General features: G+C 43.1%; 8 protein-coding genes across 15 annotated transcripts; 5 read left to right on the top strand and 3 right to left on the bottom strand.

Moving 5' to 3' along the window:
• LOC8055407 lies at positions 3,771–9,912 on the bottom strand. The gene is made up of 5 exons (XM_002452301.2): positions 9,720–9,912; positions 9,471–9,644; positions 4,870–6,064; positions 4,296–4,765; positions 3,771–4,189 (listed from the first exon to the last, which is right to left on the bottom strand). Exons 1-5 carry the CDS (start codon positions 9,732–9,734, stop codon positions 4,163–4,165), a joined length of 1,881 nt encoding a protein of 626 aa, XP_002452346.2. The 5' UTR covers positions 9,735–9,912; the 3' UTR covers positions 3,771–4,162.
• LOC8055406 (prohibitin-3, mitochondrial) lies at positions 13,469–14,707 on the top strand. Its single transcript, XM_002454022.2, has one exon. It carries the CDS (start codon positions 13,617–13,619, stop codon positions 14,463–14,465), a length of 849 nt encoding a protein of 282 aa, XP_002454067.1. The 5' UTR covers positions 13,469–13,616; the 3' UTR covers positions 14,466–14,707.
• LOC8070560 (protein TsetseEP) lies at positions 25,205–27,952 on the top strand. The gene is made up of 2 exons (XM_002454021.2): positions 25,205–25,874; positions 27,497–27,952. The coding sequence occupies exons 1-2, from the start codon at positions 25,428–25,430 to the stop codon at positions 27,656–27,658; spliced, it is 609 nt and encodes a 202-aa protein (XP_002454066.1). The 5' UTR covers positions 25,205–25,427; the 3' UTR covers positions 27,659–27,952.
• On the bottom strand, positions 28,142–29,262 carry LOC8055405 (non-specific lipid-transfer protein-like protein At5g64080). The gene is made up of 2 exons (XM_002452300.2): positions 28,752–29,262; positions 28,142–28,651 (listed from the first exon to the last, which is right to left on the bottom strand). The coding sequence occupies exons 1-2, from the start codon at positions 29,131–29,133 to the stop codon at positions 28,503–28,505; spliced, it is 531 nt and encodes a 176-aa protein (XP_002452345.2). The 5' UTR covers positions 29,134–29,262; the 3' UTR covers positions 28,142–28,502.
• Positions 34,311–37,631, top strand: LOC8070559. Of its 2 annotated transcripts, none has more exons than XM_002454020.2 (3): positions 34,311–34,578; positions 36,510–37,033; positions 37,250–37,631. In XM_002454020.2, the coding sequence occupies exons 1-3, from the start codon at positions 34,312–34,314 to the stop codon at positions 37,422–37,424; spliced, it is 966 nt and encodes a 321-aa protein (XP_002454065.2). In that variant the 5' UTR covers position 34,311; the 3' UTR covers positions 37,425–37,631. The 2 variants fall into 2 exon arrangements, with proteins under 2 accessions (XP_002454065.2, XP_021314228.1); XM_021458553.1 differs by having other exon boundaries at positions 37,239–37,631.
• Positions 39,829–44,092, bottom strand: LOC8055404 (F-box protein GID2). 5 transcript variants are annotated; one of them, XM_021460533.1, is made up of 5 exons: positions 43,697–44,092; positions 41,595–43,584; positions 41,420–41,515; positions 40,262–41,274; positions 39,829–40,188 (listed from the first exon to the last, which is right to left on the bottom strand). In XM_021460533.1, the coding sequence occupies exons 1-2, from the start codon at positions 43,714–43,716 to the stop codon at positions 42,801–42,803; spliced, it is 804 nt and encodes a 267-aa protein (XP_021316208.1). In that variant the 5' UTR covers positions 43,717–44,092; the 3' UTR covers positions 39,829–40,188; positions 40,262–41,274; positions 41,420–41,515; positions 41,595–42,800. The 5 variants fall into 5 exon arrangements, with proteins under 5 accessions (XP_021316208.1, XP_021316207.1, XP_021316209.1 ...); XM_021460532.1 differs by having other exon boundaries at positions 41,420–41,504; XM_021460534.1 differs by having other exon boundaries at positions 41,420–43,584; positions 43,680–44,092.
• LOC8055403 (CTL-like protein DDB_G0274487) lies at positions 49,799–54,957 on the top strand. Of its 3 annotated transcripts, none has more exons than XR_002452468.1 (7): positions 49,799–50,867; positions 52,709–52,892; positions 52,985–53,209; positions 53,303–53,419; positions 53,735–53,968; positions 54,101–54,585; positions 54,702–54,957. XR_002452468.1 is itself a non-coding variant. In XM_002454019.2 (6 exons), the coding sequence occupies exons 1-6, from the start codon at positions 50,245–50,247 to the stop codon at positions 54,308–54,310; spliced, it is 1,593 nt and encodes a 530-aa protein (XP_002454064.2). In that variant the 5' UTR covers positions 49,799–50,244; the 3' UTR covers positions 54,311–54,957. The 3 variants fall into 3 exon arrangements, 1 of the variants encoding a protein (XP_002454064.2); XR_002452467.1 differs by having other exon boundaries at positions 54,101–54,590; XM_002454019.2 differs by having other exon boundaries at positions 54,101–54,957.
• LOC8070557 (cell number regulator 2) lies at positions 56,004–57,647 on the top strand. The gene is made up of 3 exons (XM_002454018.2): positions 56,004–56,452; positions 56,585–56,869; positions 56,989–57,647. Exons 1-3 carry the CDS (start codon positions 56,272–56,274, stop codon positions 57,066–57,068), a joined length of 546 nt encoding a protein of 181 aa, XP_002454063.1. The 5' UTR covers positions 56,004–56,271; the 3' UTR covers positions 57,069–57,647.

Raw genomic sequence — 60,948 nt, 5'->3', positions numbered from 1 at the left:
GACTTGGTCATGCATCCACTCCAGTAGTTCAGCGTGTCCTCAACCACCATAAGCTCCCTTTTGTTCAAGATTCCAGTCAACATAGTATTTGTGATGCGTGTCAACAAGGAAAAAGCCACCAGCTGCCCTACCCTAGGTCAACTAGTGTGTCAAAACACCCTTTTGATCTTGTTTTTTCTGATGTATGGGGTCCCGCTCCCAAATCTGTCGGTCAGAATAAATATTATTTAAGTTTCATTGATGATTATAGTAAACATACTTGGATCTATTTACTTCGTCAAAAATCTGAGGTGTTTCGATGCTTTCTTGATTTTCAGCAACTTGTTGAGCGTCAATTCGATTGCAAAATCCGTGCTATGCAAACAGACTGGGGTGGTGAATATCAAACTCTTAGCTCCTTCTTTAAACGTGTAGGGATATCCCATCACATTTCATGCCCTCACGCACATCAACAAAATGGTGCCGCCGAACGCAAACATCGACACATTGTCGAGGTCGTCCTCACTCTTTTAGCCCATGCTTCTATGCCTCTCAAATTTCGGGATGAGGCATTCATCACAGCTGTCTTTCTTATTAATCGACTACCCACCAAAGTCATAGACCACAACACACCTCATGAACGTCTTCATGGACAAGCTCCTGACTATATGTTTCTTCGCACCTTTGGATGTGCATGTTGGCCCAACCTTCGACCTTTTAATCCTCGAAAGCTTGAGTTTCGATCAAAAAAATGTGTATTTCTTGGTTACAGTAACCATCATAAAGGGTTCAAATGTCTTGAGCCCACTACTGGTCGCATTTATATTTCCCGTGATGCGGTGTTTGATGAACATCTATTTCCATTTTCAAAACTTCATCCTAATGCGGGTGCCCAACTCCGTGCAGAGCTTACCCTTCTACCTGATATCCTTCTCAACCCAACCTCCACATTTGGGAAAACTCAAGTACTTGATCAGTGTGTGAGTTCTTCATTACCTACTAACTCATCATCAAATTCTACTGGAGAATTGATGACTGCAGGTGAAACAAGCACATGCACAAATGGGATCGGCTTCCTCTCCGGATCGCTGACGACCTCAGGCGCAGCTGCGAGTCTATCAGGCCCTCCTCCAACCAATGGAGATGCGGCCTTGTCAGGGCCAACCGCTGACCCCGTCGCATCCGATCCATCTTCGTCGCAGCAGCATGCAGCTGCCCAACCAGATTCGACCATGGAGTCTGGAACGCCTATTTCTGGACTCGGTGGTGCTTCGTCGCAACATAATGCGGTCGCACAACAAAATTTGGCCTCAGAGTTTGGAATGCCTATTCCTGGACTTGGTGCAGCTTCATCGCAGCAGCATGCGGCCGCACAACCAAATTTGGCCGTGGAGTCTGGTGCGTCTATTCCTGAACTTGGTGCGGCTCCTACATGCACGTCTGCACCGACTCCATCTATTCCAGTACCACCTCGTCCTGCCACTCGTTCTCAGCATGGAATTGTGCAGCCTAAGCGCCGCACTGACGGCACTGTCCGCTGGTGTAACCTTGCCACGACAGAAGAGCCATCGTCTGTTGATGATGCCATGCAAGATAAACGTTGGTCTATGGCTATGGATGAAGAACATCGTGCTCTTCTCAATAATCACACTTGGCATTTGGTCCCACCTCCACGTGGCAAGAATGTCATTGGATGCAAATGGGTGTACAAGATCAAAAAGAGAGCTGATGGTCAAGTTGAACGGTACAAGGCGCGTTTGGTGGCCAAAGGTTATCGACAACGCTATGGTCTTGACTATGAGGACACTTTCAGTCCGGTTGTCAAAGCTGCAACAATTCGCATTGTTTTGGCTGTAGCTCTATCCAGAGGATGGTCTCTTCGCCAATTGGATGTCAAAAATGCTTTTCTTCATGGTGTCCTTCAAGAGGAAGTGTATATGCATCAACCACCTGGCTATGTTGACTCCAAGTATCCAGGCTATGTTTGCAAACTAGACAAAGCTATTTATGGCCTAAAGCAAGCTCCTCGAGCATGGCATGCTCGTCTTTGTGCAAAACTTGAGTCTCTTGGATTTGTTCCTTCCAAGGCAGATGCATCACTCTTCTACTTCAACAAGGGACGGTACACTCTATTTGTCCTTGTTTATGTTGATGATATTATAGTAGCTAGTTCATCTCCCGATGCTACCAAGGCCTTGCTTGTTGATCTGCAACATGACTTTGCACTTAAAGACTTAGGTGACCTTCATTATTTCTTGGGCATCGAAGTCAAGAGGGAAAACACTAGTATGCTTCTCACCCAAGAGAGATATGCCACAGAGGTACTAAAACGATCTGGTATGGACAAGTGTCATCCTGTTGATACACCACTGTGCAGCTCAGAGAAACTAAGTATAGAAGATGGGAACAAACTTGGATCTGAAGATGCTACTAAGTACCGTAGTGTGGTAGGAGCATTGCAATATTTAACCCTAACAAGACCAGATATATCCTTCGCAGTAAACAAGGTATGTCAGTTCTTACATTCACCTACCACTATACATTGGAGCGCTGTTAAAAGGATCTTGAGGTACATCAAAGGGACCACCAAACTTGGCATTAAGTTTAGCAAATCTGAATCCATGTTAGTAAGTGCCTTCTCAGATGCTGATTGGGCCGGTTGTGTGGATGACCGAAGATCTACTGGAGGTTTTGCTGTATTTTTTGGCAACAACCTGATTTCTTGGACTGCTAAAAAGCAACCAACAGTGTCAAGATCAAGCACTGAAGCTGAATATAAAGCACTCGCCAATGCAACTGCAGAAATGATATGGGTCCAGAAGTTGTTGAATGAACTTGGGGTTAGGCACCCACCTAGAGCACGACTATGGTGTGATAATCTAGGTGCAACCTACCTTTCTGCAAATCCAATTTTTCATGCACGAACAAAGCATATCGAAATAGACTTTCACTTTGTCAGAGAAATGGTGGCACAAAAATTACTAGAAGTCAGGTTTATCTCAACTAGAGATCAGTTAGCTGATGGCTTCACCAAAGCATTACCGGTAATCAAATTGAAGAAATTTAGAGACAATCTCAACCTCCAAAGTGGCTGAGATTGAGGGAGGATGTTAGAATATAGTAGCTGAAAATAGTGTGTGTTAGCGGTGCATGTTAGTGTGTTGAATATGTTAGAAGCATGACACATGGCACAATATTCAGCAGTATTGAATAGACGCCATACATGCATAGGCTAGAAGAGCTTGTAGATTAAGTCAAGTCTTTATTGTAAACGATCTCCATGTACAGCCACAAAGGGGGCTCTTCCCTTCACTATATAAACACGGAACCGGAAACCAGAATGGTCATCCCGTTACCTCCTATTTCTATAGTTACTCCATAATTAGACAATATTTGTCAAATAAAAACGAAAGTGCTACCGTGTCGATTTCCAAAAAAAATTTAGAACTAAACAAGGCCTGGGTCCTTTGCTAAGCCGCAAGGCCCAAACTGACAACGGTGATACTCCATGCCGGCGAATGGATACTTTCCACTGTAGCTGTTGCGGGCTTAGAATTATCCCTGTAGTTCCGTTTCACAAAGAAACAGAGTCTGTTCTTGCTTACACCGCCCCTAGAAATATTGGGCATGGAGTAGCGTACAGAGCCACCCAAGCAGGATACAAGTATCAGATAGCATCCTTAATAATACATTAACAGTAACGAAATAAGGGGTATAAATAGATGAAGTCGGCAACAAAACAAACTACAAACGATATACGACGAGAATGCAGCTCCAAAAAACAGAGAAACTTAATGGTAGAAAGGAGATTAAGTGATAGAGAATGATTTAAAATTTAAATACATCTGTGCAGGGAGCAATTCTTTCCCTTTTGAATTCTAATGACTCGATAATTAATACGATTACACAACGATAACTAAAAACTTATAACCTACTTAAAACACTAACATATGTCATCAACTAAATAACAGTTGAACTTACTGCTAAATCTATACACTCTGCTACAGTAACAACACTCGAGTTGAGCTGCTTCCTTGATACCTCTGTTGTCGCCACCGGAACTCTCCTACGCACCCAGGGAAGAAATCAAATGGATTTAGACTATTACAAAATTCACTTATCTCTCCTAAATATTAGGTCACCAAGCCAGTCCTTTCTTCCGCTTTATGTATCAAAACTCTGATCACACATGCTCTGACAACAAAATGAGCTGCAGAACAATAGAAATGGTTAATACTGATATGTGACTGCCTGATAGATGTTCACTATTAGGTGCGTACATAGCACTAACATAAAGAAATGGCAAAACCGCATACCTGTTCGGCAACCTGAGCTAGTTGACTGTCGCCTTGTGGAGAATCTATCAAATGATCCTGTTCCACATGATCTGGATGAAGCTTTTGCTTGTTAGTTGGGCTACACAGGTCACTGCTCTCCAAAGGGACAGCACGCTGAGGGGTGCTGTCAATAGACATACCCTTGCGCTTTCTGCGATTGAATGTGTATTTGATATGTCTGGCACCTTCAGCTTGCATGGAAGCTCCAGAAGATGCCTTTGTATGCTCTTTTTTGTTCAGGGAGCTGCCAACTGAAATATCATGTTTCTCTAACGTTTGTCCGGGAAGTCCAGAAGACGCCTTCAAATTTTCCTTGTCTAGGGAGCTAAGAGTCAAAGCATCAGTCTTAGGTGAAGCCAAACTGCAGCTTCCATCCTCATTAACTTCTTTCAAGCTTGCAGTATTATTGTTTAGTGTTATCAGCTCCTGCTCATCCACCACCAAGTTACCTGCATCATGTTAAGAATGTTTTGATTCAAACCACATTAAAAATTGAGCAATTTTACATGAAAGGATAGAACATGTAAACAAAAAAAAAACTTTCTGGACGTACCATAATCTGTAGTTTCACTTTTGGTCGACTGAAGGAACACTGAAGAGGTGATTTCAGGATCAAATTGACCATTACCAGCATCAGTCTGATGCATTAAGTTTGCAGTAGCACATTTCAAGAAAGGGCCGCTGTTTCTGGTGGGGGTATCAGAGCGATTCTCAGTCATCTCAGAGATCAATTGATTACCAGACATGCTTTTCTCACTGGTCCTAAGCTGGGTGTTAGCTGGCTCAGGAACACTTTTGGTTTCAGAAAAATCATCTTCCAAAACCCTGACAGTCTTTGTTCTTTTTCTTCTTTTCATTTGCACACTGTTGACTGCAAGTACATCAATCAGTTCTGGTAAAGCAGTACAGCGGCTTAACTCAGCATCCCTCCTATTCATTTTCAAGTCTTCCTTCTGGTCAGTGAAGGCCTCCCCATCATGTTCAGCAGACATCTTGGGAGGTGAAAGATCCTCAAATGCCTTAAGTAGCAGCAAGCAGCCATTTCCATCAGATTCAGATCTATCAGAGAACTTATATTCCGCTTCCTCGTGCTCACTGGAATTATCATGCTTATAACTAGGCCTGCTTCTTCTGCCTCTCTTGCGCTTGAACTTACCCAGAAATTTCGTTTGAAGTATCTGTTCCATGATGGACCTTGTGTGGCATGGGTTTTTATCAGCATTGTTCTTTCTGGCCTTTGAGCGGCTATTTAATGCAGTGGCCTGCTTCTGATTTTGCTTCAGGAATGCATCTGTACTTTGAGTCTGCTGTTTAAGTGCATGAATACGCTGTGTACACCCATTATGATAGAACTTTGGTTTCTTATTTCTTTCCATTAATGATGGCAGATCAGGGCTGCGACGATCCATGTCCTCCAAGTTTTCCACTGCTTCATTCTCCTCCTTGTTTATCGGAACAAGGCAAGTGTCATCACTATTGTCTGCAGCCTTTTTATTCTTCAATGATACTCCCTTTTGATGCATCTTAGAACGAGGGCTGGCATTTTTATTAGAATAAACATTATTGGATGTGGGAAGGCTATTTATTCTTTCATCAGCTAAAGTTTTCCTTGTCAGATCTAATTCAGTATTTGCCCTCTGCAGCTCAACCTTAAGCGAGGCCATAGCATTTTGTGAACCATGCAATTGCTCTTCCAGTTCCTTGATCTTCTTAACATGCACCGAAGTTTCCAGTTCTTTCTCTTTTATCTGCAGAAGACACGCTAACAAGTTTCAGGAATGCATTCATTACAAACAAGACAACATATAAATAAAGTTTAAAGCAAATAACTAGACAGCTGCTGTTACACATACGGACAATTTTTTAAAAAGAAAAATAAATCAGAACAAAAAGTGAAACAGGTTGACTGACCACTAGCTCAATTCATTCCATACAATCTGTTGGTGTCATAAAAAAAGAAACAAAAAACTCAAACGTGGAGCCTTTGCATAACTGGCTGACCCAACTCTAAGGCAATGGAGTAGGGAAGCCAGTCATCCTACTCAAGGCCCCACACTAGGAGGGGATAAATCCCACGAGTCCTTATTGAACATTTAAGGAAAAAAATATTAGTGAATAGTTATACTATGACACGATTGGAACATGTAACATACACACGGCCGAAAAGTAATCACTATTTTCTCGAAAATCATACGATATGCAACACAGGAACTGGGCCTAACTTGGTGTGAGTGTGTATGTACAAGCTCACTGCCCACGTCTGAGTCCTCTTTGACTTGAATTTATTTCTTCTTATTTACAATGCCACTTAGTCCCTCCTAGGTTGGTTGAGTTTCCTTATACATGCGACAAAATAGGCTGTGTTGAGGAGTTTGTAGATAGAGGCTTTTACTATCATATTCCAAAAAAACAAAAGAGCACTGACCACAGGGAGACCCCCCCCCCCCCCCCCTGTCATTGCTCCTAAGGTAGGGCGATATCGAAGCTATACACTAGCAAGAACTAAGAAATCTCAGGGAGGTACCCAAATTTGGGAGTGCCCGGGTTGAGTGGTTTGAGCCTGGGTGGATGGTTGATGGCCTATTTAGCACAGTCTACCAAGTGATCTATCGCTAGCTTCTTCTATTCGTATTCTAAAAAAAATGTAGTAAACAACCTTTTCTACTTCATTCTAGACTTGTAAATTGTCTGGGTAGCTCCTTGTACAAGTCGACAAGATGATAGCACTAAACCAGCCATGGATAATGGATTTGAAGATTAGGCTGGTTGAAAGCTACAGTTGCAGAGTTGTTCTCTTTTTGACAATCAAATATGCATTAGCATATTATATAATAATTTAAAAATATGCTTCTTAATTGATCATCCATGCTTTGAGCAAGATCGAGCTATCCCTTTTCCACCTCATTTCAAAGAAAAATCGGCCAGATTATAATATTACCATATGCACATGGGGAAAAAATTGACAAATTTAGCATAGGTAAGCACCAGAAGGAGGCTAAATCAAAACATGGCACCAATGACACACACATTATTTCTACAACGTCCTAAGAAAATAGTAGGTGCATATGAGTAATGACTTTACATCGCAAAAGACCTTATGTATCAAATCTCAAAATTGGTAATCACTCTAGTTACCAGAATATAACATACAATGAATCTGTGACTGGGACAATTAGTTCACCACAGTAACCTAATGTGGAGAGGCATCACTATCTGGATTGTAACAATCCATATGACAATTTGGCCATTACACAATGTGAATGTATTGTTTCCATGAACTTTCACATTCAAAACTGCACCAAGTCTCTGAAGGTAGCATGGAACAGAAGTAGACCCTTTCTGTAGTGAGACCTGGCCATAACACTGACAACTCCAATGTTATGCATTACATGGAAATAAAGATGACACTGAAGTTCCGAAAATAGTCTGCTAAAATATCAAGAATCACTCCAAAATGGTCAGAGAAATATGAAATGATCATAATGATTGGTGTAAATTTAACTATACGACCAGGGGGACTACTACACTGTACAATCTGACAGAAACCAAAAACAAAAGTGTGGCATGGAAATCAACCCAAAAGAAAAATATATTCATGCAACAATTTTCTACAGGACAGTGCCCCTATGCCCCAACTCTGGGTTCCAATCAAATAGACACTTATTTGATTCAGCATTACCCTCAAACAAGCATAAACCCACTTTTTTACCAGCAGTATTGCCACAATCACCAGTACTGGCTAGATGTGCTATTTAAGGCATACAACATTAGACAGAAATAGCACATTCCTAACACAGTGGAAAACATCCAGACAGGCGGAAAGGAAAAAAAAAAGTGGATTGTTAAGGCAAATGCAACAAATCAGTGAAAACACGGTAGCAAGGGCACATCAAAAGCTTATAATAATTAAAAACCAGTGTGTCCCAATCAGTTTAACGGTTTCAGGCTTCCAGCAACCACAGCAGCACAGCACCCTCCTCTGCGTTATCAGAATAGAAGAATAATCTGAATACCCCTTCAGATGCATGAGGACTCCAACAATATCAACAGATTGTGCACCATGCCCTGTAAACTTAAAAGCACTCAAGCACAGATGCTAACACTGTAAGATAAATCACACACAGCTGGGCATTTTACACATGTTAGTCTGTTAGACCCTGAATACTGGTCTAATGCACAGCCATAGTCATGGCAAAGCTGCAGTCCTACTGCGTGAAGAGTAACTAACAATCCCAAAACATGATATTTTGTTTTTCAAACATATTCGGTGATTACAAGTCTAATAACCAGTCTCCCACCCACGCACAAAAGAATGTATGGAGTATTACTTATTCTGGATTCTATGAGTCAACCAAGGGGACAGCTACAGAGTTATCTGAGTTCTAACAATACCACTGCAAAAACAACAATGCACAATTGCAAAATCCTGAGGACGAAATCCATCACCCACATACTATGAGCTCCAAATCCCAACCATGCCAATGAGAAATTTGAACTGCACCACCAACATACGAAACCACAGAAGCACCGAATCCAAAAGACGAAATCCCCATCCTACGAGCACCAAACCCAGGTGTTACCAACGCCGAGTTTGAACTGGGACACCAACATCCCGATAGCAGAAAACAGGAGCACAAAATCGAGAGGAAGAAATCCCTATCCTACGAGCTCCGTATCCCAGACATCCAAATGCGAAATTTGAACTGGACCTTCACCACCACCATCCCTAGAACAGAAACCAGCACCACGAAACCGAGAGGACGAAATCCCTATCCTACGAGCTCCAAATCCGAGTCACCCGAATTCCAAATTTGAAATGGGCCTTCACCACCATCATCCCTAAAACAGAAACCAGGACCACGAAACCGAGAAGATGAAATCCCTATCCGACGAGCTCCAAATCCCAGTCACCCGAATTCCAAATTTGAAATGGGCCTTCACCACCACCATCCGGCGAACAGAAACAATAATTCCGAACTCCGCCCGATACAACCAATCCCAAAACCTCCCCTAAACCGCAAAGCCTCGCATCCTCCAATCCAAACTGCTCGTATCGTACTCACAAATCCGAAAAAAAAAACACCGAAACGATTCGCCAAGCACCCAACCAAAGCGAGCAATTCGAGCGGAGAGGTAGGGAGGGGAGAGGCATACCCTGGCTTCCATGGTGGCCTTGAGCCGCAGGAGCGCGGCGACGCCATCCTCCTTGGCGGCCTCAAGCCCGGCCGCGAGCGCCGCCGCTCGCCGCTCCGCCGCCAGCACCCGCGCCGCCGACTCCTGCGCCATGTTGAGCATGATCCCGGCGTACGCCTTCTTCATCGCCTCCACCTGCACGAGAAAACCCCCCCGATCAGCTCGAACAGCGCCCGGCGGCGGCGGCGGGTACAGGGAGAGGAATTTCACCTGGGAGTCCGCCATTTTGGAGCGGGAAAGAGATTGGGGGAGGACAGGAGGGGTCGAGGGGGGGGGGGGGGGGGGGGGGAGTTGGTTGTTGCTGGTGATGCTAGGGGGGGCTGTGGCGGTTGCAATAGAGGTGTGGGAAACGGAAAGGCGGAGAGGGAGGTGGGCGCGGCGCGGCAGCCGCTGCGCTGCTGCGCCCCGGCCTCGTCTTTTCACTGGTTGCTTTGCGTCCGTTGGAGTGGAGGGGGGCCTGTTTCCAATTTTTGGGGGCGGAAGCGGAAGCGGGCGGTGGAAGCCCAACTACCCTAATGTTCAAGTCATTGTGGAGAGAACCTTGTGGTTTGGGGAAATTGCGCAAAGGGGAAGGAGGTGTTTCATGTCATCTGTGATATGTGGAGCGGGCGCACATAGGAAATGTGCCGGTTTTGGCAGCCTGGTTTGGAGTACTCGTAACCGAAACGATATGCATTTTGTGCAATTCTAGACCTATTTAGCGAGGCTTCTCGTGTGATTTCAACTTCAAATTTCTTGATAAAGTTGGTATAACTCACAACTGTTTAGGGGGTGTTTAGTTCCCTTTTTTTTCTAAAATTTTTTGGATTTTGGTTCATCATTTTACAAAATGGAACTAAACACCATGTAATTTTTTTAGCAAAAAAAAGTGATTATTCTCCATTTTAGATTTTGGTCTCAAAAGGCCAAAAAGAGCCTTAGGAGGCTCTCATAAGAGCAATAGATTCTGCATTTTGAATGGAACTAAACATGACCCTAAAAATTTTAGCATTTTGCATTTTATTACTCTAAAGTAGTTGACATTTTATATTTTGAATTCTATGGAGAACTAAACACCCCCTTAATAAGCTACTGTGAATTGTTTTTTTTGTCAAACGTTTTTTTTTTCAAAACAGTTTCTTGGGGGAATCTATTTTTTTTTCTTCTTCTCACAAAGACATGACTTACCGTGAAACTGAAAAATAGTTTAATCTAGCTCTCTCTCTCTCTCATTTCTCTCTCTTATCCATGCATGACTCTCCCTCATTTCTCTCTCTTATCTATACATAAAGTTGTTGGTGAAGTTGTTTTTCAAAACATTTTTTTTAAAACAGCTCAACTTCACCTAAAAAAGTTGTTTATGAAGTTGTTTTCTAAAAAATAACTTTATTACTGGTGAAGCTGAGTTGTGTCAAATAGAATTTATAAAACAACTTTGTAAGAGAAGCTACATAGAGGGAGAGATATTTTTTTACTAAAGGGTGAAGCCACCTAAGCCTGTTCGCTTATCTTAGAGCATCTTCAACAGTTAGGCATTTGCGTTTGGCATTCTTGTTTTTTACCAAAATTCTCGAAAATGTGTATCCAACGGTTTTGCATTTTGGATTGGCATTTTGGGCAAGTTGCTATTTACCTGGTCAAGCTGTGCATATATGCAAACCGGCGGAGCACTTGGCAAACGCGATTGCTGTGAATCCCGCGCTACTATACCTCGCACAAAAAATTCGCAGCAAGTTAATTTGGGTCCACAATTTGGTAAATGCAAGTCAATCTTGTAAAACTCTTGGAGATGGCTTATTTTCTTCTCTCCATTTCATTTTAGGAGTTGGTAAACTACAATAAATGACAAAGAAAAAATGACAAACTGTTGGATATGCTCTCACGGTGGAAGCCATTTTCTCATAATAAATTAGCGATCAGTAAGGCTTAGGCTCTCGCGGTGGAAGCCATTTAAAGCGTGACTTCTTGGACTTCTTGACTTCAAGGTTTAAATCAGTTGGAGAGTAGTAAAGGCCGCGATATTTTTAACATTTGGAAAGTAATAAATGAGTAGAACTATTTACAGCTAGTATGTATGTGCCAATTAAAACTAACAAAAAAATATTAATAAAGTTGTAGATGCTCCAAAAAGTTCAGCTATTTGCTCACAGAGTAGTTTATAAAAAGCCAAAAAAAACTCAACTAGCAATAATTTATTAGCTACCTCCAACCAACTAATAGCAGCTAATAGAGACATTTTTTTAGAGGAGCTAATAGAGACATTTACATTAGCAACAAACAATCTACATGCATGTAAGACTATACCTATAAACTAAGGATCCAAATAATTTCTAACTTTTTACCAGTTGACTTTTTTATTAGCTAACTTGTAATTAGCCATGTTTTTTTAAAAGTTTTAGTTGATCAAACATTGTGATTTTCCTATGAATCGGTAAAGGATGTATGTGATAACCACCTAGTTTGAATTAAAACTAGGCCAACTAGGTTGGGGGGTGTATGTGGTAACTAACCTAGTTTGAATTATGCTCATGTGTTTGTTGGCGTGAGTTTGTGAAGTTTTAGTGCCAGCTTGGTATTTTGAGAGTATGTTAAACTAGCATATAAAGCTTTTTAGAGTCTAATGCTATCAACCCTATATATTTTTTACACGAAATGAGAACAAAAGCATATATGAATTGGTTGGAGTGCGTAGTCCACTCAACATGTAGTATGGATCCAAACCGATTTGACTCTGGGACATTATGGAGTATGGACACGCTAAAATAGCCAATTTGAACCTAGATCGTTATGAAGTGTGTGGACATGCTAATTAGATATATTTGGTTTTTGGATAAGCATTTGAATATACATGCTTAACCACTTTATTTTATCCTAGAAATTACAAACCTTAGCCGGACCATGGAGTTGGAGCTAGCTCTACCAGTCAGATCCGTAAGTCACCTCTTAGCTATTTGACCACTATTTTTGTCACAAAGTTGTCATTTATGGCCACAAAATCAAGGTAATGTGAAATCATTTGAAACACAAATTAAGTAATATAATGTTTATACAGTTGATTTACTTTAACATTTCACTAAATGTTCGTCAAAATATACAGTTTAGACTATTAAAAACAAAATGTGCTTCCTACTTTTAAATGGGGAGCATTTCTATATGTTCCCCTTCTTGATCCACACTTTCTTACCTCTTTCAGGAAATAAGATAGACTTATAATAGAAATTATCCTTTTTTTAATTGCATTCTAAACTTGTATATTAGCAAAAGTTTTAGCAATTTCACATTATTTAGAGCCAATAGAAAAGTATAACGTCCAATAAACATCTTCGAAAGACCGAACCTTAAGTTGATTAAGTCATCATCGATACCTCGTTGTCGACACACACTCACCCCTGTGAGAACACACAGACACATCATCATATCATATATCTGCGAGCACCTCCGAAAATTGAGGGCATGCTTATCACAATTGACTTTAAATTGCCACAAGTGACTCATTGTTGAGGGACACACATATTTTTCTCAAAATTAGCATCATTAAATCTTGAATAAATATATAAAAATATAAGTACCCACGTCAAATCTAGAAATTGACACAGACATATAGGTTCTAAAAAAAGAAAAACCAATTAGCTGAGCTACAATTGGCCATTAAATTTTAATATTGAACGAACCTATACAGATAAGTACCGAATAAGTCTGTTACATTAATCATGTATTTTATTCTACAAAGATATAAATGTCAGAGATATTTAACTCATTTTTTTTTTGATTCAGTACAAATCTAGAATTGCTTTTCATTTTTAAGATTATTATATACACCTTAATGACCACCAAGATACCGGCCTCCTCGGACACGCTGGCCCACAGTCCCCTAACCAAGACGAGGCCCAATCCGCAGCGGGTCCACGCACGAATCTTGGCACCACATCGCTGCCGTCCACCTAACACGGCTGACTGGAACCTTCATCTTCTTCCCTGCCAAGAAAGGGGGAGGAGATGCGGCGTCCCGTGCACGGCTTTAAAACCTCCCAGGTCACCACGCCGCCGAATCACTAGAAACCCCAAACCAAAGCGAATTTCACCACCAGCGAGCAACCCCCCACCGCAAGTAAGATCAAGGAGGAGGCGATGGCTGGCGGCGGGCAGGCGGCGGTGTCGTTCCTGACGCGGATGGCGGCGGCGGCGGCGGGGTTGGGCCTGGCGGCGTCCGCGGCCTCCACGTCCTTCTACACGGTGGACGGCGGGGAGCGCGCCGTCATCTTCGACCGCGTCCGCGGCGTGCTCCCGCAGACGACGTCGGAGGGCACTCATTTCCTGGTCCCCATCCTCCAGAAGCCCTTCATCTTCGACATCCGCACTCGCCCCCACAGCTTCTCCTCCACCTCCGGCACCAAGGACCTCCAGATGGTCAACCTCACGCTCCGCGTCCTGTCGCGCCCCGACGTCGAACACCTCCCGGACATCTTCAACTCCCTCGGCCTCGAGTACGACGAGAAGGTCCTCCCATCCATCGGCAACGAGGTGCTCAAGGCCGTCGTCGCGCAGTTCAACGCCGACCAGCTCCTCACCGAGCGTCCCCACGTCTCCGCGCTCGTCCGCGAATCGCTCACCCAGCGCGCCCGCGAGTTCAACATCGTCCTCGACGACGTCGCCATCACCCACCTTGCCTACGGGCCGGAGTTCTCGCAGGCCGTCGAGAAGAAGCAGGTCGCGCAGCAGGAGGCCGAGCGCTCCAGGTTCCTCGTCGCGCGCGCCGAGCAGGAGAGGCGCGCCGCCATCGTCCGCGCCGAGGGGGAGAGCGAGGCCGCGCGCCTTATCTCCGAGGCCACGACCACCGCGGGCAACGGCCTGATCGAGCTCAGGAGGATCGAGGCGGCCAAGGAGATCGCCGGCGTGCTGGCGCGCACGCCCAACGTCTCCTACATCCCCGCCGGCAACAATGGCCAGATGCTGCTCGGGCTTAACGCCGCCCGGTGAATGGATCGTCTCTTTCCCCGTGATTAGTTAGTGCCTCAGTGTGGCCTATTGAACTACTTCAGTAATTTCAGATAGTTATGGTTTTGTGGTACGATTCGATGATGGTGATATGCGTTGCTCATAAAGTTCGGCAGACTGAGAATTTATCCAACAATTGTTTCATTTTATTGTCAGAATACTCGATCGTTATTGTGATTTGTGAATGTGATGTCTCTTGTTCGATGTACTTCTTGTCTGATCTATATGTGATTTAGTGCTGCTTGTGGTTATCTTAAGTCTAGCAGTCAAGCTTGGTTGTGCTTGTGGATTAACTGAGTACTGGGTCGAGTTTGGTTGCTTGTTTCACATATTATCAGTATAATTGTGTTCTGCTAGCACGTTCTACTGAAAATAGTACACAGTTCTGTTTTTGAGAATCAGAGACATAGCATACTTTGGAGCTATCTGTTCTTTTTTTCTTTTCAATTTCCTTTTAATGGCGAACGGAGCTACTATCTGACTAGTTTATTAAGACATTGACCTTTCGCTGTTAATATTTACCTTGCTGTTGATTTCTTGGTTTTGCAGCTAGTTTTGCTGGAAGTTAGGTACTGTAGAACTGTTTAGGCAAAGGCCCCATAACCTGTTTCCTTGTATACAATTTTTGCACGCTCGTTTTTCTGAAGCATAAATGCTTTCAGGGGATATTTTTGGTGAAAGTTTGATAATGCGGCATTGGCTTTTAATTTAGTATCATAATGTGTTGGAGTAGATTTTCCCTTGACAGAATCTGCCTTTCTTGAAGTTTATATCGTCCAATGGTTGCTACAATGGCTGTTCTTTGAATGTTGCCTTAGATTCAAATTTGTGCGTTCAGTTTTGTATTGCCTCCCATGTTTCTCTTTATGCTCAAGGAACTGTCCTGTCCTGTCATATTTCCTTTGGATCTCAACCTAACCATCACTTGTTGAGTACTTACGTCTTCCGTAAGCCTTGTTTATGCAAAACATACCTTCACTGATCTAACAAAGAATCAATTGTATCTGATGGAAAAACCAGATACACCATTTTAAGATCGACTTTGTGTGAAGCTCGTTTCTTTCAAGTGGAAGTTTCATGTCTTTTATTTAAATCCAGTTGAAAACAAACAATTTCTGATGGAAAAACCAGACGAAAGTCAAGGAACGAGCGAGCACACAAAGACTTTAGGGGGTGTTTGGCACTGCTCCATGAACTCTGCTCCACAAACTCCACCATAGAGCAGCTCCACGAAAAACTGGAGTTCGTGGAGTACCTCTTTAGGTGCTCTCACAACTCCACCCTTTTTTCATGAAACTGTTTGGCTAAAAAATATGGAGCAGAGCTGAAAAAAGTGGAGCAGAGCAGTCCCAAACACTAGTTACACCTGAAATTCAAAAACTTTTTAAGATTTTTTGTCATATCGAATCTTGTGACACATACATAAAGCATTAAATATAAATAAAAAACTAATTGCATTGTTTGTCTGTAATTTAGGAGATAAATTTTTTAGACCTAATTAGTCCATAATTGGACAATAATTGCTAAATACAAACGAAAGTACTATAGTAGTGGAAAAAAAAACTTTCAACTAGGGAACTAAGGCCTGGTTCAGTTGGCGAATTTTTTTTTTATTTCGCTACAATAGCACTTTCGTTTGTTTGTGATAAATATTGTCCAATTATAGACTAACTAGGGTTAAAAGTTTCGTCTCGCGATTTACAAGCAAACTGTGTAATTAGTTTTTGTTTTTGTCTATATTTAATGCTTCATGCATGTGCCGCAAGATTTTATGTACCGGGAATCTTGAAAAATTTTGTAAACTAAACAAGGGCCTTGTTTAGTTCACCCTAAAAACCAAAAAGTTTTCAAGATTCCTCGTCACATCGAATCTTATGACACATGCATGAAACATTAAATATAGACGAAAACAAAAACTAATTACACAGTTTAGCTGTAAATCATAAGACGAATCTTTTGATCCTAGTTAGTCCATGATTGGATAATATTTGTCACAAACAAACGAAAGTGCTACAGTACCGAAAACTTTTTATTTTTCAGAACTAAACAAGGCCCTGGCCTAAACAAGGCCAAAGTGAAATAGACAAATAGTTGACTTGGTAGTATGATCATTTTTTAAAGTTTATGAAGCCCGATAGTATAGCAGTGGTTTACCGCTCGTGCAATTTTGTTTAAGATCTCTGCGCAGTTGCGCTTACTTGGAATTTTAGCTTGCCGGCCGCAACCTCGAATATTGTTGTTGGTTATAAAGTGTGCAGTGTTTGTGTTTCCTCAGTCCCGGCATTTTGTGATTGAATCTTCTTGATGTGTTGGATTTATTATGGGTTAGACTCATTTAGATTTAATAAATCAATAAACTCTATGGTGTGTAATTATGGACAATATATACATTGTACCAAATAGGAGCAAGTCCAAGGGTTGGAGTGGCTGGCTGATGGTACGGGAGTTTCAACTCAATTATGTGGGAGTTTCAACTCATTATCTGCGGGTGTTTCGATAATTAATTGAGGGAGTTTCAGCTCCGCGTGAAAACCCTGATGATGCCCGTCTCTTCAGCCGCCAGCAGGGGAGTCCCTTCCCCTCCTCTCCTCTCCAGCCACAAGGATAAATAGGAGACTCATCTCCTTGGTACAAGAAGAGAGAACACACAGATCACAGTTCCGTTGCAAAGTAGGAATCCCCATCTCGTAACTTCGCGCGCACGGAGGAGCGAGAGGGCAGGTGCCTCCGGAGCCCTTGCCGTTCGAGACCTTGCACGGGGGATCGGCAATTAGGTTTTTGGGGAGCGTCTACGCGACTGCCCAACTCCATTGCTGCTGTTCATCTTCTTCCCGGAGGTCTCTTGGTGTTGCCGGTCGCCGTCTTCTCCTTCCCGGTGATTGGTTCGACGTCTTCACCTTCGTCTCTACTCCATGGCGATCGAGGAAGGACAAAGTTCTGGAAATCTGAATGCGCGAGTCTCAGGGTATGATCTGTTCATCTTCCCTCAGTTTTACGTCGCTCTGTCTCTGTTTGTTTCAGTAGCTCTGTCGTGCAGGTTCAATAGTTGTGTCATACCTGTTTTAGTAGGTCTGTTTAGTTGTTTCAGAAGATATATGTTGTCTGTTCCTGTTATGTTTAAGTTCTGCGTATATGTCTCTGCTCTACAGTTCTGTTGTTTCGCTAGTATCTGTTTTTCTGTTTCAGTATATCTGTTTATCTGTTTCGATAGTTGTATCATGTTTGGTGCTGTTACAGATAATTATATACCATGCTATGCTTTGATATTTGATTTGCTTTATGGATCATGGTTACATGTCGTAATTATGATTCATGTCATATTTATATTTATCAATAACATCATATATGTCATCATCATATTGTTAATTTATGGAATTAAAATGACATGGAAATTGCCTAATATCCTAACAATCCAAAAACCTAATTATAGGCATTTTTCTGTCAGAGGTTTTGCTGCCATGTTGAAACCTGATACTTTTGATGGTAAAAACTTCTTGATCTGGAAAGCTAAGATGGAATTGTGGCTAACTGCTATGTCATGTTATCATGCCGCTGAGGGCAAGCCTGCTAACTTGTCTCCTGAGGATGAGGCTAAGTTTAAGGCTGATGACAACCTCTTTCGAGGTGCAGTGATTAGCGCACTTGATCCAAAATTCCAGAAAAGCTACATAATTCTTCCAAGCGGGAAAGAGTTATGGGATGCTCTTGTGGCTAAGTTTGGAGTTACAGACGCTGGTACTGAGCTGTATCTTATGGAGCAGTTGTATGACTACAAGATGGTTGAGAACCGTTCTGTAGTGGAACAAGCTCATGAGATTCAAGCACTGGCTAAGGAACTTGAACTTTTCCCTTGTCCCCTGCCTGACAAGTTTGTGGCTGGCGGTATTATCGCCAAGTTACCACCTTCTTAGAAGGAATTTGCTACTTCTCTCAAACACAAGAGGCAAGAGTTCAATGTTGAGGAACTCATTGGTACTCTTGATGTTGAGGAGAGGGCGAGAGCAAAGGATAATGGGAAAGGTGTTGAGCCTTCTACTGCCAATGTGGTGCAGAAGAACTTCCACAAGTTTAACAAGAAGAAAAATCAGAAAAAGAAAGAGAACAACCATAAGCCCAATCGGTCCACTCAATTCAAGAAAACTACCAACAATAACAAGAAGGGAGGCTGCTTTGTTTGTGGCAGTGAGGAACACTGGGCAAGTGAGTGCCCAGATCGCAAGTTCTTCCAAGGGAAGAAATCAGCTAATGTTGTAACTACTGAGACTGTAGGAACATCTGGGTATGGTAATTCTTTGCCATATGTTCTTTCAGTTTGTAATTCACCTGAGTGGTGGATGGATAGTGGTGCAAATATACATGTGTGTGCTGATGTTTCCTTGTTTGCCACTTACCAGGTCGGGAGGTCTGGCGCCTTGTTGATGGGAAATGGGTCGCGTGCTCATGTTCTTGGTGTTGGTACGGTCATTCTGAAGTTTACTTCGGGGATGACGGTGCCATTGAAGAGCGTGCAGCATGTGCCCTCTATCAAGAAAAATCTTGTTAGTGCTTCTATGCTATGTCGAGATGGTTATAGAGTTGTCCTTGAATCGAACAAATGTGTTGTGTCGAAACATGGATCCTTTGTTGGTAAAGGATATGATTGCAGAGGTTTGTTCCGCTTATCTCTACATGATGTGTGTAATAAACTAGTGAATTCTGTTGATATTTCTGATGAGTCGGATTTATGGCATTCACGGTTTTGTCACGCAAGTTATGGTTGTCTTATGCGGTTAGCAAATCTGAATTTAATTCCTAAATTTAACTTGGTCAATAAATCTAAGTGCCATGTATGCGTTGAATCAAAACAACCCCGCAAGCCTCATAAGGCTGCTGAAGCGAGGAACTTGGCACCTTTAGAACTTATTCATTCCGATTTGTGCGAAATGAATGGTATTTTGACTAAAGGCGGTAAAAGATATTTTATCACATTTATAGATGACTCCACTAGATTTTGCTATGTGTATCTCTTAAAAACAAAGGATGAAGCGCTCCATTATTTTAAGGCCTATAAAGCTGAAGTTGAAAACCAACTAGAGAGGAAAATAGAACATTTAAGGTCTGATAGAGGTGGAGAATATTTCTCAAATGATTTCGATGAATTTTGTGTGGAACACGGTATTATTCATGAGAGGACATTGCCATTCTCACCACAATCCAATGGGATTGCTGAAAGGAAAAACCGTACTTTAACAGAGTTGGTGAATGCCATGTTAAATACAGCGGGATTATCCAAGGAATAGTGGGGTGAGGCAATTTTGACCGCGTGTCATGTCCTAAACAGGGTTCCTACTAAAAACAAAGAGATCACTCCATTCGAGGAATGGGAAAAGAAGAGAATAAATCTTTCATATTTACGCACTTGGGGTTGTTTGGCAAAGGTGAATGTGCCAATCAACAAGAAGCGTAAATTAGGACCTAAAACTGTTGATTGTATTTTCCTTGGTTATGCTTTCCACAGCGTTGGATATAGGTTCTTAATTATAAAATCTGATGTGCCTGATATGTATGTTGATACTATCATGGAATCGAGAGACGCTACATTTTTTGAGAATGAGTTTCCCATGAAAAATACACATAGTAAAATAAGTCATGAGACTATAATACCCTATGAGCAAGAATTGTCTATTCCTATAGATCATGCTGAGGAGACTCACATGCACATCCCTGAGGAGGATGACACTATAGTCACTCGAAAGAGCAAGAGACAGAGGATTGCAAAATCCTTTGGTGATGACTTTATAGTGTACCTTGTGGAAGACACGCCAACTACTATTGTTGAGGCATATTCCTCTCCTGATGCCGACTTATGGAAGGAGGCAGTAAGGAGTGAGATGGAATCTATTATGTCCAACGGAACATGGGAGGTCGTTGACCGTCCCTATGGCTGTCAACCTATAGGCTGCAAATGGATCTTTAAGAAAAAGCTTAGGCCTGATGGTACAATTGAGAGGTACAAGGCAAGGCTGGTGGCCAAAGGATATACCCAGAAAGAGGGGGAAGATTTCTTTGACACCTATTCACCGGTCGCTCGATTGACTACAATTCGCACTTTGATTGCCGTGGCAGCTTCATACGGTCTTATCATTCATCAGATGGATGTTAAGACGGCTTTCCTTAATGGAGAGTTAGATGAGGAGATCTATATGGATCAGCCAGAAGGGTTCATTGCGGATGGTCAAGAAAGCAAGGTGTGTAGGCTGTTAAAGTCATTATATGGCCTAAAGCAAGCACCTAAGCAATGGCATGAAAAGTTTGATAGTACACTTATAGCTGCTGGCTTTGTTGTGAATGAAGCTGACACTTGTGTGTATTATCGATATGGTGGGGGTGAGGCTGTTATGCTATGCCTTTATGTTGATGACATTTTGATCTTTGGATCTAATCTCAATGTGATTGAGGAAGTAAAGAAACTTCTATCGAGTAATTTTGATATGAAAGATTTGGGAGAAGCCGATGTCATTCTTAACATCAAGCTTATCAGAGAAGGTGATGGTGGGGTAACTTTGTTACAATCCCATTATGTGGAAAAGGTATTAAGTCGCTTTGGGTTTAGTGACTATGATCCTGCTCCCACGCCTTATGACCCTAGTGTGCTATTGAGGAAAAACCGAAGAATAGCAAGGGATCAATTAACATACTCCTAGATCATTGGCTCACTTATGTACCTTGCGAGTGCAACGAGACCTGATATTTCATATGCTGTGAGCAAGCTGAGTCGGTTTGTGTCAAAACCGGGCGATGATCACTGGCGTGCTCTTGAGAGAGTGTTGCGCTACCTGAAAGGGACTATGTCCTACGATATTCACTATACCGGAAACCCTAGAGTGTTGGAAGGCTATTGTGATGCCAACTGGATCTCTGATGCTGATGAGCTTTATGCCACGAGCGGATATGTGTTCCTGCTTAGAGGTGGTGCTGTTTCCTGGAAGTCTTGCAAGCAGACTATCTTAACGAAGTCTACAATGGAAGCAGAACTCACAGCGTTAGACACTGCTGGGGCTGAGGCCGAGTGGCTTCGTGAACTCCTGATGGATTTACCGGTAGTTGAAAAACCAATACCGGCTATATCCATGAACTGTGACAACCAAACTGTGATTACTAAAGTCAACAGTTCCAGGAATAACATGAAGTCTACAAGGCATGTTAAGAGACGATTAAAATCTGTCAGAAAGTTGAAAACCTCCGGAGTTATAACGGTGGACTATGTCCATACGTCGAATAATCTGGCAGATCAATTCACTAAGGGACTGTCACGTAATGTGATAGAAAGTGCATCGAGAGAGATGGGTATGAGACCCACAAGTTAATCTACTGTAGTGGTAACCTGCTCTATGTGATCGGAGATCCCGTGAAGTAGAGTGGTGAAACAAGCTATGAGTAGATTGAGAGGAAAGTTCCCTTTTGAACCTATCTCTGATGTACAACTTTCCTTCTGTAAGGCAGGTTGGTATTTACCTTAATGTATTCCAAGAGTCTTATACAGATGAGATGTTGGCCTACAGAACATCTTTTGAGGAAAACACCTATATGAGTCAGACTGCTGGTCACAGTCTATGGGACTTGGGTAATCCCTAAATACTCATGAAAGGCACTGAAGTGTGACTTATATGCTTCAAACAGCGGGGATGCCTTGTGCAGCCAAGTATCAGCAAAGAGCTTGAGTGGACCTCATCTCGCACAAAACTGTCAATTCAAGGCATAGTCCATTGTTCAGTTGTGAGTGGGTGAAACTTTTGTTCTAGATGGATGTTCAACTTAACAGTCTCCATCGAAACACTGATATATCAAAGAATTGTGGTTCTGATGCTTCATAATTACAAACCATAGAGTTTGGTGGGGATTGTTGGATTTATTATGGGTTAGACCCATTTAGATTTAATAAATCAATAAACTCTATGGTGTGTAATTATGGACAATATATACATTGTACCAAATAGGAGCAAGTCCAAGGGTTGGAGTGGCTGGCTGATGGTACGGGAGTTTCAACTCAATTATGTGGGAGTTTCAACTCATTATCTGCGGGTGTTTCGATAATTAATTGAGGGAGTTTCAGCTCCGCGTGAAAACCCTGATGATGCCCGTCTCTTCAGCCGCCAGCAGGGGAGTCCCTCCCCTCCTCTCCTCTCCAGCCACAAGGATAAATAGGAGACTCATCTCCTTGGTACAAGAAGAGAGAACACACAGATCACAGTTCCGTTGCAAAGTAGGAATCCCCATCTCGTAACTTCGCGCGCACGGAGGAGTGAGAGGGCAGGTGCCTCCGGAGCCCTTGCCGTTCGAGACCTTGCACGGGGGATCGGCAATTAGGTTTTTGGGGAGCGTCTACGCGACTGCCCAACTCCATTGCTGCTGTTCATCTTCTTCCCGGAGGTCTCTTGGTGTTGCCGGTCGCCGTCTTCTCCTTCCCGGTGATTGGTTCGACGTCTTCACCTTCGTCTCTACTCCATGGCGATCGAGGAAGGACAAAGTTCTGGAAATCTGAATGCGCGAGTCTCAGGGTATGATCTGTTCATCTTCCCTCAGTTTTACGTCGCTCTGTCTCTGTTTGTTTCAGTAGCTCTGTCGTGCAGGTTCAATAGTTGTGTCATACCTGTTTTAGTAGGTCTGATTAGTTGTTTCAGAAGATATCTGTTGTCTGTTCGTGTTATGTTTAAGTTCTGCGTATATGTCTCTGTTCTATAGTTCTGTTGTTTCGCTAGTATCTGTTTTTCTGTTTCAGTATATCTGTTTATCTGTTTCGATAGTTGTATCATGTTTGGTGCTGTTACAGATAATTATATACCATGCTATGCTTTGATATTTGATTTGCTTTATGGATCATGGTTACATGTCGTAATTATGATTCATGTCATATTTATATTTATCAATAACATCATATATGTCATCATCATATTGTTAATTTATGGAATTAAAATGACATGGAAATTGCCTAATATCCTAACATGATGTTGGCACATCTTGTATATTCAGGGCTTGTTTAGTTCTAAAAAAAAATTTGCAAAATTTTTCAGATTCTTCGTCACATCGAATCTTGCGACACATGCAGATGAATCTTTTAAGCCTAGTTAATTCGTAATTGGACAATATTTATCAAATACAAACAAAAATATTACAGTGTTCATTTTGCAAAATTTTTTGAAACTAAACAAGACCTTAAATATGGCTGTCTGTCTCTAGCAGAACTCATAGCATCTTCTAGGTCGAATCCAATCCAGAAGTAGCTTGCCAACAGTTCTTTACTAAATAGTAATTCTATATTATGTTCTAGGTTGAATCTAGGAGTAGCTTCCCAACAGTTTTAGGGAGTACTGAATAGTAATTCTATGCTCATTGCTCAAGTTATTCTCTTAAATGAATTAAGAGGTCGTGGCTTGAAAAAGTAGTTTATCCTAATTCACTTCCTCCACAGAACCGCATGATTCTGGAGAATAAATTCTAGCTATTATCTCGTCGAGAATTACATTTACATCCGATGGAGCATGAGGATGTCTATTTGACATCTTTTTTTGTGTGTGACAATGTCTATTTTACATGTGGCTCGCCCCACAACTTAGACAGGGCCTAGATAGCCAAACGTGAACATGAAAAATGTTATCGGCTCGAACACCCCTTGGCATATTCAGGCTTTTTAGTTCATCTATAAAACCAAAAACTTTTCAAGATTTCCCATCACATTAAATCTTGCGGCAGATGCATGGAGCATTAAATGTAGACAAAAATATTAAAAACTAATTGCACAATTTATCTATAAATCGCGAGACGAATCTTTTGAGCCTAGTTAGTCTATGATTAGACAATATTTGCCAGATAAAAACGAAAATGCTACAGTAGCCTAAAACAAAAAATTTGAGGAACTGAACAAGGCCATTTCAGTTGTTTTTATTTTTTCATTAAAAATACAGACCCGTGGGATGCCTACTGGGCACGAACCTTTTGCTTGAAATGAACCGAGCTTTTCTTTCGTCCTAAATGGTCAAGACCAGTTATAAAGCACTCATAATTTTCTTAGTCCATCCTATTTTACTTGGCTGAAAAATTATAACTAAAATTACTGTTCACTAATTTATTGTGATAGAAAAACACTGCTAAACGACTGACATATTGCGAGTCTTCCTATGCTCTATCTAGTTATAAATTATAGATAAATATCTCCGGGTGTTTGATGGATAGATTACCGTATCTGCATAGCCCTCATTTTTATGTTTCACTCCGGTCTTAGAGCAAGAACAATAGTACAACGAGCTGCTTACTGAACTTTTTTCATTCTTATATCTAAGCCGGCCTTATAGTCCGCTTCTACTCTTTTTTACAGCCGGCTTCTACTCTCTCTTCTTATCGTCTCCACCTCAGCAGGTTTACTTCCTTCCTCCTACGCTTACGCAGAAGCACCGTACAGACGGAGGAAACACATGCACGGGCACACCGTACGTGCCCCCTGCGATGCCGGTGCCTTTTTTTTTTTGCGACACTGCGATGCCGGTGCCGTGTGGCGCGGTCAACACTCAGCACACACGGCAGGCAGGCAGGCAGACAGCATGGCCACCATCTCATCGCACGGAGCCAGGAGGGGTCCCCGAGTCCCCCAACCCACGCCACGCCACACCGCACGCAGTACCGCACCGCGCCCATCCCCGCCCGCCGTCCGAGCCCAAACAAAACAAGCCACACAGTGCGGTCCCGTCCTGCTCCTCCGTGGTTTGAGTTTGACCGCGACGCGAGTACGCGACCAGCCCTCTCCTCCTCTTCCCTCCCACCTCCCTTGCCGAAGCGAAGAGCACACCCCCACAGCAGAAGCGAAAAAACGGCAGGAAGCGCAAGCCAATCGGGGCAGGCAGAGATGCTCGCCCGCTGAGCGCGAGGCGACCCGCAGCCCGGCCCCGTCCGAGACGCAGGCGCGCCGCCGCCATGGATCCGGCGTCCGAGGAGCTCGAGCGCCGCAGCCGCTACCTCAGCTCGCTCATCCGCCGCACCAAGCTCAGCGCCGCCCCGGCTCGAGCTCCCCCTCCTCAGCCGGAGCCGGAGCCCGAGGTGGCGGTGGCGCCACCGAATCCGAATCCGGAGCCGGAGCCGGAGCCGGAGGCCGCGGTTGGGAAGCGCGGGGAGGCTAAGGCGGCGGAGCCAGTGGCCGAGGAGAAGGAGGAGGAGGAGAAGCGGGAGGCCAAAGAGGCGGGGGACGGCGAGAAGGGGAAAGAGATCAAGGCGAAGGACGACGACAGCAGGAAGGTGTCGGTGCGGGTGCGCGCGGCCGACATGCCCCTCCCGCTGCAGCGCCGCGCGGTCCGCCTCGCCTACGAAGCCATCGCCGCCATGCCCCGCCTCGACAGCAAGCGCCTTGCCCTCGCGCTCAAGAAGGTGTGTATGCCACCGTCCGTCCTACACATCTCGGATTCTCGGTAGTTAAATTTCTCTTGGGAAGGTGTGGCAAAGAGACCATTTGCGTCGCTATGTCGAGCGCACGGAGACCATTTGTTGTGGGCATGATACAGAGAAATGCGGGTATGCAGTTGTGCATTTGGGTTTGATCCGGCCATTCGGGTAGGTGTTATTACTAATGCAGTAATGCTGAGGTCGTAGGGAATATGACTGACTGCCTAACTCGCTAGTACCCACAGTGGCTAGTCATAATTCGTAACAATACCTTGTTGGGGTAAAATCAGGGATCCAGTTTGACATTGAGTTTGTCCTCTCTGCAATTCTTCTGAGATGAAATGGAACTCCTCGAGGTGCTTCTGTAGTTGTGTGAGAATTGTGCTATGACTTCGGTTTTGATAGCTATTTAGCCTTACAGCCAAGGACCAAGGTAAGAGGCAGGGCTTGAGGAATTCATTAGCTAGCTTTACATCCTGCCTAGCAAATACGACTTGTTGCATTGCATTCTCTTTAGCAAATTGGTTTGTCCATCAGTACAGCAGAGGCGATCTGGATGACGAATGTGGCAGTGTTAGAGATGGCCAGTCATGTATGCATCTTAAAACTTTAGCAGGACTGTTTCATGATTGCAATGCAGTGTCTGTTAGATTTATTGAAAGGAGCATCTTGAAGAAAGCAGGACATGTTGATACTATTTCTAATTCTTAGATATTGACATTTGGTCCCTATATTGAAGACATTACCTCAGACCCTAGTGCTATTAGTGCAAATCATCTGCTTTTGTGTAGCCATTAATATCTTGTTTATGTGGACCTTCTGAATTCGCCTAGCTTAGCAGTGGACCAGTGGACCTAGATGTCCCCAAGTTCTACCAATGTGTTGAATGAATGCATTCTTCTGTTCCTCTTCATTCATGGTGTTTTGTCGCCATGCCATCCTTGTCTTGTCTAGCAAGTAGCAACTACTGTTAGTTTATCCCCCACATGTGTAACTAGGAATTAATCTTCAAAGACGTTGATACAAGCAGCCCGGAGGATCAAAGCAATCTGAACTTCTACTTTGTGTTAGTGTTAACTGAAAATGCTAATATCCAAAAAGGGATTCTTGACAAAACATATGTATTGTTATGATCTGTGTGTACAATAATTTATTTTAGCCTGCATAAGATTGTTTGGGCCAATAGCCTTAATTTGTCACTATGAATAGATTTGTTATAGGTTTGCTGCTAAAATGACTGTTGTCTCTTGGGTTTTCAAGCTTACAGCTTAGTGCAATATTATGTCCTCCATTTATGAAGCCTTGCTCTTCTTTTATATTGAGCATTTGGTGTACCTGAGGCTGTAGAAAATCATTGTATCTCTGTGCATCTCTTTCATAATATGATTTATAACTATTAGTTTCCTGTAACCTCCTAAACCTGCTGAATGTATAATCTGGGTTCTAGTATTCCTAATAATCTGCTGATTACTTGAGGCTATTGTTTTCCTGAACATTGGTTGCATGCATATTAGTTGTTTAACCAGGATCTGGATGTCTGGTGACTCTGCAATTCATCAATCTTCTCCATGTTATTGGTAGATGATATTGTTTTCATTTGCCTGCAGGAATTTGATACAGCATATGGTCCTGCTTGGCATTGCATTGTTGGAACAAGCTTTGGTTCCTATGTCACCCACTCTCTGGGAGGTTTCTTGTACTTCTCTGTCGACAAGGCCTATATTCTTCTCTTCAGAACCGCTGTTGAGCCACTAGGCCATCCGCGATGAGGGGCCATGGAACACTCTACTAGCTAGCACATTCTGTATTCGACATTTAACTGCAGAAGGTTAAGGAGAGTAGAACGATCATCGCCCTCCATGCAAATATGTAGAACCAATCTGCTGTAACTAGTTTTTTTCCATGTACTGTGCACTAATCTGCTATGTAAACCTTAACATTAGCTTTCGGAGCTGTAACTTGACTCGGTTCTTCAGTGCGAGGGGAATTTTCTTTCGCATCCTGTAATGCCTTGTAACCTTTGTTCACCTTGGAATCAGTATGATCTCTGAGGTCATAACTTATGGTGGCGAACCTCAAGGTTTGAGATTCAATCATCGGTTGTGGTAGATGCATCCAGTTGATGTAGTTGGTCTGGTATATCAGTATATGCATCCAGTTAATATATATGTTCTGATGGATGCTCCTTATTTGATGTGCGCTTCTAACTGGCTTTCAGATTCAGAAAGAATGTTCGTTCGGTATCCCATGTTCAGAAACATATTGATAGATGAAACCTGAAATTATTTTCTCAGTTTCTACCTCTATACTAGTCTGATAATCATCAAGCATTTTTATTTACATCTGATCTGCATTGTCATCGCTGAGCTGAGTGAGAAGAATGAGCTAGTGTTTCGTCATCCATTAATTCTGTTCAGTTAATACTGTATTAACAAGCATCCCTCATGCATAGTGCAATTCCCTATCTATCACTAGTACATCTGAAATAGATTCTGTCGCTGTCTCCATTACAGCTAACTGGTGAGGCGATAAAACATCCCGATATGACAACGCTAAAAACTAAGAGGAAAAATTCAGGAACAGGCGCCTCGACATGATCCAAAACAGCCTAAACTAAAACAGTGCAGCCATGGGGACCATCTGGCCCAAAACCAAGGACGCGACCAGGCTCCAGATGCTCCTGAACTCGTCCCTCCTCGACGACGCACCGTGATGGTGGTGGTGCTGCTGCTCCGGGACTGGCGGCGGCGGCGCTTCCACGACTGCATGCAACCATTCATACACACAGGCAGGCATATATTCAAGTGTCAGCTAAACGCATGCAACGGCGGCGGCCGGCGGCCAGAGAATAAGTGAACTGACCAGGCTCGTGGGGGGAGGTGCCGGTGCGGCAGCCGACGGGGAGGTTGCAGCGGGCGGGGAGCTTGAACATCTGCTCCTTGGTGACGTTGAAGGTGGCGAGCAGCTCCGGGTCGGCGAAGAGGCGGCACAGGCACGGCATCTCGGCGGCCGCGGCGGTGTGCATGGCCGTGCAGCACGTGGACGAGGGGTGCTTGGTGGTCTTGAGGTACGCCGTGCACGGCAGAAGCTCCTCCAGGCACGGCAACAGGTGCTGTGAGGGGGCGACGACGCCGTGCGGGGCGCCCGCCGGGGCATGATGGTGGCGGCGGGAGGAGACGGTGTCGACGGCGACGGCGAGGAGGAGGAGGAGGAGCGCGGCGAGATGCTGCGCGCGTGGACGCATCGTCGTCGTCGTTGGCGCAGGCTTCGGAAGGGTCGATCGGGGTGTGATGACTGATGAGTGACGATGCGAGGTTCAGGGAGGCGGAAGATCGCCGGCCGGGGCCGTTTGACTTGTTAAGCCCCTGCTCGCGCGCTGGCCAGGAGTCAGGAGACGACGTTATTTCGGGCAAAAAGACGATGATTTTGCCAAGTTCATAGGATCACATACCTAGTTAGTCAAATGGAGCGGTGAAAGGAAACACTCTTGAATGAAACCCAAAAAGAATGAAAAACACGGTATCAAAGAAATCAAATAATTTCAAGTTTAACTAAATATAATACAGAAAACTACTATCACTTAGGATGCGTCATAAGTATAACTAGATAATTTCGAAATATATTTTTGTTAAAAAAATCATATTTAAACAAAGATAAAATGTTGATGTTATTTTCTATAAATAACCTAATTGAAAGATTTTACATTCTCCTTTGGATGGGAGAGTATTAGCAAACATTCAAAGCTTCTCTTAACCAATGTCACCGATCAAACTTCTAGATGTAAATCTCTTGAGATTTACTTGTATGGCTCTCAGAAAAATGTATCTTCCTTATATGGCTTTTTTTTACTTCCTTCTATGGCTCTCAAACGAACTTTCATTCCTTCTACGACCTTCCGTCCGTTTTCAGCACTTAACGGTGTTAAGCGGAGAGTAAAAAGACCATAATGCCCCTAGCGTCAAATTTTTCGCAAAGGTTGGTTTGTTTCTTGTATATTTTGACTAATAGTAAACAAATAAATTGACAATTTAGACATTATAACAATACATATTTAGATCATAATAAATATTTAGACAACATCACAGTATAGTACAATATGTGCTTAAAAATTTCATTTATACAAGAAACAAACCAAACTTTGTTGAAAAATTTTTCATGTCAGGGGTATTATGGTCTTTCCCTCCACTTAACACCATTAAGTGCTGAAAACAGACGGAAGACCATAGAAGGAATGAAAATTCGTTTGAAGGCCTCAGAAGGAAGTTCAAAAAAAAAAAGACCATATAAGGAAGATGCATTTTTTTAGGGCCGCACAAGAAAATCTCTCAAATCCCTTTGTCCATTAGTTAAGAGAAACTGAAGTATGGGTTTAACTAAATTGAAGCTTTGATGGTCCCTAATAATTGCTAGTACTCACTTCAGTTTCTCTTAACTAATTAATGTTTGCTGATATTTTGTTAAAAAACATATTTGAAGGTATTTGATTATATTTCTCTTTGTTTCTTAATCCAAAGTACTCCCTCCATCTCAAATTGTAAGTCATTCAAGAATCTTGGAGAGTCAAAACATCTCAAGTTTGACCAAAATTATAGAAAAAATTACAAAGTTTTGTGGCATTAAATAGATAGACTATGAAAATATAATTAATGAAGAACCTAATGATACTTAGTTAATATCATAAATGTTATTATTCTACCGTATAAATTTGGTCAAACTTGAGATGCTTTGACTCTCCAATATCCTTGCAATGACTTACAATTTGGGATGGAGGGAGTACACTAGTAAATGAGACATAGACCTCGGTGATGTAAACCCAGTGGCACTTGGCAGTCTAAACTATTCTCCAAATGGACCTAACATATGGACCATCAAGGAAAGCATGTGTAACATCCAAAAATTCACATTCGAAAATCACTCGCATTAAAAATTATTTTCAAAATATATTTTAAAAACTATAAAATAATTTGAGCTCTATAGTATCTCCATCCATATTTTTCGCGCACAAATAACAGCGAGTACCAGCAAGCTTACATGCAAGAAAACATAGCAGTGCACCTACACGAATATATATCTCATGCATGCATGCAGGACATGCCACCGTCCATTTGCATGCACCTGCATGTAAGGACACGGTGATTAGGCACCGTCCATTTGTATGCATCGTGCATGCAAATTAGGCACCGACCATGCGCTACAGTAGCATTTGTAATGGCACGCAGCTGAGCGCTTTGGCTATAAAAACCAGCCTCGGGTGCTCACTCTCACCACCCGAGAAACACGTTCACTCACTCGCTCACTCACTCTCACTTCGCGTATACCGTATACGGCCATACGCACAAGCCGAGCTCGACTGTCGTCGCAAGACGAGGTGAGCAGCTCATGAACATCTCCTTGCTCTTCTCTATCTTTCTGTAGTTTTTTCCTGTATTTTTGCTTGTATTTATCTGTACCAATTCACTGCCAAGAACTCCACGAATAGAACCATGACATACAGAAGAGCTCTAATGATCCCTGCTAATTTCTCTCTAACCATGCATGCGTGGGCCATAAGCATTAACTTCACAAAATAGTACATGCATGCATGCACTACCAGCCAAGCAAATGCCCACGTGAAGCATCCATTCCTTAATCATCGTTAGCCTTTTTCGCATGATTAAATTTCGGTCATTTCACAAATACCACATGCTAACTCTGGTTTCAATAATTCTTTTTCCTAAATTTATCTAAAATCATGATCTACCTCCCATATTAATTTCATGATTTTTGGAGCTCATTTGAATTTATATGATTATTTATCTGTGTCTGTTGTCTGTGTCGTTCGTCGCGTATTTTAGCTGACGGAGTGAACGAGCCCGAAACGAGAACGTTGGAGACGAGTACCGCGAGTTTGACGCCGAGAACCCGGACTGTCAACAAGAGTTTGCCGAGGACGCCGACGGAGGCAAGTCCAACCGATCCCCTTTGATGCATATTGATCCTATTTTTAAACACAACCCGTAGAAGCCGTTTTAAATATTGCATGTACGATATATGTACGAAGTATTTTCGCTGCTTAGATAAAACCTGTTGAATAGTCATCCTTGAATTGATATTACCCGATAATTGTCTTGTTCGAACCTAGTAACAAATAATATGCTATGACAGAAATATTATTATTTAGTATGCTTAGGACTTGTTACTCATCCTGGATACTCATCGCTATATTTTCTCAAATATAATGATTTTAGAAGTAAAAGGTGTGAGTGGTGAAAATATATTGTGGGTATTGTGAAAATGGTAATGAACAAGTTATAGATGTGATCACTATAGAGATGGGGCGGATGGGATCCCTGTTGGGGGATGCCTTGGTGTTGTGGCTTATACCTTGCGGGGTTAAGCGTGAAGATATCCGGCTTGTCTCGATTAAGGACTGAGTTGATGATTCATCTTGCCTAACTCATTTATCGTACAACCACTCGCATTGCATGGGAAAGGCTTAGTCTAAATTCCTCTAGTTAGTATGGCAATCACCTGGAGGCAGGTGTGCAACGGGACACTAAGTGATGTATGTGAAATTGTGGAAATGTATGAAAAAAGCTTTGTGAATTATTGTGGTATCATGAGATGTGGCCTTAGTGTTCCCATGGTGAGCGCCATTACTTAGCTATGGAGGGTAATGACTTTGATGGATCTGTGCTTGCACGACGGTGTAAGTTATGGTATCCTACTTGTGGGAAAAGTGTACAACCTCTGCAGAGTGTAAATCTATCTGGATAGCCGTGTCCGCGGTCTCGGACGGGTTATGGTTTGGTTTCAACAACTAGATGGGTTGGGATGAGTGAAAACATGAGGTGAGTGTGATTTTAGAAATAAATGGTGGACTGCCATTGTGTTGTGGGAACAAGGGTTCAACAACACTTAAAATTGTGATCAAACCCCCATTTTTAGAAATACTATCATATGTGGAAAAAGAGTTCTTTTACAACAGTATTTGTGAAATGAAACCTTACATGTGTAAAAAGATAGCTTTATGTAAATAAAACTAAGCCTCATCCTTGATTTATCCATATGCATATATATTGTTACCCCCTTTCGTAGGGTAAGGTTGGATTTGCTGAGTACTTTGTACTCACCCTTGCTTTATTAAACAGAGGAAGATCCGGACTTCGATCCCGAAGTGGCGTTCGAGTAAGGTCGTGTCTGCACCCAACTAAGCCTGTGGCATTGGGACTCGTCAGATGTTCGATGGCGATATCGTTTGTTTCTGGGTCCTTTGGACCTATGTTGTATTTTGGTGTCTTATTATTATAGCGTGCCTTCCTTGTCCACGCTTTCTAAGACTACTGCGCTGAAACTTATCTGATGTAATAAATGTGTTACTAGCCTCCTGGGACTAGTATTGTATCTCATTTGAGTTTCAACCAGGGGCGTTTCAGCATGCTTAACCGTTTCATTGCAATTATTGACTTCACGTCTGGCTAGTTTCTTTTTACTAAGATATCTTTTATCATTATGACTCCACAATGAGAGCACAACAATAGAAATATAAATTTCAAGTGCAAATTTAGCTTTCAGATGAATTTATGAGAGAAAGGGACACCATAATTAACAAATACTGATACATGTATTGAACTGAAAATTAGCCAAGACCAAGTAAAAATGTTTTCTTGTTCAGTAAATGAATATGAGTCTACTTTAGCTATCACGACCTTATTTGGTAAGACTCCTCTAGAGCCACAATTCCTATTGTTTTGGTGGAGCCATAATTCCCAAACGGGCTCCTCTTTTTTTAAAAAAAAAAAAGGCTCCAAACAGCTCGTACTAAGGGGGTGTTTGGTATTGCTCCACAAACTCCCACATGAAGCAGCTCCACAAAAAATTAGAGTTTGTGGAGTACCTCTTTAGGTGCTCTCACAAATTCACCCTTTTTTTCGAACTGAGTACGTGGAGCTGAAACCGTTTGGCTAAAACACGTGAAGTGGATCAGTCTCAAACATCCTCTAAACCATTTTGTAGGGCTCATCCGCAGGAGTAGGATCCTATCAAATGGGCCTTGGTTGTGCCAACCAACTAGCTTATTGCGCACTATCACTCTATGAAAAATAAAAATTCAGTGGCTTATAAGTTATATCCCACTACGGTTGTCACTGTGTAGTGACTGACTGTTGACAATATTACAGCGGCTAGGGAGTTACTCCTGCTAATTATGTGTTCCTACTAGAATCTAGTTTTGGACTCATCAATTATATTTTCAAAAGTCCCACGCTAAAAAAACGGTCTTTGAATTTAGTAGCCTTTCCTAAACTTCTTTTTTTAAAAACGTGAACCACCAGATTTATTGGCAAACAAAGCCGTAGCTCGATCCGGCCTGATAGACTGCCAGGCCAGGCCTAGTAGTGAGGATCCAGGATGTAATACTGTCCGGCCCAGCCCGCCCCGAGATATGTTCACTCCACAAGACGAACACACTGGACGGAGCAGAGGAGAGCAGTCGAGTAGTCGACGCCTTCGCCGCTTCGGTGACGGGATCGACAGCCGACAGCTGGGTGACGGTTTGCCCCGGGAACGGGGCGCGGCTGCATCGGCAAGCAGTTCGGCAGCGACGGGGGCGCGGGGCGGGCGCCTTGCTGCCTTGCTGGGTGGAGTAGCGAGGGTTGGAAGCAGTAGTCGCGGCCGCGGAGCACAACGAGAAGGCGGTGGCATCCAGCAGGTATGTATCTCCTGCAGTCTGCGGAGGCAGACCACCACTGATTTTTGGTAAATAATTGCTCCACTGTCGTGCGTTTCGTTTCGTAGATGTACGAGCAATAGCTTGGAACCTTGGTCGCTTGGGAATGAGCAAATAAGTAACTATCATCGGATACCCTCTACCAAAACTTGTTTCGTCGCGTGCTATCTGATTGCTTTTGGTAGCATGTGCGTCGAATCGTGAGCAACAGTATTCATTGTTTGGTCGAGAAATTGGTTCGAATGCCATGGTGTATGATTGGCTGACTCTGGTTCTGGAGTAGATTAGCAGGGACCTGGTTGCTGGATACCTTTAGTTCTTGATTTCGTTGCTATCATCGTGGATTTATGGCTAAGTTTTTGGGTGCTCATGCTGGCTCTAACATCAGGTAAACCATTTCCTCGACAAGAAAACAATGTTCCCTGACCTAGTGGTTATTTTGTGGTGATTTCTACCTCAAATTTCTGTATTGTGTCATATGTGTGTGTGCATGTAAACTTGAAGTGGGGTTCTGATTAATTTGGGAACGAGGTGATATTGGTGTTTAATGTCCTTGTTGTTTTTGTCTTGTTAACACCCTCCTTGATTTTCCGAAGTCATACCTGCAAAGGTCTAATGATTTCAATGTGAAATTTGTACCCATTATGCATTTGAGTCAGCCCGTTTCCTCAGATTTTTTTACAAAAATGTCTAATTTGAGAGACCGCATGTACCAGTGAACCTATTGTTTGTCCTATTCCATGGGGTACATTGTGCCGTCATTCATAAGATACCTGCAAACCTAATTTTTGCCTTCTTGGGGGTTTGGCACCTAGTGATTGATCATCTATATTGTGAGGGGGTTATACTGAGTCCCTCAAAGATGCCATGCAGACTATCTGGCCGCTTTTGAAACACTGGCTCCTTGACAGAGGAGGCTAATGTGTCCCTCAGAAGTTTAATGACTCATAGGAACCTGTTCACTCTATTGGATTTGGACATGATGATTGAGTAGCTTGATATCTGATAACATATGTTCATTTGATTTAGATGTGAGGTGTAGTTACTCTCTTTTTTTCGCAAACTTTTTAACGGCTGTGCAATTTCTACTATGCAGCCACCAAGCCACATGAGTTCTGATTTAGATAATCACACACTAATTTTGTAACCTTGTTTGTGCAATCTTTTTAAGGTTGTGGAACTTTTATTCTGCAGTAAGCTTTAGATTTAAATTGTGATGCAATTTCTATTTAGCAAGCTATATGAGTTCCAATCAGTATATGATTAATTAATTATACACCTTTTTTTAAGAACGTGCATGGGCATATGTTTAATTTAGATGGAAGCAGAGAGAACAAGTGATTGTCCACCGTGCCCATCTGAACAATGTGTTGGCAGTAGTTACAGTATGTGATTACACAAGGATGGACACAAAGCAACCCAGAACAAAATAATAGAACAATGAGGACATCAGCCCAGTACTGTAATTATACACTAATTATATATTAATTTTTTCATTTGACAATGCAGTAAATAGATACAGAAATTTAATTGATCCATTGTATCAAATGGGTGCAAATACATAGAATGAGATGGCATTAGATGCTAAAGAATAGAAAGTGTAATGATTTTCTCAAATAGTTAATAGATGGCCTTTTATGGTGGCAAACAGCTAAATGAGCTAAACCGTTAATTTATTGGTTGATAAAATACCAGAACTTTTTACCTTAGGTGTTTTTGTACCATCATGGCCTATCATGCTGTTTTGTGTAGTGAAGTTTGGAAATGACAAACTGTTTAGCATATCCAAATCCAGTCACATACTATGCTGTTTCAACTGTTCAAGATAGTTTTATTTTTATTCTATGTTATTCAAGTATATGTATATCCATCCATTCATATGCTATGGGTCCTCTTCTACCGCACCATTGCAGGCACCATCAGAAAACTATATGGCTTTGCAACCTTGGAGCAATAATGGCCATAGAAATTCCCCTTCCAATTCATTAGCTGGAGGAGTTCCTGGACCCATGCATCTGCTCCCTTCCCAGGAGGAGCTTGCAGTTCGTTGTGAAGAAATTCGTAGAATTGCTGCTGATAATACTCTTGTGCTAGAGGATATTCTGGGCCTTAGGCAAGAATTAGCCGTCATTGAAGACGATATCATGCTTACCAAACAAACCATTCCCAGACTTCGTCTTGATAATGAAATGGAATACAGGGATATTATCCAGGGAGGCATGCAATTAGAGGAACAGATGCGTGCTCTTAAACCTATCAAGGCAGAAGTGTTGCTCCTAAGTTCTGAAAAGATGGAGTTGGAAGCTTTGTGCAAAGAGCTATCTGTGAAGGTCCAGTCATTGTACAGGGAGCTGGAGCAGATCCGATCCGAGAACAAGCAGATACCTGCTATAAGAGAAGGGCTGCATGATATACAAGAGGAGATTTTGAGAGCCAGGTTTGTGTTTTGTGATTTTATGTACAGTGCATTGATGTGAAAAATGTCTCCATAGTGTTATGCTTTGTTATTCTCTATTACTTAAGCAGGTTGCATTGTGTTCTGCACGTTATTAAGAATTAAAATTATCAATAATTTCTGTTTTGTTTGTCTTTCTAAATGTACCAAGGTTTGTAGATACTAATAATGTTCCACATGGCTAAAGTTCATTTCCAGGATGGAGTATGAGCATGAGAAACACGCAAAAATCAAGCTTCTTGAACAGAATCAGGCTATAGAGAGAGATCTTATCAACATAAAGATGGAAGCACAGAGATTGCTGTCAGAGCTGGAGAAGAGAAGGTCTGGTGTGTTCAAGCATCATGCGTTTGGCTCATACTATAACAGATAGAGCATGTCACTTGCCAACGCATCCTCCAACTGATAGATGGGCGTCACAACACAAAGTGTAGCTAAGGGTTTGGCGTCTACCAGAAAAGTTAGTCGAAACCAGGACCAAATGTGTTTCAGTCTTTTGTATGATCAGCTGACCAAATAATTTGTGAAAAAATTGCTATTGCTATATCTCAATATTAAGTATTCCCTCCTTTCCGAACTATAAAACGTCTTGGCGTTTCTAGATGTATTTCTTTTACTGAGTATTTAGACATAGTGTATATCTAAGTGCATAGCAAAAGCAATACATCTAAAAAGGCCAAAACTTCTTATAACTTGAAATACAGAGAGTACAAACCAAGTCTTCTCGCTGAGCCACATCAGCAACAAATTCATATTAACCCTAGTACGACCTAGAATTCTAGGTCGATTAGTTAGCCGACAATCATGCTTTTTTTTCATTTTGTCAAATCCAGTTCTTCGACAAATTCAGTTTTTTTCCTCTTAAGTGGATAGTTTTATATGAAAATACGAAAGGTTAACTAATTGTATTTACTGAACCTCTTTATTATCTTATCATGGTTACTTTGTTTATTAACAAGTGATACTGCAAGCAGAACACTGTTTATTGGTGCTGGAAAAGCAGAAACTGCAGCAGGCCGTGGCCCATTATTAACAGATCACATTTAGAGCAATTTTGATTTAAGATTTGGTTAAGAGCAAATTGGACGGCCTGAATTGTAAACAGATTACATTTAGAGAAAATTTGATTTAAGATTTGGCTAAGGTGCACCTGGCCCTGCTAGCACTGCAACAGTTGGACGATACACAAGGGTCCCAGTGGCAAGCCACCATGGTGAACCTTCCCCCACAAAAAATAAATTTAATACTCCCTCCGTCCCTGAAAGCTGCAATTTCTAGAGTTGTCTAAGTCAATTTTTTAAAACTTTGACCAAATTTATAAAAAAAAACACTAAGATTTATAGTGCCAAATTAATACTATTAGATTTATCACTGAATATATTTTCATAAGATACTCATTTTATGTTATACATATTGATGCTCTTTTCTATAAAGTTGGTCAAAGTTAAACAAGTTTGACTGACACGGATTTTAGGAATTGAAGCTTTCAGGGACGGAGGGAGTATCAAAGTGGACGCCGGGGAGGGAGGCAAGGCAAAGAGTATAGTGCCGGGAGGCAAGGACGCCCGTAGCGGGTAATGGGAAAAGGAATTTGTTAGGCTAATAGAAGTAAGTAGTTTAATAGGAGAAATTTGTTAGGCCAACAAAAATAGATAGTCTAGTGGAGTGTTTTTTTTGGGGGGGGGGGGGGGGGGGGGGTGTTTGCCTCCACTGCTGGTGATGCTCAAGACGATGCCTCAGTCTCGGGAGCATATGCCTCTTCTGCGCGCGTGCTGCAAAAATATTACAAGAGCAAAAGGCTGAGATGTGTTTAAAAAATCACAGATAAGCTGCTTTCATAGAAGATCGATTGCATAACTAGCCACGGGTGGTACGTTGCTCAGATCGGGTGAATAAAACTTAGCGTTGGTAAACATTGTTTCACAACTAAACCACCTGTTCTAGACCATCTAAGTCCAAAGATTTGCTTTGCGCCGTCAAATAGGACAAAGTATGGCCCAGCTCCAAACTAGGCCCAGAGCCAGAAAATGAAGGAAAACAACTTTGCTTTGATTTGGTTGGGGCGCGCCAGGCCCTGCCAGCAGTGCGCAACGGCTGGGCGACGCTCGAGGGCCCCAGTAGCAAGCCACTGTAGCGAACCCTCCCCCACAAAAAATAAATTTAATATCAAAATGAGCACATGGCCCACATATCAGATATTAAACTGATAAGAACAGATACTACACTTGATCTTAGCCAAAAGGCCGAGAAAGGTATGCATTGGCTTGCTGCCCTTGGTCTCCTTATGTAGCGAGTCCGCGCGCTCGCTTCTGCTTTGGCTGGGCGAGGTGGGACTAAACGGGTGAACAAGCTGCAGCCTGCAGGTCTGCCGTCTGCGTCTGTCGAGGTCGAGCAAGGCAGCGAGCGCTCTGGCAAATATTGTAATGGGCTATGGCCCAACGCAGGTGCCATCTTCTCCTTGCTTGAGGCCCACCCGTGGGATAGAACGCTGAAGCGCAACACACTGGATACGTCTTCCTTTTCTTTTTTTTTCCTGATTGATTATTATTATCTCCTTTTTCTTCTTTGCTTGTGACAGCCATGTAAAATTTGCAATGCAATTTGTGTAATAAAACTTAAATGCTTCTCTCAAATGGTTGATCATGGCCTTGCTTTATTTTTTTTAATTAAAGGTATAAAACACGCTGATGAGGAGCTGGATTGCGGCGTGCTTCGAGCAACACAAGGGCTGGCAATAGCTTGAAGACTCAAATCTATATAAGGGGAACACGTTAAAATCAACAACAGGAAACAGACGAATATAGAGAGGAAGATTCAAATCTACAATTATACAAAGTGACACGAATGTTAAAAATAATAAATAAAGGCATCCTCAACCAATTGTAGCTTGACGCCACCTGCCAAGCAGCTGGGTGCCTGACTGCCTGTAAGCCATTCTAGCACAGCAGACAGCACAATGGGACTCCAATTCCAGCTACCAGAAGCACAATACAACCTATATCGACCAAACAAGAACCCGGAGCACAAGTCCGATTCACCAGTTGCATACTGAAATGTAGGCACATAGATCATCTTTACTGCCCATTTCCGAACTCACCCTTGGGATCCTCTTTGATTTTTTTTTCGGTGCCTTCCTCCTGTAGCAAAGCAATTTGAATCTGAATATTCAGGGATTGGCTCCACAAAACAATAGGATGTTAGTGAAAATACCAAGATGACGGAAGTCCACAGGGTTAAGCTGAATGATTCCTCGCTCAGAGTATCCAGCTCCAAGATGGCCTCATCAAAAGCATTACACAAACATATATAGTAGAATTAAGAGACCAAGACCGAGAGTACGGCCCTACTATGCCAGAAAAGGGCTGAGTTTGAGATGCTGAGGCCTTGGATAGATCAAGGGCAAGAAAGAAAAGGAGGGTCCACTTATGAAATGTTTATGTGAAATTTTTTTGGATTTCGCTACTGTAGCATTTTCGTTTGTTTGTGGCAAATATTATCTAATCATAGACTAACTAGGGTCAAAAGATTCGTCTCGCAATTTACAGGCAAACTGTGTAATTAGTTTTTATTTTCGTCTATACTTAATGCTTCATGCATGTGCCGCAGGATTCGATGTGACGGGGAATCTTGAAAACTTTTTGGTTTTTTGGGTGACTTTTTGGTTTTTTGGGTGAACCACTGAACCGAGAAAATTAACTCCACCAGAAGAAATGTAAGGTTACTATCCTAAAGATTCCCGAACTGTAGAAGGAACATGTGTTTTGCTTAAGCTTGCTGTTTTTTATCATCACTTGTCACTTAGAGTAATCTACATTTTTTGTTTATTAAGAACCTTAGAATTATTATTTAGTTGATCATAATGCCTTATCACTATCTTCAATTCTTCATCAGCAGTTTAGATATTCAATTAACCTTCAGTTGCTTACACAAGTTTATAAAAAATACTAATATGTTGTACTAGTTACAAGTTATAGATAAAGCCAGGTTATTAGACTAACAGTTGTCTGAACTGTGAAATGCATAATAAAATCAGTTCATATTTTCACACAGCTCGCATTCAGATCATATTTTCATAAGGATCGCAGAAAAAGAAAAAAAAATACAGTATACAGTTCATGTAATGGATCTAGAAAACAAACCTGATTGGTGAAATTGTAAGCACGGTCAGGAGAGTTGAGAAGTTGAGCACCAGCCCAAGCCTAATAGGATGATGGGGACCAACTCTGCCAGAGCAATATCATGAAACATTTAACAGAAAAGGAATTAGCAACACATTACATTGAATGATAAATTGGACATATGAAAAGGTTAATCCCTAGCCAACAAAATTTAACATGAGAACTGTGAAATGAAGGACAATCAAATTACCTGAGCAGCTTTGTATGCCACCATGGTGTTCTCCGCTGCATCCTTCTTAGATCCAGTTTTAAACTCCACATGCTACCTGATACACCTGGATTCAACCTAAAAGATACAGCAGTGCAGCAAAACAGAATTTACAGGAAACTGAAATGCCGATAGTATTATCATAATAGTATAATACCTGTACACTGTACTAGTCACCCTTCATCATTGGTAGAAGACCTTGGACTTTGGAGTTGTAGATGATGGGGCAAGGTGGAATCAAAGAGCTTGAGGACAGACCTTGCTGGATGCAACTTCAATCTTGCTACAGTAGTCCTTGATGAGAGTGACATGGTCCTCATTGCCATGGCCTTCTTCCTTCTGCTCAACGGACAATATGATGCACCAAGAGGCACATTGGGCTCCAATGACATTCTTGTGGGCAACTGACAGAAGGTTGCTCTGCTCCACAGTAAGCTCCTCAGAATCAACTTTCTCAGTCACCTTCTCCATGAACTCATCTCTTGATACTCTCAGCCTGCTCTGCAAGCTTAGCCATGTGAAACTTTTTCCTCACGGGAAAGCTCACCAGGCAGCGACACCATCACTGTGTATAGTTTCTACCAGTCCACCAAAGGTCAACTGGAATTTCAAGGGAAAAGAAAACAGATTTACCTAAACAGTGAAACAATTTTGTTTACTTTATCCTACAAAAATCACAGATTTACCTAAATAAATATAAATGATTGGGAAAGAAGATCAAAATTTGGATGCATGATGTGAGAAAGAAAAATACCAAAGCGACGGATGGATCCAACTGACATGAAGTACATGAACCCACAAACAAAACAACTGTGCCAAACATGCATGAATTATATTTAAATTTTCAGTTTAAGAAAATCATATTTCGTCCAAATAAACATTGGCAATCAGTATACAGCCGTTGCGTCATATACATCATGCAGACACAGGAATAAACTGAATTTTAGTTACACAAATCAACATCTCAGCTATTCCTCACATTGATTAAGATATTATAAGCTAAAACACCATGGCACAACAGCACAAAGAGCATGATGCATCTCTCTTGGCACATCACATATATGTCATGGAAACTTTACACATTAGCCGATCATGTGTAATTTAGGTACAACACACAGACTTGGTAGTCATCCAATACACCATTGCATTCCATTCCATCCAATCTCATTAGCTTAAATTTGCCTCCCTATTAGTACATCCGCACCTATCTGCATACTCTTCTCTGCCCACCAATCCAAGTGACTTATTTTACTCCCACAAATGCAGTGAAGAACCACAATCTAATTGCCTGACATTACATAAGCAGCTAGTGGTGATGCTGCATGGGAGGTAGTCTCCTATTTTTCATAAACTTGATCAGTGATCACCCACATTGGCCACCTCCATTCTTATCTCTATCTTTATCCTTGTCCTTAGGAGGAGGTGGTGGAGGAGCATTAGGCATATTCAGAAAGAACGAGGTCGAGAGCAGAGACAGTGAGACTTGGACCTGATCCCGGCCCATCCTCACCGGCAACTGCCGCCTCTGCTGCTGCCCAGGCGGCGGCGCTCCAGCAGCACGCTGCTGGACCGGCCGGATGTACATCTCGTGCAGGCGCCGGAAGCCGCCGAGCGAAAGCACGACGGTGCGAAGCATCTGCTCGGAGGACCCAGTGTAGGCCCAATCCCGCACGCACGCCGCCTCCCACAGCCGCTCGTCCCGCGCCAGCACGCGCCACCCGCGGCTCACGCACGCCGCGGCCGCCAGCGTCCGGGCCTCCGCCCGCATCAGCACCTCGAACACCAGGTCCTCCCCGAGATCCGGCACCCTCATCACCTGCTCGCCCCCTCCGGACTCGGGACCTGGCGGCGGCGGCGGCGCCGGATCGCCCACTCTTGCTTCCTGCGGCAACAGCGGCGCCAGCGGAGCCTGCGTGGACGAAGACGAGCACTCGCCCGCCACGCTGGAGCCTGGGGGCGGCTCCTCCGTCCGCTGCTTCTTACTCGGCTCGCCCGAGGGCGAGCCGCCAACGCCCGTGGCAGCGGGCGGCGGGGGCCGGGGGTCGTCGCCACCGCCTGACGAATCGGAGCGGCACTTCATGGCCGGCGATTCGGCGCAGCCCCTTGCTCGTGGATCAGCCGCTGCTTGCGAGGAGGAGCGGATGAGCCTGCGTGAAGCAGTGCGGTTTGGCTCAGCTTGAGAGCTTTTTAACAAGCAACCTTTTAGCAGCTTAAGCTTTTTTGCCACTTCTTGGAGAAGCACCTTACTCTCAGTCTCACCAGAGCTCGGCGGTCGGCATGCAACGCCACGCCACGCCCGCGCGATCTCCTGGAGCTCGACACCCGCGGCTTAGCTTGCGCCCTCTCCGTAGCCTCCTCCTTCCTTCCCGAACGGCGCCAGCGCGGAGGTCTCGCGGCGGGTGTCTCTCGATCCGGACGGCGGCGCGCGATCTGTCGCGGCAGCACGTCGATCCGGGACGGCGCCGCGTGGATCCGGGCGGTGGCGGAGTCGATTTGGGTGGGGAAGGTCAGGGAGTGCGGCAGCGCCTATCCGGGGACGGGCGGGGATGTGAGAGGCGTGAGGCGTCGGTGGTTGCACTGGTTGGAGAAGCTCCTTGCCCCCGAGCTTTTGGCTTGAATTTCCTGTTTTTTTTTTAACGATGACGTTACCCGTGCATTGCAACGGACGGCCAAAATTTCTAACACAAATTTCAAAGTAACAAGACGAACACCGGAACACGAAAAAAACATTCTTCAAGTTCTCATGAACGATGAAAGAAGCCACCAATTTCCTTCACAACGTAGTCAAATTCAATGCATGAAGTTATGAAGGCCTGTTTACATACTAGAGCTAAAAATTATCCCACCTTACAAAAATAGACTAAACATGAGCTCCAACAACTCACTAAATCAACTTGGTATTCTTATAAACTTGGTAAAAATACAAAAAATCATCTCCAACAACTCCCTAAATCTACTTGGTATTTATTCCAACTCGCTAAACATCGTCGCCGCGCGAGTATACATCCGCACTCCCTATCCTCGCGTATCGCTGCTGCAATCTCCCTCGTCAACTTTGTCATCCACCACATGAACACCAGCGGGCTGCAGCGAACTCGCAGAGACGGAGGCCTGCTGGCTTCTGAACTTGCCGAGCTTCACAGGAACACCAGCGAGCTGCAGCGAACTCGCTGAGGCGGAGGCGGTCGTCGTCCGCGAACTCGCAGAGGCACACCGCGCAGTCGCCCCCGTACGCGTCGCCGGGATCCTGCGGCGCCGGGCGGAGCAGGAACCGAACGAGGAGGTGCAGCAGGCGACCATGAGCGGAGGCGACCAAACGTCCGGCACGGGGGAGCAGCCAGGGGCGGAGGACTCGGTAGGGCAAGGTAGGGCGCTCGCCCTACCTTGGCTCCGCCGCGGATGCCCACCCCAAGTTGAACGGACCGCCATGGATTCCAAGTTGAAGGTCTCGATGGCCACCGCTGCTACTATTGAGAACTATGAACGATGAGTCTGAGGAAGATGACTGAAGTACTGAACCGCTACTTTCATTAGTTGGCCTTTAGCCCTTTTAGCTAGCACGTCATTTTCTACGGCAAGATGACGTCCATTTGCCTTCCGCCGCCGGCCACTGGCACTCCAAATTCCTATCGTTGGATAGCGTCTCCCCTGTTCGAGTTCGTCAATTCGCTTCAAGGTCTCGATCTCTCGGATGCGGTGCGGGTAGGGGCAGCAACAGCAAGCCGATGATCACCAACTTTGAGACAAAGCCTTTAGTATTGACAGTTCGCATCCTGGAGGAAAGAAAGTGGGTTCCATCTGTCATCCTCTATTTTTACCAAGTGAGAATAGTAATTTGTTGGAGACACATCTTTTTTCCCTTGCCAATTAAATTAGCAACTTGCTATAACCTAAGATTTAGCAAGTGAATTTTACAAAGTTGTTGGAGATGCTCTAATGAACTTTAACCACCAACTAGTCCTTAATAGCTTTTATTAACCCATAATTAGCTCACTTTTAGAGTTTCTATTTTGTATTAAAAAGACAGGGGCTAATTGTTAGCTCCATTGATCTAAACATCCCTTTCAGTCGTCCTCAGTCTATTAATGTAGCATAATTTCATCGATTCATTATCATGCAAAAGAAATTGGATTGATAAATCACAGATCCTTATATTTAGGCCTGATTTTTTTCACGGATCCCAGCCGTGTGGAGTGGTGGCTAAGACTAGCATAATATCTCTACAACTAAAAATTATGAAGAGGACCCATCTAGCGGAAAAAAATTGCGTGGACTCTGGGTCCATCGCGTCCATGATGAGCCCCCTCTATCGATGCGTGACGCGTGGTGTGTCCTGTAATCCGGCCAGCACGAGAGGCGCACGTTGTGGGCTCCCTCGGCTCGCGTTCATGCGGCTCCACGGTCCACCGTGGCTTTTCGGCTCTGGACGTGAGTGCGGCTGCTTAGGCCTTGTTTAGTCCATTTTTTTTTAGAAATCGGCACTGTAGCAATTTTATTTGTATTTGATAAATATTATCCAATTATGGACTAATTAGGTTTAAAAGATTTGTCTCGTCAATTCCGATCAAACTGTGTGATTAGTTTTTATTTTTATCTATATTTAATACTCCATGCATGTGTCTAAAGATTCGATGTGACGGGGAATCTAAAAATTTTGCAAAATTTTTTGGAAACTAAACAAGGCCTTAGTAGTTTATCAAGTACTCCATGTGTCCCTAAATAACTATCTCTGTCTCTAAATAGCTATCGATTTATATTTTTAAAGACATAACTTTAATTATATATATATTAAAAAATATTAATATTTATGGTATATAATTATTATTATTAGAAACATTTTAAAATCTAGTATTTAATAAACTTGTGTCACATAACAATAATTAAATAGAAACGGAGGGAGTACATCATCTAATCAGGTACTGCTAGTTTGTTATCCACCTTGTGCAATTGGTACTTTCTTCGTCCCAAGAAGAGTGTCGTTTTAGGTTTTCGTACCATAAGTTTGACTCAATTTGTAGAAAATATGTATAATATTTGTATCTCTAAATAATTTTGTTAAAAAATTAGACTTAAAGATCTTTCTAATAATACTAATTATGTACTATAAATATTAATATTTTTACTATATATTTAGTTAAAGTTATTTTCTAGAAACGAAAATGATATTTATTTTGAGACCGAGAGAGTACTAGTTTGGATTCTATTCGGCTTGAGACCTGACTTGGAGGAGCCGAGCCTCTAGCCGGCCTTGCATGTGATGATGTGAATACGAGCTGCCGAGAGGAGGTTAGGTATAGTTGCTGTTTGATTAGAAGTCGCACCACGCGTCATGCATCGGGAGAGGGGGCTCATTGTGGACGCAATGGACCCTGAGTCCACGCAATTTTCTTCCCATCTACCACACATCCAGGTGAAGCCACAACTCCCATTTTTACTATACCATGATAGACTGTCCTATCAACTTAGGCCCCACTCACCCATGCATGCAAAATTGTTTTAGTGAATTAAAAAAGTCATAACTGGTAAACCGAAAATATAAATTAAATTTCGATTGCACCATTAAATTTCTTATAACAAATCCTTTAAAACAAGATCACACATGGATATATTTAGATAAAATTTTATTGATGAATATTTATGTCTACAACTAAAAAATATAGAGAGAACCCGTTCACAACTCTTATTTCTTTGGTAGTATTTTTTACTGCGCGATGACACGTTATCCCATCAACCTAGGCCCCACTCAACTATACATGCAAAATTGTTTTAGCGAATTAAAAAAATCATAACTCATAAACCAAAGATATAAATTAAATTCCGATTGCACCATTAAATTTCTTATAACAAATCCTTCAAAACAAAATCACACATGGATATATTTAGATAAATTTTATTAATAAATATTTATCTTATAAAGATAAAATATTTTCTTTTATTAAGTAGAGACAATATTCTAGGTTCAACAGACAATGTTCTGTCTTTGTAAAAAATATTAGCGATTTAGAAGAATAGTATTTTGGTTTTAGGTTTATGAGACTGATATTACAATATACATAAAAATACATAAATACATGATATAGATAAAAATAATAATAAAAATCTAGAGTAAAAAGCATAAGAAAAAAATAAAAACACAAAATGGAGAAAAATTTCAAATAATATCAAAGGGTGACTTTTCAAATATCGTAAATATATTTATAGAACATTAACATCACTAAATACATCATAGAACATCATTAAATATATTATAGACATTACATCTATTATAGATTACATATATACTAAGTGAACACCATAAGAAACATCATAGAACATCACATGTATACTACTTAAACATGACATAACACAACATAGAACACTAAATATATACTACATAAACATCGCATATATACAGAAAAAAAATAAAAAATAGAATTACTAAGAAGAAAAATATAAAAACAAACATGATTAACAAATGATAAAAAGTGCATAGAGCAAATAAAATAAATAAATAATTTAAATAAGGATAAAAAGAAGATTAAAAGGAATTAAAATATAAAATAAGAACGAAAAAACATAGAAAACCTAAAAAGAAAAAAGAAAAACAAATAGAAGCAAGGAAGAACAATAAAACTAAAACCAAAAGAAAAAGAAAATAAAAGGTAAAATTAAAACAAGAAAAGAATAAGAAAAGGATAGGAAATAAAATAAAATCGAAAAACGAAAACTGAAAAGAAATGAAAAAGAAGAATATAGACAGAAAAAAATAACAATGAAGAAACATAGAGTATGTGGATTTTAAAACCCGTAACAACGTACGGGCATTAACCTAATTGAGTGAAATGTAGCATTTGGTGATGTTCTTTGCTTCACTTGATCTCCCCATATATTGACAGAGGCAAGTGGGGCAATGGTTCAGGGCCGAAATTTACACTGGTTTGTTACAAGCCAGGCCTGCAATCACTGATTTGTTAATTGGAGTATTGGCCCACGTTAAGGCCTATTTTTGTATCTTGGATAACAGATTACTAGATTAGATAATCTAAAAATTTGCATTATAATCATAGAATTCATTGATCTTCATCATGATTTTTCAAAATAGAAGGTATGATTCTGGACATGAAAAGCATATAACAAGAAAAAAATATATTAGAAGCTGCAGCTCAAACTCAAAGGGCTCTAGCTACATATGTTGTGAAAAGAGTCTCAGTTACTTCTCGAAATTTCAGAGCCACATCATGCATTTTGTTCGAGGTCCTCCAAATTGTAGGTACGATCCTAGCTAAAATTAGTCAAAATTAGCTCTAGTGTATCCAAATATAAGGGTTAATAGACGGGCTATTTTTAAAAAAAATGATTAACTTTATAGAAAAGAATAGTAACATATATCACATAAAATGAACACCTTATGAAATTATATTCTATGACAAATTTAATGATACTAATTTGATACCGTAGATCTTAACGCTTTTATTTTTAGAAAATTTAGTTAAAATTTAAAAAAATCAATTTAAGATAAATCTACAAATCTATTTATTCAGGGTAGAGGAAGTATTAAGGTCAGTTTTAATAAAGTTTTATTAGAGTTTGTTAGATATTAAATATGCTGATTTGATATCGTATTAATAAAGAGAGATGATAAAAGTTTTATGGGAGTAAAGAGAATTTCATCAGGATGAAACTCTTTTGCATTGTTTCTCAAATATGTATGTATTTTGATCAGTAAAATATGTATGAAAACTGGGTCATGAAACCCCATTGGAGATGGTCTATCTTGAAAAGATAGTACTTCCTCCATCCCAATTTGTAAGTTATTCCAAAAATTTTGAAGTGTCAAAGTATCTCAACTTTGACTAAAATTATAGAAAAAAATTATAAAGTTTTATGACATCAAATAGATATATAATATAAAAATATAATTAATAAATAATCTAATAATATTAAATTAATATTATAAATGTTGTTATCTTATTATATAAATTTAGTTAAACTTGAGATGGTTTGATTTGGGATGGAGTGAGTACGGTCTATTTTCGAGGATGTGCGGAAGGCGCGGGCTTTTGATTTGAAGGCGGGTGAAAGGAGATGTCACGAAGCTGGAGCGCAATAATCACACATTCACACGGACCTCTCGTGTGCTAGTGCTACAGCCGTTTAGTGCAGCCGTGCAGGTGAACCGGCAGGAAACGCCCATCATCATTTCAACTCGGAAACATTTGCATTGCCGTTGGAAGTGGAACGCTGGATCCAGCGCAGCAAATTGCCAACGCCGAAGCAGCCACTCGACAATTCCGTCGCATCCAAAGGCCAAAGCAGCTGCCCGCATCCTGCCAGAAGCCCAGAACCCTCAGCCTCCCAGGCCCCAGCCGCACCGCCGGACGCCGGTCGCGCTCCGCCCCAACACGGGAAACCCCGAATGGCCGCCGAACCCGAAGCCCCAACATTCGTCGCGTCGCCAGCCGCCTCGCTCCAAAAGTCCAAACCCCTACACTACCAGTCTACTACCACAGCAACCTCGCTGCTGGTGCTGGCGGACTAGCCGAACCGCGTCCGCTTCCGGCTTCCCCCTTGCCCACCCCCGGAATTCCGCGCGACGTCGCCATCAGTCACCCTCCGGCAGTTCGCTCGCGCAGGTCATCGTCTCCCCGTCCGTCCCCGATGACCGAAACGGTTACTCCCCTAGTCCCACCACCACCAGCGCCGAGCAGTTAGCCAGTTACCACTACTCCCCGGTCTCCGCTAACTGTTCCAGGACGTGTCTCTGCTAATCCCCCATTCCTCGCTCATACCGGCCGGCCCCAACTCCCCAATCGCCACCGATCGCAGCCATGTCCTCTTCCTCCACCCCCTCCTGCGACGGGAGCGGGAACCCTAGCCCCGCCGCGGCGGCGGGGGCCGTCTCGGCGGCTGCGGCGGCGGCGGGTCCCGCGGCGCAGTGGCCGAGGCGGCAGTGCCGGGACGTGTTCTGGCTGGTGGTCTTCCTCCTCCACCTGCTCGTCTTCGGCGCCGCGCTCGCGCTCTTCGGCCTCAACCGCTTCCGCCAGGCCGACCGCTTCAACATCGGCCGCTACGCCAACCTCACCGCGGAGCCCTGGGGCACCACCGCCACCCCCGCCGGCTCGCCGGACCCCGCGCCCTCCGCGCCGCCGCCGCCCTCCGTCTACCGCTCCGAGGACCCCTCCGTGCCGGCGTCCGAGCTCACCGAGACGTACTGGAAGTTCTACGGCGCCGCGGGCGCCGTCGGGGCCGCGCTCGCGTGCGCGTGGCTGGCGGCGGCCGCCTGGAGGAAGGACGGCGGCAAGGTCGTCATGCGGACCGCCGTGCACTGCCTCACGGCCTACCTCGCCGTCGTCAGCGTCCTGTGCTTCTGGGGGAAGCACTTCTTCTGGGGCGTCGCCCTGGCCGTCGGCGCCGGCCTGCACTTCCTCTACGTCATGTCTGTGCTCGATAGGTACAGCTCACAGCCTCACAACAACACTATTTCTGAATTTGTCTGTAAAAATTGCCCATTCCATCTCATTTCAGACGAACTTGGACTCTAGTGAATGTGGGTCTGATGCCGACACTGAGTAGGCGAGCGAATTTCTGCAAATAATAACATGCAAATTCGTAGATATCCATTCCCAATTCCTTACCCTGTTGACTGCAAATCTGCACAATCTCACCTATAACTGCATGAAGATCCTGCTAGGAGGTTCATTCATGTCTCTATCAAGGCTCCTTTCCGACAGTTATCTGCACATGCTGCATAGCTGCACTCGTGTGCCATAACGCCTATCTTCCTTGCTTCCTTGTGGCTGCTTAATTTGTGTGGAGCAAAGGGTCACATATATTAGCATAGACTTGTGTCACTTTACATATTATGATCACATCTTTGAGATCAATCAACCAGCTATTTGAAGGTTGGAAGTGGGGGCCGATAAGAGCACTTTAAGCAAAAATTTGTTATGTTCTTTGTGTTCTGGTTTAGATTACCAGTTTTCATGGTGCACTGTCAGATGCATTTTAATGGCAGACTACTGAACATTTAGTGCTCAAGATGTACTAACTGGTAGAATTTGACAAACAATGTTCTAAAACTGCACAACTGGTACTGGTAGCTTGTATATCTGTTTTGCCACTCAGCCAATAGTCACTACTATATGTCGTAAGCAGGCTGATATTGTGGCCTATCACTATGTAATCACTAGGGGCATGCTCCTTGCGCTGCCTAGTAGACTGCTTTTGAAAAAACTGTTGTATGGAATAGTGGGAGAGCCATAATATCTAGTCCTGAAACCTTATTACCTGATTTGTTTTTTTTTTAAAAAAAAATGAATAATTCGCTGTTCGCTGCTGGATTTCCAGTTAAAAATGTCATGTATGGCAGGTCTATATCATAAAAAAACTTGGCCTGCACGGACATTTTGCTAAGAAGAAGACCTTCTCGTGCAGGTTGGGTCAAGAAAACTCATGAACCACTGCCCCACCCATACACAACGGCATCAATGCATCGTAGCCCATGTGAGAACGACCATGACTGTGGCCCAGCCTTAGACCTGTGCTTTGTCATGGAACAGATGAGGGGATTTTTAACCCCAACCTGAAATTCGCTCCCACGGGGAGTCGAACCAAGGATGGCAGGTCCCAACGCCAACAGGGCACATGTGCGCGACCCATGACTGTGACAGTCAGTTGCAGCAGTGTAAATAGCTCTTAGGAGTGAAGTACATTACCTTCATCTAACCAAGCTTATTCTCCTTCATTTCGTGTCCATGCTATCTTCAATCATTTCTTCGTTGCCTTGGCTGTGTCAGTTATGTCCATCTTCTATATATAAGGTGCCATTATTTGCTTTGGAGCCAAGAAAGCTTCAAGAATTTTTGTCCATCTTTCTCTTTCACCAATGAGCCTGAACCAGGCCTCCTGGTTGTTGAGGACCATTGCTGAAACCTCCCACCCACCATGTCTGTCGATAAATGTTCTCTTCCATGACTCATGACAAACCGTGTATGCATATCTTGGATCAGTGTTTACTCTGTTTATCTTGGTTGTTATCCACACTTGTCTGGCCTCTATATTTTGCTGAATTTTGTGCCCAAAGGCACACTACAATAATCTAATAATTGTTCCTTCTTTGATTCATAATATGTGGAGCCTCAGGCTGTTTATTCTGGAAATTTTAGAACTCGAATTGCATGCTAAATCATATAGAAACAGTACCTTTATACTTACATGACCAACACCTACCTCTGTTTCGGCATTGCATATTTCTTTGTTTTGCATGGAAGTTACTGTGTTTCTTTTTGCTAGGTTTCCCTTCACAATGCTAGTACTGCAGAAGGCAGTAAGAATGGTACGGGAACTTCCTGATGTGATGCGAATTGCTTATGCATTTGTGCTAGTCATGCTTTGTTGGATGGCATTATGGTCCTTTGGAGTTTCTGGTATTGTTGCCTTTGGCATACCAAATGGTGGGCAGTGGTGGCTTCTTTTGGTGAGCTGGCAAGTTTTTACCATACTTCTATATAAATATTTATCGCCTTTATTATTCAGATGTTTTTTTAATAATATCTCCTGTATTTGCAGATTTTTTCAGTCAGTTTATTTTGGACTGGAGCTGTCCTTAGCAATACAGTTCATGTCATTGTCTCAGGGATGGTTTTCCTTGTTCTCATTCATGGTGGTCCAGCTGCTGCAACAATGCCCCCAAAGCCTCTTCTGAAATCTCTTCAGTATGCTGTGACAACTTCATTTGGAAGCATTTGCTATGGATCACTTTTTACCGCTGCTATTAGGACTTTACGATGGGAGGTTTGTGTCTTTACTCCCTCTTTTTATACTCTGTCCTTTAGTTTCCTTTAATAGTTCTCATTGTTTTTTTTCTTTTTACCTCACCCCTTACAGATTCGTGGAATTCGTTCTAAAATTGGCAGCAATGAGTGTTTGCTATGTTGTATTGATTTTTTGTTTCATATTGTGGAGACACTTGTTCGCTTCTTCAACAAATATGCATATGTACAGGTGAGTGATGTAGACCATGCCTATGTTAAAAGTCTACATGTTCCAGCTGTTTTCTGTTTATCATTTGTTTCTCCACACTGACGGTATTTTTCTTATTGTTTTAAGTTATAAGGTTTAGTTTCTGTCAATCAAAGTACCTTTTGCTTGCCTGGATATTTTTACACAAATGCATGTGGTTTGTGACCCAATCACTGCTTTTATTGAAATGTGAGAACTTATCGTTGTAACAATTTATCTCTATTTCATGCTATGGAATATTGACTACTGATATCATGCTATCCAATCAATGCCTTAAAAATAGTTTTTGATTTTCAGATAGCAGTTAATGGACAGAGTTTCAATCGCTCAGCTAGGGACGCTTGGGAGCTGTTTCAATCCACAGGCATCGAATCACTTATTGCTTATGACTGTTCGGGTGCTATCCTTCTGATGAGCACCATTTTAGGTGGATTAATTACTGGAACCTGCATGGGTGTTTGGACATACTACAAACAAAGTGATAAAGCTGTTATGGTTGGTTCAACCTCCATGCTGATGGGTATGATACTGGTAAGTGCCAATATCTCTATATGAATTTGCATGACTGTAGTAACTAAGAAAAGGAAAACCGTGTCCAGGTTTTCTTCATACAGTACAATATGTGCTAGTTCTGTCAAGATTGACATCTGGTCAATTTTGCAGGTTGGACTAACTGTTGTGGTTGTGGAAAGTGCTGTTACATCTATATACATATGCTATGCTGAGGATCCCCTTTTGATTCAGAGATGGGATCCTGAATTTTTCGAACAAATGTCAGAAGCACTACACCAGCGACTGCAGTACCGAAGTGCGAGAGCTCGTCAAATACTGAATGGGCGGCTTGATCATTTGCCACATTCGTCCAGTATTTGAATGAATTACATGCCAGATATTGGTTATTTCTGTGAATCCATTGATATGCAGGCAGGCATTTCCAGAAGAAGATTTGGATCTCCCTGCCATTGAAATATATAGATCAAGGAAGATATTCCAAGCCATTGACGTTTAGAGAGCTCAACTGCCCCAGCAATCTTGGACGCCTTCAAGAACAGCAAAATGTTTAAAAATCCCAATGAAGCCACAATGTGTTCAATGATCATGCTTTTGTGGTACTGCGCCATCATTTTTTATCTGTGTAGGCTTTTGTGGTAAGGTAGATACTATTAATTCCATTTCGAGATTTGTGATGCAGAGTGGGTGTGGTTTCAGCGTTTGTGCGGGTTAGTGCGGCAATGTGATAGTTTTTTTTGTCTTTCTTTTGTAGTCTTAGCCCTACAGTATGATAAGCTATGGAGACTTGGAGAGGAACAGCATCGTGGTTGCTACTTGGCCGGTTGTACAGAACAGTGTTGCTTAATGCTCATATACTAGGTGCTCTGACTGATTTATCACGTTTGCTTACATTTACTTAAGGTTAGCGTTACCGGTTTGAAATTTGGAATGTTCAATTCTAAGGCCCTGTCTGGACCCACCTCAAATTGTGTAAGTTCACTCGAATTCCACAATATGGGGTTGATGGATCGTGAGGACCAATAGTCTAGGGTGTTTGATTACAAGCTAGATTGTGAAAAGCTGGATTTCGGTGGATTCAAGCAATCCTGAATGTTACCAGATCTATGTCAGGAAGCGAGAGACTGCGAGAAGTTGTAGCAGTTTCATGTGAATATTTCACTGGGTGCTCTCTGCTCGGATGGTGCAGTAGCTGTGCAGGTACGCGTACACCCTTTCGAAAACCATGTTTCGGCTTCAGAACTCAGAAGTAACCCAATGCCTCGCCTTGTGGGCGGCGCACACTGGTTGCTGACTGGCGATGTTATCATAACTTGCAAGAACTCGGTATGCGTCTTTCTATGATTGCTGTCGTGCCCCACTACTATCACGGATGGACGCCTTTTCTCATTGGTGAGAGAATAGACAAACATGTCTTTTGAAAAGGAAAGGAAGGCCATGCCATCAAATTTGAGTAAGCATAAGCATATACAGTAGATTCATACTTCCATAGTGGCTGGTGAAGCACGTTGAACAACAACTCGAAGAACATGCCTGACAATTCCAACAAGTACCACCAGCGGATCAGTATATCCGTGGACCCGTCAAGCACGTCTTTGTGGAAAGCAACCCGTGGCATTTCTACGCACGCGCGTTAAGTTTTTGCTACTGTAAGGTCGTCGATGTGGGCAGGGAAAAGTCTTCTTTCCACGGACGCATGTTACGCTACTGAACGACGTACAGTATCTCCAGACATACTTGGGTGTACTCTTATCCAGATCGATCGGGCACGCTCGACGTTTAAACGACGGCAGAAAACAACGTGATCATTGCATGGCGGGGCGGCAATCCACATGAGCCTCGCGAGTCGCGGCGCTGTGTAGCGTGCAGGTTGTGTGGAGCACGGCCTAACCGATAAACCATTGGTGGTGGTGTGGCCGGGCGACGACTTGACCCGCTAGTGCCGGCCGGCAGGGCCCTGGTTGGTTCACGCCCTGACGTATACTACTCCGTAGACTCGAGCGCCACCGGCCGGTCACTCGGCCCACCAGCCGCCAAAAAAAAAAAAAAAAAAAAAAAAACTGTCTCGTGGCGGACGCCCGCACCGACGACGACCCCGACGGGCACCTGCGTGTACTCCGCCATCCCGCCTTGGTAAAGTCATCGCCCGCGACGCGCTGGCCGGGAAGCGACGCGACCCATTTGTTCGGCGTCGGCACGGCACCCTTTGGGCACAGGCCACAGCGCACACTGCACACTGCGGTTACGACCAGGCGGACGCGCAAAAGGCAAAGTCCAACGCTCGTCGGCGGACAGTGCGGCGCGCCTCCGATCCACCACCAACCATGTACCCGAAGGCAGACGAGGGTGCGCAGCCGCTGGCCACGGGCATCCCCATCAGCGGCGGGCGGGGCGGCTACTACCAGGCGGGCGGCGCGACGGCGGCGTTCGCGGTGCAGGCGCAGGCGGCGCCCGTCGCCGCCTGGTCCACGGGGCTCTGCGACTGCTTCGACGACTGCAGCAACTGTGAGTGAAGTCGATCTGCCTGAGCCAGAGAGAGAGAGAGTGAGAGGAGGGATATATATGATCGATCGGGAGCGGTTGATTAACGATGGATATGCATATGCATATATATATATATATATGTATATGATGCAGGCTGCGTGACGTGCCTGTGCCCGTGCATCACGTTCGGGCAGATCGCGGAGATCATCGACCGGGGCTCCACGTCGTGCGGCACCAGCGGCGCGCTGTACACGCTCGTCATGCTGCTCACCGGCTGCCAGTGCGTCTACTCCTGCTTCTACCGCGCCAAGATGCGCGCGCAGTACGGCCTCCGGGAGAGCCCCTGCGCCGACTGCTGCGTCCACTGCTGCTGCGAGTGCTGCGCGCTCTGCCAGGAGTTCCGCGAGCTCAAGAAGCGGGGGTTCGACATGAACATAGGTACGGACCACCAGTCCCTGTTGTGAAGCATCCGCATCCATTCGTTCAGTTCGATCTTGCAGTTCCCTAGCCAGGACGTCACTGCACTGCTGACAGATGCTGCCCGGCCGCCGTTGCAGGGTGGCATGCGAACATGGAGAGGCAGGGGCGCACCGCCGCCACCATGCCGCCGCTGATGCACCCTGGGATGACCCGCTGAATGCTGCCGCGCGCTCCCCTCGCTCGCCCCAATTTGTTGCATGAGGGAACCCGATTCGTATGTATCGGTCCGCGCCCATCCTCTGCGCTGCGCGCGTACCAAACGAACCTTGTCGTTTACGTTTTGTATATTTCCTTTTAGGCTTGGACAGAGAGGTGGTTTTTGGTACAATATCATTTTGTCTTCCCAATCAGTTCCACCACCAATAGGGTTATACAAAGGATAAGCTAAAGGATCATAGCCATCATGATAAGCCCTAATATAATGCGGGCGGTCCTCGTGACCATATATTATTATGCTCCTGTCAAATCTATGCTGGGGATCATTGCACGCCCATGTAACTACCCCGTCCTGGTATCTACTCTGAGTTTGTATTAAGGAAAAAAAAAGAGACTATCATGTCACCATATATAAACGAAAATTCTCTGCAGTTTGTTAGCTACCTCTTCAATCTATGGCTTCAGGGGTGCTGATGCAAGCTGCTTTCACTTCGTAGAGTTGCTTTGCTTGCACCCCTACGAACAACGTGTATCCATGATCTCTCTATGACCTTGTTTAGTTTCAAAATATTTTAGAAAATGGGCATGGTAGTATTTTTGTTTGTATATAATAATATTATCTAACTATAAATTAAATAAACTAAAAAATTTTGTCTCACAAACTATTTAATGTTTCGGTCTGCAAGATTCGAATTTCCTGGAAGGCCTATGTAGTGTCGGGTTGTATACTGATACCCTGTGGATTTCAATTTGGCCCAGGACACGAAATATAGCCCATAAATGCTCCATGCGGCTAAGCTGACACAGTATGTTCCACTCGCTAGCGATACTGCGATACTAGTACCAAACTGCTACGATAGGACGGTGTATCCGATATATAAGGTTACTGTGTAGCCACGCAATGCGCCAGAAGGATATAACAAGCAGTGATGAAAAACTAGTGCTGGTGGGTCCAGTACTATCTCCTGATCCTTTGACAGGACGGAAAAAGCCGAAGGCCAATCTGAGCTCGTCTTTTTATTTCTCAAAATTAAGAAAATTTTAATATAGCTTTTGCTAGAAAAACTAATCGGCCAGCGTAGAAAAGAAGGTTTCAATCCACGGTGACATGCATTATAATTTAAGCAAAACCTAAAAAGCCGAAGGCCAATCTGAGCTCGTCTTTTTATTTCTCAAAAGAAAAATTTAATATAGCTTTTGCTAGAAAAACTAATCGCTAGAAAAACTAATCGGCCAGAGTAGAAAAGAAGGTTTCAATCCACGGTGACATGCATAATAATTTAAGCAAAAGCTAAAAAGCCGAAGGCCAATCTGAGCTCGTCTTTTTATTTCTCAAAAGAAAATTTTAATATAGCTTTTGCTAGAAAAACTAATCGGCCAGAGTAGAAAAGAAGGTTTCAATCCATGGTGACATGCATAATAATTTAAGCAAAAGCTAATCGGCCGGAGTAGAAAAGAAGGTTTCAATCCACGGTGACATGCATAATAATTTAGTAAATACTACTCTCTCCACTCTAGGTTATAATTTTTTTGATATTTATTTATTGACACATAGATTATATTATTATTATGTATTTAAATATAACATTTTTTATCCACAGGGGTATGCATAATTAATAAAAACTTCAACAATCTTAATCCGCACGAAACTCCTCGTGAAATGAGATTTTTTTCTTTTGAAAATAAAACAGTGTAACACTGACGTCCACAACACGCACACATACTCACTCTTATAAACACACATATGCAAACCAACCACCTCTATGAGTACACATATATGCATACCTACCCTATGAGCACCTCTAAATCACCTCCTATGAGTATGTAAACCTACCCTATGATAAAACCGTTGTCACTGTAATTTTTTAAAGATTCAGCTGAAATAAATACAAAAAGAAAGACAAAACCGTTGTCACTGTAGCAAGACTATGATTACTATAGCAAAACCACCGTCGAAAACTGTCTGAGGAGGTTATTTAAATGGTTTTAGAAAATTTAGGAGTAAAACGTTCGGTTTTAAATTGAGAACGAAGGAGGTAAGTAGTTTTCCAAAAGGGAAGGCACTCGGTTCCTGGTCCGACATGAGAGCAAGTCGGCAACCCTCCCAGGCCAGAAGCAGCCTAAAGCCCAAACAAAGCGAAAATGTTCTTCTTGCGCGAGCCCATGGCCCATGCGGCTAAGCCGGTGAGTGGTGACAGTGTGACACACAATATTATCACTCAGCTACTCAGCCTAGCGATAAGATGAGCCCATACTAGTACCACACTGCTCGGACAACTCCGTCTATCTGAGCATATAAACGTTACTGTGTAGCCTAAGCAACGGCGTAAGACAAGCTGTGATGCAAAAGTGCTTGTGCTGGTGGGTCCGGTACGTCTCTTCTGAATTCTTTGGATTTGGATGAAGGCGCGACGCTGAGCTTGTTTTTCCTTTTTTTTTTGCTTCCCAAAATTAAAATTTAGCACTCTTAAGCTCAAGCTAGACGGTGGGAGTAAGTAGTTCCCATCCATTGTTTCTTCTCCCGGTCAAACTAGTAAGATAAACTTCTCTCTGGTTTAGTTGAACCAAATTCAGTTTGATTAGGCGGAGATGATACAAGTTCATTTCTACTCGATTGCTTTACAATTTTTTCATGAACGATATGAATATATATAAGCTCATAAAGATGCATATTTTTCATTTTGAAAAAGATAACCCCGACATTCATTAATACTAGCACAAGTAAAACATCTTTCGTCTAAGAATAAGGTAACGTTAGTTTCCAAACTAGTTTGTTTTGCTCGGTGCTATACTTTCGGTGGAAGACGACGTCCTGTCAACAGCGAGACGTTTGTAGTGACTTCACGAATCTCGTGATTTGTCGGCTCAGTCTTTTAGAGATGCTTATAGAGATAGATTTACGTGCGTATGTTCATAGAGTAATTGTACGTGCGTTACTGATATTTGTATTGTACTTTGTAATTCTGAAAAAAAAACTTACATAGACCACCTAAAACGTGCTAGGCCCAGCGTGCCAACTCAGCTTGCTTGTATTATAGTATTCTACATGTAACCTATAGACTTCTAGCAAATCAACCAAACGAATCGTGTCCTCAGTATCCTATCCAAGCTTAGCTAGAGGTGAGGTAAGGGCCCGTTTGGTTCAATGAGACTAAAGGTTTGTCCCTCTATTTTAGTCTATTTTATTTTGTTCACTAAATTGCCAAGGGACTAAAAAGTTTAGTCCTTTAGTCATCCCACGGGAGGTGACTAAAGGGAACTAGAGGCCAAAAGGACAACACCTACCTCTATCTATCGAACTGTATCATTTCTAAATCCACCCATAGGGCACGTGCCCTCAACTCTCCCTTTTCTCGGACACCTTTGGTCGCCACCCCTGCTCCCTAGGCCGCCGCCATCGCCTCTGGTCCTCCCCACGCTGTCGTCGTCGCCTCGCTCTTCTCCCCCTACCCAGATGCCCTACAGCCTCCCTCGCCATGGCAGCTCCAGTCGGTGAGGCAAGCAGCGAGGACGAGGCGGATAGAGCTTGTAGCAATGGCATGGCCGCGGTTCGGCAATGGGGCAAGGACGGGGTGGACGGAGCTTGGAGTATCGGCATCCACAGATACAATGTCGATGTCTAGCCCCAGATGGGCACGATAGGTGGTGCGGTCGACAACAGCTCTAGCGCGGTTCCACGGTGGCGAGATTCATCATCGCCCGCTATGGATTGGGTCTGGCCCAGTCGTGAGGGTTCGACATTGCGAAGAGCTTGGTGAGGAGGGAGAGGAGAGAGGATGACATTGCATGCAGGAGAAGAGGAGAAGGGGCGTTTTGGTCTTTGTTCAAATAGGCCCTAAGTATTGCACCAAGAACCAAGTGTCCTAACTCTATGTCCAACT

Source organism: Sorghum bicolor, chromosome 4 (genome assembly GCF_000003195.3).
Source record: "Sorghum bicolor cultivar BTx623 chromosome 4, Sorghum_bicolor_NCBIv3, whole genome shotgun sequence".
Classification (NCBI taxonomy): Eukaryota; Viridiplantae; Streptophyta; class Magnoliopsida; order Poales; family Poaceae; genus Sorghum; species Sorghum bicolor.
This window is presented reverse-complemented; position numbering and strand designations above follow the sequence as displayed.

Excerpts from the sequence above, each read along its gene's own strand:
- LOC8055407 (XM_002452301.2), bottom strand. Across the intron at positions 4,766-4,869 it reads AAGTGAAACTACAGATTATG|GTAACTTGGTGGTGGATGAG; the intron begins GTACGTCCAGAA and ends AACATGATGCAG. Across the intron at positions 4,190-4,295 it reads TAGCTCAGGTTGCCGAACAG|CTCATTTTGTTGTCAGAGCA; the intron begins GTATGCGGTTTT and ends ATTGTTCTGCAG.
- LOC8055406 (XM_002454022.2), top strand. The coding sequence starts at position 13,617 with ATGGCTGGCGGCGGGCAGGCGGCGGTGTCGTTCCTGACGCGGATGGCG.
- LOC8070560 (XM_002454021.2), top strand. The coding sequence starts at position 25,428 with ATGGATCCGGCGTCCGAGGAGCTCGAGCGCCGCAGCCGCTACCTCAGC. Across the intron at positions 25,875-27,496 it reads TTGCCCTCGCGCTCAAGAAG|GAATTTGATACAGCATATGG; the intron begins GTGTGTATGCCA and ends ATTTGCCTGCAG.
- LOC8055405 (XM_002452300.2), bottom strand. The coding sequence starts at position 29,133 with ATGCGTCCACGCGCGCAGCATCTCGCCGCGCTCCTCCTCCTCCTCCTC. Across the intron at positions 28,652-28,751 it reads CACCTCCCCCCACGAGCCTG|TCGTGGAAGCGCCGCCGCCG; the intron begins GTCAGTTCACTT and ends GGTTGCATGCAG.
- LOC8070559 (XM_002454020.2), top strand. The coding sequence starts at position 34,312 with ATGTTCACTCCACAAGACGAACACACTGGACGGAGCAGAGGAGAGCAG. Across the intron at positions 34,579-36,509 it reads AAGGCGGTGGCATCCAGCAG|GCACCATCAGAAAACTATAT; the intron begins GTATGTATCTCC and ends GCACCATTGCAG. Across the intron at positions 37,034-37,249 it reads GAGGAGATTTTGAGAGCCAG|GATGGAGTATGAGCATGAGA; the intron begins GTTTGTGTTTTG and ends GTTCATTTCCAG.
- LOC8055404 (XM_021460531.1), bottom strand. The coding sequence starts at position 43,716 with ATGCCGACCGCCGAGCTCTG. Across the intron at positions 43,585-43,696 it reads ATGCCGACCGCCGAGCTCTG|GCTCATCCGCTCCTCCTCGC; the intron begins GTGAGACTGAGA and ends TGCTTCACGCAG.
- LOC8055403 (XM_002454019.2), top strand. The coding sequence starts at position 50,245 with ATGTCCTCTTCCTCCACCCCCTCCTGCGACGGGAGCGGGAACCCTAGC. Across the intron at positions 53,210-53,302 it reads TTAGGACTTTACGATGGGAG|ATTCGTGGAATTCGTTCTAA; the intron begins GTTTGTGTCTTT and ends CACCCCTTACAG. Across the intron at positions 53,969-54,100 it reads TGCTGATGGGTATGATACTG|GTTGGACTAACTGTTGTGGT; the intron begins GTAAGTGCCAAT and ends TCAATTTTGCAG.
- LOC8070557 (XM_002454018.2), top strand. The coding sequence starts at position 56,272 with ATGTACCCGAAGGCAGACGAGGGTGCGCAGCCGCTGGCCACGGGCATC. Across the intron at positions 56,453-56,584 it reads CTTCGACGACTGCAGCAACT|GCTGCGTGACGTGCCTGTGC; the intron begins GTGAGTGAAGTC and ends TATATGATGCAG. Across the intron at positions 56,870-56,988 it reads GGGGTTCGACATGAACATAG|GGTGGCATGCGAACATGGAG; the intron begins GTACGGACCACC and ends CCGCCGTTGCAG.